Source organism: Urtica dioica, chromosome 9 (assembly GCF_054948205.1).
Source record: "Urtica dioica subsp. dioica isolate 48M chromosome 9, U.dioica_male_clone48M_v1_H2, whole genome shotgun sequence".
NCBI classification, from domain to species: domain Eukaryota; kingdom Viridiplantae; phylum Streptophyta; class Magnoliopsida; order Rosales; family Urticaceae; genus Urtica; species Urtica dioica.
Window position 1 is genome coordinate 5,612,252 of NC_142764.1, and position 55,208 is coordinate 5,667,459.

Sequence of the window (55,208 nt, forward strand, 5' to 3'; positions counted from 1 at the left end):
CACCCACCTAAAAATTTTGCACGCCCTAAACACCTACACGCGCACCCACCCACATACACACACGCACTAAGCGGTGCTCGTCACGAGATCACAATCCCATAATATATCAACTTTGGTATCAGAGCCGCTCAGATAGGAGAGAAGATATAAGACCTATTTGCCAAACTCACCGCTCTATTGGAGCAACAAAACGAGAGGCAGAACAAGAGAAACGCCGCCCTATTGCAACAGCAAAATGAGAGACAAGACGACAAAACGATGCGCTGGAAAGGAAGTTAGAGGCGTTCATGGCGAATTCCACAACAGCAAACCCCACGGCCAGAAAGAAAACATGACAACCCAACAACGAGGCTTCGCGAGAGTCCGGTGGCAAAATATTTAACGGCGAGCGAGAGGAAGGGCTGGCCGTCTATCCGAGCTTCAGAGCTGAATGTTTTAGCCCTTTGAGGCTCAGCTCCAAATAAGACCCTGTAGGACTACAGCAACGCGAGCCCGAACCCAAGCACCACCACATGGCCGAATCATTGTGACAAAAACCAAAACTTATTCGAGCGGCTACGACAACCATGCACGGTAGACTACACGAAGACAAGGTTGCTTCGCTCGGTCGAGGCAGGCTTGCCAACCCTATCTCGGGCGATGTCCACTGTCACCCACGGTTGCATGATCGGCGAGACTCTCGTGATCAAGCCAGGCTACAGCTGTGTTCAAAGTGGTAGTAACTGATCTCGCTACGCCGGCAACTCTCGAGGCGGCGGCTGTCGAAATTACTATGACGACCACTACGGTGACCGTCTCCGCAACGATGATCGCTATAGTAGCGGCGATATTTGGGCAAAGGAGGCCGAACCCATGATGACGACTGTTACGGCTGCGGTGACGCTCGAGGCAGTGGAGTGATGACTACAAACCACGAGGCACAGAGATCTACCACCACTACGGGGACAATTGCGTAAGAGAAAGCCTCACCGCGTAACGCGTGTCTTGATTTGCCAAGATGGACTCTCCACAATGACAGCACCACCAACCCTGCTGAGTGGCTATAGAAGTGCGAAGACGTTTTTGAAGATCAGATGACATCAAAAGAGTCAAAGATGCGGCAAGCCACATTCTTCCTAATCGGTCCCGCTCATGGTTGGTATGAATATCTCCGGCGAATGATTGACCATCCCTTGAGTTGGGTCGAATTATGTGTGAGATGTTGAGAACGTGTCAAACCGAAAGAGCACACAAACCCATTGAGCGAGTTATCTTTCCTCCACCAAGAAGGAACTGCTAAGGAGTATTGCGTCCAATTTGAGGCGTGCCTGAGTAGACAAGTCAGCATCGCGCCCGAGCAAAGTATCTAGTTCTTTTGCAACGAACTCTGTGACGTGATGTGCCGCGAGGTAGAGTAAGACAAACTGCCAATGCTCAACATCGCCATGAAACTCGCACGTAAGAATGAAATCAAGCTCACAACCTAATCACCATTGCTTCCCCACTGAAAGATTCTTCCGAACATTACTTACTTTGAAAGTGCTAGCGATCTATCATTTCTAGAACAACCCTTAGGTGAATGAACATTAACCTTCTTTCACGAAGGCTGGATTCCGTATCCGTCAACCACTTTTTCTCATATCATATTCCGAATTCTCAAGACATTAGTTTAATCAGCGTCTCAGTAGCCTTTAACGAATGAGTCAAAGAACCCGGCGATATGAACTACAAGTCCATGATCACTTTAGGATTTAGATCAAGTCTTACTGTTACCATCATAAGCGACCTTGGCTAGTGCATCGTAATGGTACTTAAACGACACATCTACAACCAAAGTTTGTCCGGGTCGTACACTTACCAAAAGTGCAAAATGCTCCCACAAAGTGATCAACCTTCACTCGTGTTCTACATATATGATTTTAGATACAGCTTTCCAGGCGTGTATCAATCATCAACCATGTTTTAGCTCACCACCCGAACTCAGGTGCCCAGCACGTGATTCAGTTTAATACGAAGGATATGAAAGATAGTTGTTATTGATTCTAATTTCATATTTCAACCCACTAATCATATGATGCTAATAAAGTAAACTTCTTATCCAATTCAATAATCATTCATGTTTATTTATTATCTTCAATTGGGCAATATTCGTAACAACGGATTCCAGTGGGATGAAGAATCCGATACCTTCACCGCCTTGAAGAAAGCAGTATCTGAGTTGCTCGTTCTCACCTTGCTAGACTTCTCCAACAATTTTTTTTTAATGTGAATCCTCAAGAGGCAGAATAGGGGCGGTCCTACAACAAGACCGACATCCACTAGCTTTCTTCAGCCGCAAGCTAGCTGACAGACACCACAAGCTTGCGGCCTACGGAGAGATCTCATTGGCTTGGTTAAATTTGTCACCCACTAGAGTCCTTAGTTATTGGGACACAAGTTATAAATCAAGAAGGACCACTACAGCATCAAGTTCCTTCTTGAGCAATGCCTTACGACATCACCACAACAACATTGGGTCAGCAAACTGATGGGCTTCAATTTCATGGTGGTGTACCGATAAGGCACCATGAAATAGGTAGTAGACGCATTTTCACGGAGATAAGACCCAGACACCGAGGAAGCATCACTCTCGGTACTCTTGCAAGCCCGCACTGACATCTTCCAAGACTTACGGAAAAAGATCGAGGACGACGAGGCACTGAGCTCTCTTCATGACCGTGTTATCCGCATGAGGAAGAGGCCGATTGGGAAGTACGCGGCGGCTTGATCATTTACCACGATCAAGCAAATCTCACTGTCACTTCCATGTTATTAGCCACAATTATTACGGGCTTCCACAACTCTGCGCATGAGGGGGGTCTAGAAGACTCTGGAGCGAATTCGGCATGAATTCTATTGGAAGGGATAGAAGAAAACTATCCAAAAGTTTGTACAACACTGCCAAGTGTGCCATAGATACAAATAGGAGACCCAACAGCCCGCCGGACTCCTCTAATCTCTTCCCGTTCCAACGACAATCTGGGCCCACATCTCGATGGACTTTGTGGAAGTGCTTTTGAAGGTAGCCGAAAAATCTTACATCCACGTGGGGTCAATTATTTTTCAAAGTACGCACACTTTATACTCTTGGTGCATGCTTGCACTGCTCAATCCGTCGCCAACGCCTGTTTGTGGAACTTTTTTGTCACCACGGACCTCCCGAATCAATCGTTTCCAACCGCGACCCCGTCTTCCGGAGCCACTTTTGGCACGAGCTCCACCGAATCTCCGGAACAAAATTGGAGTTCTCCACGGCTTATTATGCCCAGTCCAATAGGCAACTGAAGTGGTCAACCACACAATCAAGATGTATCTACGGTGCCTCTTGGGTGACAAACCAAAGAAGTGGCTCTAATGGCTTTCATGGTAGAGTATTGCTATAACACCTCGTACCATACGGCGCTCAAAGACACGTATTTCTAGTTGGTCTATGGTCGACACTCTCACTAGATTACAAGACTACACGGTGAGAAAGACACAGGTTAAGCCTTCCTCAAGGATTCCCGCACTCGTTAAGCTGAAGCACAACACCGTATGGAGACCACTTACGATGGGAAACGCCGCTTCGTTAATTTTTCCGTGGGAGACTTTGTGTGGCTCAAAATCCAGCCATATTAACAATTGACAGTGGCAAAACTCACGTTGTACAAGCTATCTACGTGTTTTTATGGGTCGTTCTGCATCCATCTCAAGTTGCATAAGAATCACACATCCACAACGATTTCCATGTGTCCTTGTTGAAGATATATCGCGGCGAATTGCCCATAACGCCGACAGAACTTCCTTCACTCCGGGGATGCGGTGTATAAAAAGAGAGATAGTATGAGTAATAGAGAGAGGGGGGTTGTGGTGGTGGTGGTGGTCGTGGATAGGGTGATGGTGGCCGTGTGGTGGTGGTGGAATGGGTGTAGCGGCAGAGGGGCAGTGGGATGGCACGGTGGAGGTGGTTGTGGCGGTAGTGGATTTTTGGTGTCAAATGGAGTTTTGGTTGGATATTTTGGTAGGGTTTGGGGTCGGAGGCGGTTTGGTGGTAGTGGCCGGAGTAGAAAAAAATAAAAAATAAAAATAGAAAAAAGAGGGAGGTTGTCTTCCACTAGAAGAGGAACCGACACTGCCCCTTGTTGCAAATAAATCACACACGCAAGCGAACATGTCGCCTAAGTAATATAGTGTACGTGAAGTACGAGTATCGATTCCACAAGAACTAGTAATTTTAACGATTTAATCAAACTTGATGCGAATTGATTCCAAATTATTCATGAATGATCGGTAAATAAATCGGTCAGTATCATAAGTTGATTATTTAATTTATGAAGTTACTTGTTTTATTTAATTTAAGTTTCTTGTTTTATTTAGGAAGTTACATATTTTATTTTAGTCCAATTGTAAAGTTGGACTTACATATAAATAGGCCTCTTTTATAAATGAAGAAAAGATCTTAGAACCAACAAAATTAGTTTCCGTTAAAAGAGGAAATTAGGTTTTATGAAAGAAAACACCCACCTAAATATTATGCACGCCCTAAACACCTGCACACACATCCACCCACATACACACACGCACAAAACGGCTCCCATCACGAGATCACAATCTCCAGCTATATTAAGTCGATCCCATGAGGACTATGTTTAATCGAGAATAATTCAGCTAGCAACGAATTGAACTCAAAACCGAAGAAGGTGATTATTCTAAAAATGCAAAAATAAATAGAAACACAAAATAAATACAAGTAAACGGATATGGGAAAGGTAAGGGAAACGGCTTCGCAAAACTCTCCTATGGTTGGGATTCTTAGAATCAAGCACGATCTTTCGGTTCTCTCTCTCTCTTTACTAATCACGCTCATGTGATAATATCGTTAAATCTCTCTTGAGCATCTAACAACCTATGTCAATACCGAATTCTTATCTCTCGATCTCAAACCCTAAAAATACGACAAGCATTACAATTAGGAGCGTACACACGACTCTGTAGCAGCCTAGCTATCTCTTTTCCATAGGAATGTACTATGATGAAATAATTCTTATGCATGATCAACTTAATCTTTCTCAAGCATCAAATCTTTCCTTACAAATCATGAATGAGGTAGCTAATCACATTCAACCATTAAGCACGTAATTAAATCCAGCAAGAGAAGATGAACACGAAAAATAATTCAATCAAATAAATCAATACACAACTATAGTCATGCAAAGCTAGGCCATCACCCTTAATGAGCTTAGTTCATGGTGACGAGAGTTACAAACAACGAAAATGAATAGAACCAAACCATGAAAACAAAACTAAAACAATAAAACTTAAACAAGAGTTCCAAGGAATAAAAATAGAAGGAAAAATGCTGAATCGCGGTAGTGAACGATGACGAACGGTGGTCTTCTTCACAGATTGCCTCTTCTCTCCCAACGAGCCAAACAAGCTAACTAAAACTAAAACTAAAATAAAACCTCACTTATCTGCTTTGAGATTCTAATTCGATAAATTTAGGTTATTTTTGGAGATTTTAGGAACATAAGATTTGATCCAACGCTCGAAAACAATTTAAAATCGTAAAGTCTGCAAAACTGGCTGGAGTTTCCGCGTAGCGCGTTGGAGTTCTGTGCAGCGCACTGCTTTGTGCGCGTTGTTTGCATGTTCCGCGCGGAGTGCTCTGAAGGCTAACTAACCGTCTGTGCGGCGCTGGAAGGTATTTGCGGCGCATCGACTTCGATATATTCATTCCAATGCTTCCCAGCCTCCATTTTGATGTGTCTCGATCCCTCTGTATCAACACATGATGCTCCAAAATCATCTTCAAACTCGTAACTCTTTCTACTTGCAAGTCACTCATAACACATTAAATACACTAAAATAACTCAAGAACGCGTGAGATTCAAACTCGAAAATAGGCGTTTATTTCGTATAAAATGCGCTTATCATTTACTCCGTAAAACCTCAGAGCTTGAAGTATTAACTTGAAGAATATGAAGAAGAGTAACGAGATATTTATATATTGTTATGTCATTATTTTTCACGTGGTGTAAATAACACCCAAAGAGCAAAAAATGACACGACAAGCTCATACATAAGGCCCAAGCCCACAAGCAAACTCACGCGCCAAACTCCGAATCAATACTCATAAAATGTCATTCGAAAGTGACTCTCAAAGAATGTTTCCAAGCTAGACTTCTTGACAAATTTTCAAGACAAAACCACAAAAAAGACCACATGGTCGTCTTCACTCGACCAAGCCCACCCGGTCGACTTCATCTAGTCGTCTTCACTCGGTCAACACCACCCGATCGTCTTCACTCGGGCAAGAGCACCAGGTCGTCTTCACCCGACCGACTTCACTCAGCCAAGACCACCCGGTCGTCTTCACTCAGCCAAGACCATCCGATCGTCTTCACTCAGCCAAGACCACCCGGTCGTCTTCACTCGATCGTCTTCACTTGGCCAAGACCACCCGGCCATCTCCACCACCCAATCAAGTACTTTTCACCGAACCCCTTGGCCCCTATAAATATCCCATTCATTCACAACACAAGGTAAGTTTTTCTCAACTTGTCAAAACTCTAAAAAAATCACACTACAACTCTTTCTCTCTAGAAAACATAGAGACGAGTACGAATCGTTCATCAAGAACACAATACAACACGACTAATGTTGAACATCGGAGTGCGCGCCAAGGAAAAACCCTCCGCGTCCCTCTAGATTCACATTTTATTTTGGTTAGGTGAAGTTGCAAGGATTCGAAGACCCGGTGAAGAAAACGATGAACGCGAAGAACACGAACACATGAAAAACACGAAGAACGTGGACGATTCAAAGGGTTGAAGACTCAAAGAAGCAAAGGCTCAAGAACTCAACGAAGAACGTGAAGAACACGATGAACACGGAAGATCCAAAGACCCAGAGACCCTAAGATCCGAAGAACACGAATACGAAGAGAAGAGATGAACTTCACCAAACCCAACCTACGTGCGGTCATAGGGTCTGGACCTAGATCGAACCACAGACGGTTCTTAGTGCTAATCCAAAAACGCGATTAACATTTTGGTGCTAGAAGGATGGGTTCTCGAGAACAACCACGGGCTCTCCATCAGCAAACTCTTCTCTTCTGCGGAAAATCTTTCAACACGACGAAGATTGACCCCAAAGCCTTATCCACGGAAGCTTTCGTGGTTACTCGAAGAACGAAGAAAGGCGAGCTGCGTGGGGAGACAGCGATTCAGCCTCGACAAGCTTCTCAACGATCAAGCTACGTAAAGGTTAGTAAACGAGTAAATGCTCTTAGATAGTTTTAATTTAAAATAACATGTTCTTGCTCTTCGTTTAGGTTAGTAAAAATCATTTTTACTTGTTTAAAGAAATTTTTAAATTCCGCCGCTTGAAGAAGCGTTAAACTTTTCTTAATCATGGATCTATTCCAACAAATGGTATCAGAGCTATGGTCAACATTAAGCATGTACATGTGATTAAAACAATGAGCTTGAAAATCGTTTTCGAAAGATTACTCGTTTTTTTTACAAGCTAGAATTGCTTTCTTAGATTTTTTTTAATTTATTGCTCGTGTCTTTAAATTAAAAATCATGTTAATTTTCAATGACCTTGGGATGTTATTAAAACACATTCGAATCATTTCTAAATTTTTTTAATTTTTTCATTATGAAACACGTGTTTTATTAAGTTTGAGAAATTTCGGGTTATTTCATGACTAGTTATATTGTCTTCCTAGTTTTGTTTGTTTACTCGTTTCGTTTTATGTTTTTTGTTATTTACTTTTATACTATGTTATTACCATGTTAATAAAACACAAATAAAAGCTTTAACAACTTTCTAAAACATTCTGTTACACTCGATTCTTTTGCACTTAAGTCCGAACTGTAATTATATTCTGTTTTCTTCAGGCTCGAGAAAAACATACTGTAAAAGTGGCATAACTCTCTGCTCTAAATTCTAAATTTAATGGTTCTTGAATCAAATTAAAGGTCTTTTTGTCATCTTTCTAATGCCGTTGGTTTTAGGTCAAAAGGATGTCGGAGCCGCCTTTTATGGCGATTTTACTCCAAGGTGCGGAGCTGCTCCGAAAGTCCTGTTTTTTAGAATTTTTGAATTCCGGATTTCGGACCCCACTCCATGAGTTATAGAACTCTAATGAGAAAATTTCCTTTTGAAAAATTATTTTTCATAAGATAATAAGCATAATGTGACAGATTAAAATGTTTTGATTTTCGAAAAATTTACTTGAAATGAATTTCTTTAAAAACTAGTATGATAGATGAAAATCGTTTTGACTTTCAAACTTGAAAATGTTTTGTCATCCAAATCATATATGTTTTTCAAAATGTTTTGAAAACTATATCTATATAACATATGTTCAAAATCTATATGCTCTTTAAAATTTGAGTGGGAGGTCTCCTTGAAGACAAGCCGAAAAAGATGTGTAATCTCAAACTTTCAAGTGTTCAAGTGAGTTGAAGTTCACACTTCCCTCATGCACTTTCCCGAATAGAAAATAGGAAAATGTCCGAATATGTACCTTTTGCCTTTATGCACTAACACTGCTCTTCCTTGAACACGAAGATCTAAGATTCTTTTCTAGAGTCCACTCTATCTCTCTAAGCACTAGGAAAGCATGTCTCCGAAATGCATTAGAGACGATGCACCTACTCTAAAAACTAAGTGGGAGGGTTACACTTGTTGTTTGTAACCCATGATCCCCAACAATAATGAAAAGTGTACTTGTCGCCAGACTAACAGTCACCCTCGTGGCCCCCTCTTAAATGAGAGTACTCAACGGCGCTTTGCTCTGATCATTGGCCAATGAGCTACGTCCGAGAGTGAGACAATGAGACAAAGCCTCCCCTGGGTGGATTGTTTTTCAAAGTCGATCTTTCGGACTAAGTGGTTGGTTACACACTTAGACTCCATCCTTCGTAATCCTCCCTCGAGGCCTTGCGAAAGGATGTGAGTAATCAAACTTTTTCATAAGGTGGCTAGTCAAGTATGATGTATTGACATCATGGCTATGCATTAATGATGAGTCATTTACTTATGGAAAGAGACTCGTTGCGGCCTTCCCTTGAAGGAGTAAAGTGTCATTTTGTTCATAACACCTTTGGATTTTTCCTGTCTTCTTCATCCTAAAAACTTAAACAAACTTAAATCCTAAACCAAAAGACTAATCATAAACTTGTTTCAACCTTTTCAGCATAATGTCTCTCAACTCTTTTCTCAACCATCCTTTCCTCGAATAAACTCGAAGGCGAGAATTACGTCGACTGGAAACGTAACCTCGACATAGTCCTTACTGTGGACAAGCAAAAATGGGTACTCACCACCCCCTATCCTCAAACGAATGATGATTCAACATAAGAGGAAAAAGACGCCTTGGCGGTCTGGCTCCGATCCGATGAGATTGCGAGGTGCTATATCTTGGCATCAATGAACAATGTGTTGCAACAACAACATCGTGACATCGAGACTGCCGCCGACATGCTCTACAATCTCCATTAGATGTTTAGAGGGCAAGGGCGTCAAGCAAGGCAACAAGCGATCCGATAGTTTAGGAACCGTCGCATGAAAGCTGGGACTCCCGTTAGGGACCATATGATGCTGATCATTGGTTATCTAAACGAAATGGAGATCCTTGGATTTGAGATTGATGAGGAGACCAAAATAGATATGATCTTGGAAACTCTCCCCGAGTGTTTTGATACCTTCAAGCTAAACTACTCCATGAACAAGTTAGAGTACACTGTTACCGAGCTTATGAAGGAGCTTCCCACCGCTGAGGGTCTCATTAAGAAAAAGAGGACTCAAGGAGAGGTACATGTTACTGCCTCCACCTCTGGATCTAAGAAGAGACCTCGCAAGGCCGAGAAGAAGAACCAACCTAAGGTTTAAAAGAAGAAGAAGATGCCAAGGGTTCCTAAGGTGGAAAAGTCATAATACAACTGTCACCATTGCAATGAACCTGGTCACTAGTGTAGGAACTGTCATGCCTACCTCAAGACTAAGGACAAAGGTATTGTACTTATTACCAACGCATGCTTAGTAGCTGAAAATGTATCAACGTGGATTCTTGACTCCGCTACTACTAATCATATTTTTTGTTCCTTGACTGGTTTTAGGAAAAGCAAAAGCTTAGAGGAAGGCGACTTCTGCTTCAAGTGGGGTGATGGGAGCTTAGTGTCTGCGAAGGCTGTGGGATCCGTGACGCTGTCTTTTGAAGACCTCACTTTAAATTTGAATAATGTTTATTATGTTCCTTCCTTTGGGAAAAACTTAATATATGTTGCTCGCCTTTTTGAGCAAGATTATTGGTTAAAGTTTATAAAGAATGGAATTCGTATTTCTTTTTCAAATTCTTTTGTCACTGATGCATGTATGAAGAATGCTCTTTTCTACATTTATCCCACACAACCTTCTCTTTTAGACACTGAAATAGATAACAATCTAGTTAGGGAGCCAAAGAGGATCAAACTTTCTGATTCCTCCGATCTAATAAAATCAACATATCTCTGGCACTTAAGACTTGGTCATATCAGTATAGACAGGATTAAGAGACTTGTGAGAGACGGTCCACTCCAAGCCTCTGCAATAGGTTCATTACCTACTTTTGAATCTTGTATAGAAGGAAAAATGACTAAGCGACCTTTCTCAGCTAAGGGTCGAAGAGCCACTGAGCTGCTGGAACTTGTGCATTCTGATGTATGTGGCCTGCTCAGTACACAGGCACGAGGAGGATACGAATACTTCGTTACCTTCACCGATGATTACTCAATATACACTTTTGTCTATTTGCTCAAACACAAATCCGAGGCATTTAATGTATTTAAGGTCTTTCGGGCTTTAGTGGAAAAGCAAATTGGCAAACCGATCAAGACCCTTCGATCTGATCGAGGTGGTGAGTATATGTCAGAGAATTCGATGACTTTCTTAAAGAAGAAGGTATCGCTTCTCAGCTTACAGCACCTGGCACACCTCAACAAAACGGAGTGTTAGAGAGAAAGAATCGAACTCTGATGGAGACGGTTAGATCAATGATGAGTTATTCATCACTCCATCTTTCATTTTGGGGATACGCCCTCGAAACAGCAGCTTACACACTAGTACAAAAAATAGCATTGGGTGCGACTTTTTTCGCACCTAAAAGTCAAAAGTCGCACCCAATGATACCTTTAGGTGCGACTTTAGGTGTGACTTTTCCGCACCCACAAGTCCGCACCTAAAGGTCTTGGGTGCGAAAAGTCGCACCCGATGGTCCTGACTTTTAGGTGCGACTTTGCGCACCCAAAATCGCACCCACAAGTCAGAAAAGTGATGTTGAAAAAGTCCCAAATTATGGCGGGAAGGCCATTGGGTGCGACTTGTCGCACCCAATGGTTTGGCGGGTAGGCCTTTGGGTGCGAAACGTCGCACCCAATGGCCTTCCCGCCATAATTTGGCGGGGAATATTGACCTGTGGGTGAATAAAGTCGCACCCAATGGTCTTCCCGCCATAATTTGGCGGGGAATATTGACCTTTGGGTGCGACTATTCGCACCCAAACTTCTACCCGCCTCATTTTTTGGTGCGGATAGTTGCACCCGATAGTGTTTTTTTTTTTTGTTATGCTTATATATTCTATGATTGTAATCAAATAATATGTACTAAATAGTTTATTAATTACAAAATTCATTAATTAATATTCATAATTATAATAAAAATTATCCGTTTGTTCTTCGATTACAATAATAAGTATAATGTATGACAAATACTTAAAAAAATGTTCAATCTTTTTCTTTTTCTTTTCCCTTTCCCTTTTCCCTTTCCTCGGTTTGTAAACCACTCCTTGAATGTTTTACTTCCTCTTCCGCCAAATCTTCCTCCGGAACTGCTGCTACCTCATCGTGCATTGCCGCTCGTACGCTCTCGCTGGAACTCTGCTGAAGCTGACGGCGCGTCTGAGCATCCGCCATTGAAACTGATGGCGGCGTTGTCTGATGCATAGGGTGCATCTGAGGCGACGGGTGCATCTGAGGTGACGACGTCGTCTGAGGCATCTGTGGCATCATGCCGGGCGACATCTGAGGCATATGTGGCATCATGTCAGGCGACATCTGAGGCATCTGTGGCATCATGACGGGCGACATCTGAGGCAAGGGCGAAAACTGTTGCGTGAACGCGAACATTTGTCGTTGCATCTCCTCCATCTGGTGTTGCGAGGCTCGCCTCATCTCCTCCATAGCGACTTGTTGTGCCACCAATTGAGCCTGGAGCTCGCCAACCACTGGATCTCGAACGCGCTGCGATGACGAACCTGACGACAAGCTTTCGTCCTGAGCCTGAGCAACGGCCCAAGATGATCTCGGGACCGTTGGACCTATTCCAACATACCAATCTTGACGGTTCCCGAGAATTTCTAGCATCGCGTGCTCCTCTGCATCGTTCTGGTTAAATACTACGCCTTGCTCTTCTGCTTGTCGCCGAAGATCCGCCACTAGAGTAACTATCCGCGCCTTTACAGACAAAAAAATTATCAAAAATTAATTATTACGTAAGTAACGTAATCGTAATTATCACATATGACTTACATGTGCTTGTCTCGCCCAATCTGTCGTCCATTCACCTTTTCTATTATGGTGCTTTTGCTCCCACGTCTCTAACGCGGAGCCCAAAGTCCCATCGTCCTTACTCTGCAATTTTTATGAAAATGTAAGTATTGAATTTATTGCAAATTAAGTATTTCAAAATTAGAATAACTTACGTTCAAATGACGATGAGCCAAGAAAGAAAGAGATCCTTGAGTCGACCTCGTCTTTTTCTTCTTCGAATTCTCCTTGTTGCGATTAGACTTTTTCTGCAAATAATTAATTGTGTCATTATTCAATCTGATAAAGATATTGTGATTTATTACAATCATACATTACGTTCCTTCCAATCGTCAGTTGCGAACTCGTCTACCACCGCCTCCCAATCCTCTTTCTTATATCCTGGTGGTGTTTCCGCTTAGCGTTTTCTTTGCTCCCGCAAAACTTCAACCTGAACTTCTCTGATAGTTTGGACTTCTGGTTGCGTCGCCTGATCTTGGCATTCCGAATGATAGCCCGATCAATCATATTCTTAAAGCAATCCGCAGGCAGATCATCGCCGGTATCAGGATCCGTGTACACGAATCTGAACTCAGAATGAAGTGCGCTCAAAATAGCAGCCAACGTCTGGGGCGTCACTTCACTCCAATCACGAGTCGTAGGCGGGATATATGTTTTCACCAAAGCACTGAGCCGGTTTTTAAATAGTCCAATCTTTTTATATTCTTTCCTTATCTCTTGATAAAAGGGTTGGTTTATTGGGTCCCACTTGACCACCTTCGCACCAAGTACACACGCCCCGGGAAAAGATGAGGCGTGATTATTGAATAACATGAAACACTAATAAACTTTACCTAACTAACCCACGGTGCATACTCAGTTATTTACTTTACAAGTCCAAAGATAAAAGAAAGAAAACGAAAAATAAAACCAACCTTCGACACTTGATAGACTATCCAGCGAAAACCTTCCAACTCTCGACCACACTTAACTCCGAGGTCTTCCTAACCCTTCTCCTTCTCACATCCTGATTATAAGAAAATTTTGAGGGAAATAGGGGTGAGCCTGAGGCTCAGTAGGTACTATAGTAATGGTTTGATTTTTTAAAAAAAGATTTTCGAAAATAATACTTACTTTATAATAATAATATTCTTGTCCCGCGTAAATCACCATACACGTACAAGTATAATAATAGTCTTATACGTGTAAATCACCATACACGCACAAGTATAACTTGCAGGAATGTAAATTGCATGAATGTAAATGACAGAAATGTAAATGACGGAATGCTGATGCTAGAAATGTAAATGCAAGAAATGCAATTGAATTTAAATGTGCATCTACGCCCATTTAAACTTATACTATTTCCTGAGCCCCTGTCAACATAACCCGTGACAGTCCTCTGATCAGAATGGTGCACTCTCCACACCCTTATATATATACGATTGCACTCTCCGCTTCATATATATACGTTTCCGGCTCTATCAGGATATACAAAACATTTTCTTTTGCAAATACGGGATATATGTATAATATCGAAAATATTCTCAACTTCATAATCGGATATCCCGAGTTGAAGTTCCGCCACATTTTGAAAACGATTCTAGGTTACGTGGCACGTTCACAAACATTTTCATTTCGAAAATAATATATACTTAAGGCCAAACCATAAAATCAGGAGAGAAGGGTTATAATAACCTACCTCGAGAGTAAGCGTCTATGTCGCTTTTCCACGAGACGTTCGCTCGTCCTGTGAACCCGAACGTTCACTATAACCGAGAATCCAGACGTTCACTTACTCCATGAACCCTCTAAACGACCTTCAGTCTTGGGTCCTATCACGGTAAATCAAACCGATCCTGAATCAGAATCCTGCGAGTAATCCGTAATACTCAAACTCTAACGTACGATTTACAAATCGTAGAACCCAAAGACATATCCACTATAAGGAATCCAAGTTCTCGGAATAAAACTTCAAACGATACGAAAAAGCTTAAACTCAAAACAAAAACTACGTTCAGACTCAAAACCGAGGAAGTAATCCTAATAAGCAAGCCTCGTTCTTCTCTTTTCTGAATTCCAAAAGAAAATATTCAAACTTATTATTACTAAGCTCGAGTAACCGAGAAATCAAACGTTAAATCACAATCGAGTCTTAACTCTTAAAATCCTTAAACGAGCTTAATAATAATAACGAAAAATCTATGTTTTCTTTTCTTTCCAACTTACATTAAAACCGATGTTACTAACGTACTAACTCGAACCGATTCGTACAAAATAACTATAAATTTCATAATTATACAACAATAATACAATAACTCGCTAAATCCTAAACGGTTGCTTCGCGAGCCTCCGAGCCAAAACCGAAACGCCGTATCCACCCGACGTCCTCCCGGTCTTGTTCGGCCTCGCCTCTCGACACTCGCGTTGTAGCTCCGTCATGTCTCGGGCCGCGTCCTCGTCGTCCCGAACCAGCTGTTTTGGGCTCTGCGTAGCCCGCCTAAGACGACCCTAGACCCTCGATAGTAAAACTCGTAACGAAGACAAAACACGTTAACATATCATAAAAATCCCGAAACCTCATGAACTCCAAAATTTTCCAACCCCGAAATCCACAATAATCACACTCAAATCATCACTTATCCATAATCAAATTTTCAAAATCAAACCACACGGCCAAAAGGAATTTCAAACCAAAATCATCATCAATTCGAACTCTATCACAACCCAAACTAAATGAAGCTCAAAATTGCTCTGAAAACATTTCAATCTCCTCAATTAACGCTCATGAAGAAAAGCCCCAATTTTGAACTACAAACCCTAACATCACGAAATCCATTTCGGGTTTTGATTTCTTACCCAATTTCCGTGAGATTCAACTCATCGGCACTTCCTTTCTCGGTCCCCGGTGCTCGTTCTCGGTCCGGTGTCCTTGACAGCGCGCGGCGTTTTCTTCTCGGCCACGGCGCGGTGAAGCTCGGTCTTGGAGCTGGTGGCGCACGCTAGGATGAAGAGGACGAGAAGAGGAAGATGAGAAGAGAAGAAGAAGGTGAGGTTCAGGTTGATGACGGGGTCAGCGATCGTTTCTCTGGGTGGTTGGATTTTGTTTTTTTTTCTCTTTGTTCTCTCTTGCAGGTCGGCGAGCGAAATGAGGAGAAGAAGAAGAAAATAATCGAAGAAGAAGAAAAGGAAAAGCGGAAGAAGAGTGTAGAAAGAATTCTTCAATTTTTTTGCAAATAAATCCCTCGTATTTTCCATCTCCATTAAACTGACCCTGAACTCAAGTTTTCTTTCAAATGAGCCCAGAAAATCATGACAACCACGTCCTTGTCACAAAATTTTGTGACTTCAACGATAACCGATCGAACCTTTAATTAAAAGCTTCAAAACCAAGAAAATTCTCATTCGTTCTCGATTAATTCAAATATATTTAAGGTTTCTCGAAAATAATTCTCGTCCTTGAGAATTTATTTTCTTAAATTAAATTCCGGAATATCTCTCGGAAAATAATTTATTATACGAAACGAACTCGATAAATCCTTTATTTTATTCCGAGATTTCTCCTTACCTTAATATGTTTCAAATCCAAAAATACTGAAAATACTTCTTAGAAAATTAATTTACATAATTTTCTCGTTCTTTGATTAACTTAATTTACGACATTAAGCTTAAATTTCGAGTCGCTACAGCTCAAAATAGCAGCCAACGTCTGGGGCGTCACTTCACTCCAATCACGAGTCGTAGGCGGGATATATGTTTTCACCAAAGCACTGAGCCGGTTTTTAAATAGTCCAATCTTTTTATATTCTTTCCTTATCTCTTGATAAAAGGTTTGGTTTATGAGGATATATGTTGCCCGCGCTGACGTCGAGCCGGTTGTTGGTCCCCTTGATTTCTTAGGACCTTGGGAATCAGGTTCCTGTGGCGGACCTTGAGAACCCGGTCTCTGTGGCGAAGCATGTGGATCGATTACTTACACCAAATACGAATCCACTACAGGACAGTTGGTATAGATGTACCACTCCGCTTTTTCTCTTTGGTCGTCGTCTAATACTATCGCGTTCATCATCCCATAAGGCACACACATCTCGGATCGAAAAACGGAGAGCTCTCGCACTTGAACTTCATCAACTACTTTCTTATCTTCAAGATACCTTGCAACGAACGTTAGAGCTTCTTCTACAACATAAGCTTCTGCAACAGAGCCTTCTGGTCCAGCTCTATTTTTGACAAAATGTTTTAACGTCCCAAGGTATCTCTCAAAAGGGTACATCCACCGCATATGCACCGGGCCGCCATGCAACGCTTCCTCTAGTAGATGCATCGCCATGTGAACCATGATCGTGAAAAAAGCGGATGGAAATATCATCTCAAGCTTACATAAGATCTTGACGATAGACTCTTGCGCTCTTTCAAGATCTTCGGCTCTTAATGTTCTCGAACTTATCAACTTGAAAAAGTTGCAAAGCTCAGTGATCGTATCATGTATTGGCTGTGGCATAAAAGGGCGAATACCAACAGCCAAAATTTTTTGCAATATCACGTGGCAATCATGCGACTTCAAACCTGTGAGCTTCCCATCAGCTGTCACATTTTTTTTAAAATTCCCAGCGAGACCATCGGGAAATTTGACAGATTTTAAGAACTCTGTAAATCACTGTCTCTGCTCAAGGGTCAAAACGTATGACGCTCGCGGTTTGTAATACCCACCCCCATTTGGTTCCAAGTACAAAGTGGTCTTGATGTCCAAGTCCATCAAATCAAGCCTTGCCTTCTCGGTGTCATAGTTCTTCTTTTCCAAGCTGAGCATCGTCCCGAGAAGATTCTCGCACACGTTCTTCTCTACGTGCATCACGTCCATGTTGTGTTTCAACTGCGACTCAAACCAGTACGACAACTCGTAAAAGATGTTTTTCTTGTTCCAATTCAATTCGCACTTGGCTCGCTTTCGTGTTTTTGCCTAAAGAGGCAACGTGTTTGCCAGTAGTCGTGCAAGAAACACCAGCCAACAGAGCGAGTATGTCTTGCGAAGTCAACTTCTCGGGTTTATTTCGTTTCTCGTGCTTTTCCTTGTAGTGATCGTTGCTTTTCCTCAATCGGTGACGCATTTTCAAGAATCGACGATGGTCGTAGTAGACGATCCTGTTTCTGACTTTTAGGGACGGTGTGTCAAAGTTGCACGTGCGGCAAGCGAGATACCCTTGGCCGCTCCATCCCGATAAATACGATCTAGCCGGAAAATCGTTTATCGTCCAGAGTAACGCGGCATGTAAACGAAACACTTCATATTTAGCTCCATCATGAACGCAGACTCCATTCTCCCACAGTTCTTTCAGCTCTTCAACAACAGGCTACAAGAAAACGTCCATATATTTTCCTGGTGAATGAGGCCCCGGGATCAGAAGTGTGAGCATCAGGTACTCTTTCTTCATGCACAACCAAGGCGGCAAGTTGTACGTCGTAAGTACTATAGGCCACATGTTGTACGATAGATTCATATCCCCAAACGGGTTGAATCCATCCGCAGCTAGCCCAAGCCGGACGTTCCGAGGCTCTGCAGCAAAGCCTGGGTATCTCTCGTCCAAATTCTTCCACGTTGTACCATCCGCAGGATGTCGTAGAACGCCAGCTTCCCTGACGCGATCTCTTTCGTGCCACTGCATCTGAAGCGCCGTGTGTCGAGATGCGTACAGTCGTTTCAATCGATCTTTCAAGGGAAAATATCGTAATAACTTTTGCGGTATCTTATTACCAGTTGGCTTCCATCTACTCTCGTTACATATCGGGCACACGTCGACGTTCGCGAGATGTTTTCGAAATAAGACACAGTCATTAGTGCACGCGTCGATCATCTCGTATCCCATGCCGAAACGCTTCAGCTTTGCTTTTTCCTCGTAGTGCTTCTCCGGAATTCGATTACCGGTTGGATGAGACTTCCTTAAGAGCTGCAACAGTTCTGTGAATGACTTGTTCGTCCAATGGTTCGTGACTTTAAGGTGCATCAACTGAACCAAGAATGACAAAGATGAAAACTCCTTGCATCCAGGGTACAATTCCGCTTCCAACTCGGCGAACAAGTCTTCCACTTGCTCCTCCGCACGCACCTCGCTCGGAGCCAGCTCCGTAACACCGTCGAAATCCTCGTGATCTCTTATATCCTCCACAGTAGCATGTATTCCTCCTACTCCTCTCTGGGTTGTTTCTCCGATGGGGACTTCTTCAAGATGACAGACGGAACGCACGACCTCGTCATGATGATACCATTCTGTGTAGCCCGGGGTAAACCCTTTGTTTAGCAGATGATGCCATACAACCCCAATGTCGTGCCAACTCACGTTGTTGCAAGGTTTGCACGGACACCGATATTCCCCATTATCATTCGGAAATCTTCTTGCAGCACGAATAAACTCGTTAACTCCGATTTTATACTGCAAGGACAACCGATTGTTGTCGGTGATCAAATCTCTACTTGGATTGGACATTGATTGTGCTAAACGAAAGGAAAAATTAACAGTTACTAAGAGTTATTGCTAAGGGACGAAGACGACTGAAATCGATTACTTATGTTGGCGTTGATGCCCAATAGTGCGGCTTAAGAGTTATTACTAAGGGACGAAGAACTATGAAGGTGAAATTATGAATTTTATGTTATCTGAAGTCGAATTGAAAAATTAGGGTTTTGAGAATAATTGGTTGGAAACTCTACCGAAATTTCGGCAGAATTTCCCCTATAATTCTAACAAACCAAAACCCTGCAAACTCATTTAAAAAGTATATACAAATCATCCAAAACTATCATCATAATCAACTAAACCCTAAACCGAACCTCCGTGGCTCGATTACAACAAAAATTCAATAATATCTACTCATATATCAAAAATATGTAAACTAAAACTAAATTATACAAACTTAACTAAATTCAATTTCATGATTAACAATTGAACAAATAACTTAAATTATATCATATTAACTTAAAAAATTACTAACTAAATTAATTTCAACTACATAAACAATTTTACCAATTTTACTAATTATATCAAATTAATTTCAATTACATGATTAACAATTTTAATAATTATATCAAATTAATTTCAATTACATAAACAATTTTACCAATTTTACTAATTATATCAAATTAATTTCAATTACATAATTAACAATTTTACCAATTTTAATAATTATATCATATTTAAGATTTACAATTATCAAACTAATTACATTATTAATACACACACACACACATATATATATATATATATATATATATATATATATAACTAAACTATTTAATTACCTAAGTAATTAACTACTAGACTAATTATACTAATTACAATTAATCTAAAGTAATTAAAAATACATAATTAAAAGGGCTGCAAGAGGCTAACCTGCAGGGCGGGGCTTGAGCACGGCGAGGCTGCGAGAGGCAGGAGGAGCACGGCGGGGCTGCGACGGAGCTGGAGCACGGCACGGTTTTCCTGGAGCACGGCACGGCAGAGATGGAGCACGGCACGGCAGAGCTGTGTTCTTGTACCCAACCAAGACAATAATTCAATCCAAAATCCAAAGTCTTAAACAAATTATCACAGCCACAAAACAACAATACAAATCCAGAATTCTTAACCAGAAACCAAAGAATTCACACGGCCAAGAGTAACGAAATACACTAAATTCGTCCAAAAATTAATCAACACTCAAACAGCCATTTCCAATCAATACCCAAACACTTAATGAGCCACAAAACATCACAGAATCATCAATCAAACTTCACAAATAAAAAAAAACCCCAAAAACTCGAGTTATCTAACCCTAGTTCATCCTAAAATTCGGCCAATCATACCAAAACCAAGTAATTCGAAATCAATTGACAAACTCAAGACATCAACATCAATAATCAAGCTCCAACATCATCTAAACACGGCCAATTCCACAGATTTCAACCCGGAACCAAAACCCCCAAAAATTCAAACCAAGAACCCTAGCTTCGAATTTTAATCCAAGGAAGAGAAATTCTCACCTCAAACCAAGGAATTTCTCGTTCCCACAGCTTCCTCGTCCTCTTCCCGATGGTTACCCCTTGCTCCGGCGCCTCAGCGGTTCACGGCGGCGTCTTCTCTCCTCAGTTGGCACTCGCGGTGGTGAAGAAGCTCGGCCGACAGCGCCCTATGCACCCTATCAACATGTTGTTAGGGTGCATTGGAAAAGAGGAAGAAAAAAAAAGAGGAAGTCAGAGTTTGGCGAATAGTCGGAGTTTAGCTGGCCGGAATTTAAAGAGGAAGAAAAAAAAAGAGAAGGAGAGGAAACTCACCTTAGGAGGCTCGATGGTGGTGGTACCCGTCGGTGGTGGTCAGAGAGAGAGGCTCGGTGGAGAGGACGCTCGGAGTAGACTAGTGGTGGTGGTAGGAAAGAACTCGGAGAGAGAGATGGGCTTGGAATTATGTTAAGAATGAATGAAAATCGAAGTGGAAATTTGTTTTATATCCTGACCTAGATTTTGGGTGCGACTTTGTCGCACCCAATGACACTTTTGGGTGCAACAAAGTCGCACCCAATGATATTTGTAAAAAGAGGGGGAAAATTTGGCCGCGGAAAAATTTAGGACATTTGGGTGCGACTAAGTCGCACCTAATAGTTTTGATAAAGTATTTAGTCGCACCCAAAAGTTTTGACGGACTTTTGGATGCGAAAAGTCCACCCAAAGTTAAAAAAATCAATAAAAATTTTCCAATGCTTGTTTGAGTTTTGGGTGCGAAAAGTCGCACCTGAAAGCCTCATTTAGTGCGAATTTTGGGTGCGAAAAGTCGCACCCGAATGTCTTCCGCACCGGAAAACAGTATTTGTAGTAGTGACATTCTGAACCAAGTTCCGTCTAAAACGGTTCCTGGTACTCCTTATGAACAATGGATTGACCGTAAAGTAAATCTAGGCCACATCCGAATTTGGGGTTGCCATGCACATGTGCTAAGGCAAAAGACTAGCAAGTTAGCTAGTAGGTCAAAATTGTGTTTGTTCGTTGGATATCCAAAGGAAACCAAAGGTTTCAAATTCTATAGTCCCGAGAACGACAAGACTTTCGTTAGCACGAACGCTCGTTTCCTTGAGGAGGACTTCATGAAAGATGTAAAACCTAGAAGCAAAATTGTGCTCGAAGAAAAGTTGGGTGAGGAAGCTTCTACCTCATCTGTAAGAACTGTTCTTACCCCAACTGAAACATAACCTAACTCATCAAAACCTCGTCAAGTAGTACTTCGACGTAGTGGAAGGGTTCTCAAAAGCGTGACAGGTACATGTCTTACGGAGATACTCTCGTAGCCGTCTCTGACATGGATGACCATGTTTCCTATAGCCATGCAATGGATGGCTCTAAATCAATCATTTGGCTTGACGCCATGAAAGTTGAAATGTACTCGATGTATATCAACAAAGTCTGGAAACTTGTAGACCTTCCCGAAGGGATTAAACCTGTAGGGTGTAAGTGGATATACAAGAAGAAAATGGGTCCGCATGGGAACGTCGAGACGTTCAAAGCACGACTAGTGGCTAAGGGTTATACACAAAAAGAATGGATTGACTATGAAGAAACATTCTCGCCAATAGCGATGCTTAAATCCATCCGCATACTTCTATCCATAGCTGCAGCTCTCGATTATGAGATCTGGCAAATGGATGTCAAGACTGCCTTCCTGAATGGCAATCTTGACGAGGGCATTTATATGGTTCAACCAGACGGTTTCGTGGAAGAAGGTCAAGAGACCAATGTTTGTGAGTTGCTTAAGTCCATTTATGGATTAAAGCAAGCATCTAGGTCATGGAATATTAGATTTGATGAGACTGTAAAGAGCTTCGGCTTTGAGCAGTCAATAGATGAGCCATGTGTTTACAAGTTAATACACGAAGGCAGAGTTGTGTTTCTGGTACTGTATGTCGATGATATATTACTCATAGGTAATGATGTGGGTAAATTATCTGAGGTTAAGATCTAGCTAGCAAAGCAATTGGATATGAAGGATCTAGGAGAAGCCGCATACATTCTGAGGATCCAAATCTTTCGAGATCGGAAGAACCGGACTTTGTCTCTCTCTCAAGAATCTTATATTGATAAGGTGATGGATCGCTTCTCGATGCAAGACTCCAAGAAGGGTCAAACACCCTTTAGGCATGGAGTCTCATTCTCTAAGGACCAGTCTCCCAAGACTGCACAAGAGATTGAGGACATGAGAAAAATTCCTTACGCCTCAGCCGTAGGAAGTCTCATGTATGCTATGCTTTGCACTAGGCCAGATATTTGCTTTGCAGTTGGCGTAGTTAGCCGTTTTCAATCCAACCCTGGACCGGAGCACTGGATTGCTATTAAGCATGTTCTTAAGTATCTTCGGAGACCTAGGAACTTGATGCTTACATATTCAGGTACTGACCTGACTATGACGGGATATACCGACTCCGATTTTCAAGCGAATAAGGATTCCAGAAAATCCACTTCGGGATCTGTGTTCATCCTTAATGGTGGAGTTGTTGTGTGGAGGAATATTAAGCAATCTTGCACTGCTGACTCCGCAATGGAAGCAGAATATGTGGCTGCTTGTGAAGCATCCAAAGAGGCTGTATGGCTCAGAAAATTCCTTAAGTATTTGGAAGTCATTTCAAACGTCGACGAGCCCATGACCCTTTATTGTGATAACAGTGGGGCTGTCGCTAACTCAAAGGAACCTCGAAGCCATAAGCGCTCTAAACATATTGAGAGGAAATACCATTTGATTCAATAGATCGTGCAGCGCGGAGACGTGGAGGTGAAGAAGATCTCAACGGTGGACAACCTGGCAGATCCATTCACCAAGGCCCTAGCGAACAAGGTCTTCGACCAGCATCCGGAGGGATTAGGCATGAAGGACTACTCAAATCTTCTTTGAGTCATGTGGGAGTTTTTTGTCGATGGTGCCCACAAGAAGAGTAGTAGTCTTTACTTATGTACATTTGATGTAATATAGTCTCACGAAGACTCTTGCTTGTAACTGCTGAATCATTAACAAGAGTTGAAACATTCATTCATTCTTCCTTGTCTATTTGAAGCTTTATGATAAACTATAGTCTTTAGTCCTTAAACAAACCTAACAACATATGAAGAGACAAATGTAGATTTGCATGAACAAACTCTTCATAATTTAATTTTACTGTATATTCACAATCTAAGGATCAAAGGACTATTGATCTCAGTGTGATTGTTAGGAGAATCTATGATGTCTGGTTATGGGGCATAGAGAGTTGGAGACTCTATAGTTCTTCTAGGTATCTTCTGAAGGTATTGAATTGACCAGTGCACTTCTAGAGACAGAATAAGAACAAACCATTTAACCTCTTATGTCTTGAAGTCACTCCGTATGAATTGCATCGTGCTTACCTCAATCCTGAAATGAGACATGTCATTTCATAGCTTATGTATTCTCATTTGAGAAAGTCAGAGTTCGGACTCACTATGTGATTCTGAACAGGACCTATTGGTGAAGTACTAAGCTATGAAGATGTCATGAGTAACTTTGTGAAGATCTCATAGATATGGAATTCATGTACAAGATTGCTTAAATGCAATGTATATCACCTCATGCTTTGTTCCTTGGAATGTGAATAAATGAACTGGCCAGTGTCCAAATTGAGTCATGACTCTTTTGGATTAATCAATGTGACTTGTTAGCTCATCGTCAATACATTGTTTCTAACTTATTCACAAGCGACAAATGAGTTGAGAAAATAACAGCTAGAAAGGTAAAATGGTAATTTTGTAAATCTCATCTAGTTGATGATATTCATGAAGGGTAAACATAGATAATATTCAGTGGATCCACTCATCACAATTAAGTTGAATTCTTGAGTAGAAAATAAATTCATTTGAACCGAGAGATTCTCAGTGTCTAACTCTTTAGTGGAGTCAGTTGACATTAAGCTAAACTTGGAAAAGGTTTGTGAACTTTTGAGTCCAAGTATGTTAGCTCAAGCTTTGTTCATTTGGATCCATGAGGTCACTGTCACAAGTCATTTTGAGTAGGATTAGTTAAACTAGAAGCTAAGTCAAAGCAAAAACTAGGCAAGTTTTACGAAAATTGTCTAAATGGTAATTTTATCTTTTTGGACATGTGATGAAATGAATGTCAATAAATAAGTTTTTTGACATTGTCATATGATGACAAGGAATTTAGTTCACTCGGCCATGATGTATAATTGGGCCTTGAGGATTAATTTCATTTCATGGAATTTTACTTGAAAATTCTTAATGGGTTTTTCTTATGTTGTCATGAACAAATGAAAAAACATCTAGAAGGTCCTTCTAGAAGCCTTGCTCGTCCAACCCAAGGAGAGAAAGAGTTTATTTTGTGCATTGATGTATGAATATACTTGCCAAAAGAAAAAGATGAAACAAATTTCCTCTATGAGGAAAGTGACATGGGCGGCCAACCAAGGGAGAGCAAAAGAGGAAACAAATCCAAGGGCTTCTAGAAGCTTGCCTTGGACGTGTGAAATGAGGAAGGAGAGCAAATATTTGCTCATGAATATGTGATATTCTATAAAAAAAGAGGAAACTACTTTTTGAAGGTAATCCTTCTCCTATAAATAGAGAATTCATTCTCAATGTTTCTCATCCCAAATTTTGAGTCTTCTCTCTCTCTAGAAAGCCGCCCATCTTCCCCTCTCTCTCTCTCTAGTTGCTCGATTTTGTTTTGGCACCTAGGTCCACATTTGACCTAGCATTTTGTTTTAGCTCTTCGACTCTAAGACTTGTTCTTGAGTCATCGTGTTTAAAAGTGCTCACACACTAAATCTTTCTTACCTCGAGTGATTCATGTGATAGAAACTTTCGTGGTTACTCGAAGAACGAAGAAATGCGAGCTGCATGGGGAGACGAGCGATTCAACATCCACAAGCTTCTCAACGATCAAGCTACGTAAAGGTTAGTAAACGAGTAATTGCTCTTAGATAGTTTTAATTTAAAATAACATGTGCTTGCTCTTTATCTAGGTTAGTAAAAATCGTTTTTACTTGTTTAAAGAAATTTTTAAATTCCGCCGCTTGAAGAAGCGTTATACTTATCTTAATCCTAGATCTATTACAACACAATGCCTCATACCACTAGTGGCTCGAGTCGGTCCCATGCAAAGCTCGCCTTACGAGGCATGGTCTCCCGAGACCCTGATCTTCTGAGATCGAGCACAACCACGAAATGGGCTTACTCAGCCACAAGAAGTTTGGGTCGTTGCACCACTCAACATAGGTTTTGCTTGGGTCCCTCAGTCTTCCGAGACTCGCACCTTACAAAGCACGATCTTAGCCCTCATGGCTTCAAAATCGCAACCTCGAGGTTTAGGGTCGCTTAATCCCCGTGATCGTGTCGCTTAAGGCCCCCGTGGCTCCGAAAATCTCGATCCTCGTAGTTTAGGGTCGCTCGATACCCGTGATCGTGTCGCTTAAGGCCCTCTTAGCTTCGAAAATCCCGACCTCTGTGATTTAAGGTCGTTTGATCGACATGACCGTGTCGTTTAAAGCCTCTATGGCTCCTAAAATCTCAACCCCCATGGTTTAGGGTCGCTCAATCCTCGTGATCGTGTCGCAAAATCCTGACCCCCGTGGTTTAGGGTCGCTCGATCCCCGTGATCGTGTCGTCTAAGGCTCCCATGGCTCCGAAAATCCCGACCCCCATGGTTTAAGGTCTCTCGATCCCTGTGATCATAACGCTTAAGCCCCCGTTGCTCCGAAAATCCCGACTCTCGTGGCTTAGGGTCGCTCGATCTCCGTGATCGAGTCTCTTAGCCCTCGAGGCATAATCTTCCGATATCCATATCGCGCTGCCCCGCATAATCACAAATGGAAAACCAAACGGTCCAAAGAAATCAACTACGAAGCTCTCGGGGAATTCAAATTAAATTTCTAACGCGACAAGTGGCTCAAGAAACTGGGGGGTTAATTTTATTTCATTATTTTCGCATGGTGTAACTAACACACCAAGAGCAAAAAATGACACATCAAGCTCATACATAAGGCCCAAGCCCAAATGCAAACTCACGCGTCAAATTCCAAGTCAAAACTCATAAAATGTCTTTCAAAAGATACTATTAAAGAATGTTTTTAAGCTAGACTTCTTGATAAATTTTCAAGACAAAGCCACAAAAAAGACCACCCGATCGTCTTCACTCGGCCAAGACCACCCAGTCGTCTTCACTCGGGCAAGACCACCCAGTCGTCTTCACCTCGATGGCTTCACTCGGCCAAGACCACCCAGCCGTCTTCACTCGGTCAAGACCACCCAGTCGTCAAGACCACCCAGTCGTCTTCACCCGACCGTCTTCACTCGGCCAAGACCACCCGGCCGTCTTCACTCGGTCAAGACAACCCGGCCATCTCCACCACTCAATCAAGTACTTTTCACCAAACCCCTTGGCTCCTATAAATACCTCATCCATTCACAATACAAGGTAAGTTTTTCTCAACTTGTCAAAACTCTACAAAAATCACACTACAACTCTCTCTCTCTCTCTAGAAAACATAGAGACGAGTACGAATCGTTCATCAAGAACACGATACAACACGACTAATGTTGAACATCGGAGCGCGCGCCAAGGAAAAACCCTCCGCGTCCCTCTAGATTCACATTTTCTTGTGGTTAGGTGAAGGTGCAAGGATTCGAAGACCCGGCGAAGAACACGATGAACGTGAAGAACATGAACACGGGAAAAACACGGAGAACGTGGAAGATTCAAAGGGTTGAAGACTCAAAGAAGCAAAGACTCAAGAACTCAACGAAGAACGCGAAGAACACGATGAACACGGAAGATCCAAAGATTCGGAGACCCAATGATCCGAAGAACACGAACATGATGAGAAGAGAAGAACTTCACCAAACTCAACCTACATGCGGTCATAGGGTCCGGCCCTAGATCGAACCACGGACGGTTCTTAGTGTTAATCCAAAAACGCGATTAACATAAACCAAATTGCAATCATTAAACTATTTTCGGTATTCAATATTAAGTGAAGAATAACCAGCTCATCACATAATAATGGGACATTTCCTTAACTAGGACTAAATTAAGTCAAAATTCCATTTTCCTATTTTTTTCAAAAATTTACCAAACTAGGACTAATAAAAAAAATCGTTTTTTCGATGGGAAGAGCGGGAAAATAGAAAGAAAGAGAAAAAATAAGAGATTTTATTGGGGAAGATTGTAGGTTGGTAATTAGTATGATGGTATAATAGGTAGATTTTTGTGTATCTCTCATTTGACTTTTGTTTGACCGGTCCTAGTTTGGTAAATTTTTGAAAAAAATAGAAAAATGGAATTTTGCCTTAATTTAGTCCTACTTTTGACAATTTTCCCATAATAATAATCGACGAATCATTTCACAGTTTGAAAACAATAGTACATATTAATCGGTTTACAATAATTTGTAAGACATATATCAAGTAAACAGTATTTGGTATATAACTATAAGTCAACAATGTTTGGTATACCGTATACATGAATTAGAAGACCTCGACCTAGTGCTTTGTCATCAGGGTATAATGGTCTAAAAGTAGAAAACAATTGCGCATTAAAGGCTTTTAATTTAGAGTTACATTGAATATGTTCTCTCTAAAAAAATATGTTCATGGAAACGGGCCTTTGAACTTAAATGGTTCAAATAACATCCGGTAATAATAAGAAGTTGGTTTGGCAAAACTTATCACCATGAAGCAAAACTTGAATAATTAGCCTTGGTGATTAGACATGTATAAACTGGAGTCACTTATAATTACATTACGGGAATCTTATACTTTTTAAAGGGTTGATTTTTCACATTCAATGGCTAGAACGTCTCGATTTCTATGAGCCCAGCAAAGTTGATCATCGAGTTAAAAAATGTTTGATGCGGAGTACAACGATAGAGACAAAGTACTTATGTTTCTACTCTTCTGCAAGTAGCAAAACCAGACGAAGAAAAAAAAAACAAAAACAAACAAACAAAAACAAAAGTGTTTTGTCAAACTAGTCTAAGTGCCTTATTACCAACTACTCTTTAGTTTTGTTCGACACGGACTAAAAGTTTAACTCCACCGACAAACATATTGTGTAATATTGAATAAAAAAATCAAACCAAAGATTAATAATAATTCTCATTTGCCCAAAATTTAATAACATAAAATTAAAACTGAAGCATTCAAACGAATATTTCAGGTTTCACTACAAGGTTCCGTTTAGATAAGTCAATTTAGTTCTCTTTGGCCTCATGAGCACTGACGAAAAAATGAGCCCAAATACACTAAAATAATCCACGCATCAACAATAGTAATTAGTAGTACTGTAACTATTGGAATTACAAAATATCATCTGCTAAATGGATGAACAATTACCACTAAAACAAATAGACAGACAGAATCTCGATCCTCTAGTCGCCCACCACAACCGATCTAATCTCCAGAGAAATACAACCCAAGAGAGTGAAATTCAAGCTCATCAACAGAGAAAAGAACGCGGATAAAATCCTTGGTGAGTCATCAGATAGTCACCTCTTTTTCAAGTCACCGGAAACCGCCCTTTCCTCTGCCGCGGCCTCCCCAACCTCGGCCTCGGCCTCTGCCTCTGGGCCCACCTCCACCTCCACCTCCGTGAGATAATCCATCGAACGCTCTGTTCACGAGCTGGCTTTGCGAACCCCCACGACCCCTTTTGGCTTGGAAGTTGCCAGCCCCATTTAAAGCAGCAGCGTTTGGCCGTTTAGCTCTGCTCAATTTATCATTTCCACCCAAAATATCCCAAGTAAAAAACGTATTACAGTTTATGATATAGAAGCTGTAAGTATTATTATTTGGTTTTTCACCAAAAATAGTCTCTCAACCTACATGCAGGGCCTGCCCTAATGGTAGCCACTTTAGCAAAGGCTTAAGGCCCCAAATTTTTGTGAAAAAAAAAAAAAAAAAAAAAAAAAAAAAGGTCTCAAATTTTTGAAAAAAGGCCTCGAATTTTTTAGAAAATAAGCTATTATATCTAAAAAAAATTTAATATATGTTTAAAAAGCCCTCATTTTTTTACTCTTGCTTAAGGCCACATATTAGTTTGGGCCGGCCCTGCCTACATGCAAGTGACAGTTTATTCTCTCAACCATTTCTTTGCAGCGAAATGATCCTCAAGCTATTAATTTTGTAGCATTTTAGTCCTTTTCTAAATAATAATAATAATAATAATAATAATAATTATGATATCAAACGGCTAAACAACTTAAAGCATATTTACAAATTTAAATAACTTGCATTATAGTTTAGGGTAAAAAATGTCAGTCGCATAATAGTTCAAGTTCAGGGACTACTAGTGTTAAAAAAACCTTATAAAAAATAATAAAGATGCGATGACAATTAGGAGCTAGATAGAGATGATGCGTTTTAAAGAAGATATATTAGACAGATGTCGCGTACCCAAGGGCAGGGGAGGAAGAGACAGTAGCCGGCTTTGCGGCTTCTTTCCACGATAAGTTTATACTCTTGTCACCAGTAAATGTAGGTGTTTTTGCATGTAATGGCTGAATCATAAAAATATGAAATCAGACCTGATAGTTATGGCAAAACAGAAAGCAGATTATAAAAAATATAAAAATAAAAAATCATACCTTTGTCATTGCCAATATGTTATTGCAGGTCCGCAACCCCGTTGTTGTATTCAGCTTTTGAGTTTTCTGCACAGATCATGAACAAAATATAACATCAAACTAAAGAATCGTCTTTTTTTTAGTTGGTTAAAAGGTGCAACGGATATCACACAACTCACAATTTCAGCCTTTGCTTCATCAGATTTGGCTGCGGCCATTGCTTTGTTGTGCTCTGCCATTCCCTGCGTCAACTTCTTTATGGTGGCTCTAGTTAGCTCCTCCACACTAGTAAGCCTGGGGAACCACATGTTATATCGGATTGGCTCTTCAGCATAACCATTAATGAAGATAAAGAAGTAGGAGAATTCCAAACATCATCCAATATTTTACAAAATGCACGTTGTAAGCATTATAATCAATTAAAAGTTCCAAAAAAATAAAAAAAAAATAAAAAAATAAAAAAAAAAATAAAAAATCTGCAACTAGGATTTTGTCCGTAGGTTGTACCTTAAGAGTGACTAGAACCCGAGACCTCTATGAAATAATAAACTAATGGCATGGCTTCTAGACCAACTCTTATGTTCCGGTTGTAACTACTACTCGATAGTATATCACACCACGTAGGACATAGAATCCCAAAATAACCAACAGATAATTTTACTAAAAATTTATTTAACAAAAAATAAATAAAAAAATAATAAAAAAAAAATAAAAAACCAGAGACGTTTGTTCACCACATACATAATGCCATGAGACAAGATAGAGAAATAACTTTATGACCTAAGCAAAACCTAGAACCCAGAGAAATACAAACATTATAGAAACTAAATTCAGCAATTACCTATCGGTGAAGTTCTTGTTCTGCTCTGAGAAGTCCTCCCCGAGCCTATCAGATGGTTGGCCAGTTACTATTTTGTAGCCGCATAAACTATTTGTCGCATTGGGGACCTATAAAAAACAAGGGGAAAAAAAAGTTTGAGTAAATAAGGCAAGAACTAGTTGACACTATTCATCATATAAAATAAAAAATAAACATTGGTCAAATTAGAAACCTTGAGAGCAAGATTGTGAAATGTGTACAACAAGCACTCCACATATGTAAAGTTCATCTCCTCCCCAGATTTCCTTCGAGGCATGTACTTCTGAAAGAGAATTGTAAAAATAATAATAATAATATTAAAAATAAAAAATAAAAATATATACATATATATATATTATATTATATATATTAGACTGAAGGTACAAAAAAACATATTCAGGGAAAAGTTTACACTATGGAAACTATAGGATAGGAGTTTATAAATAAAGGCAAGCAAGAAGATGCAAAATTAACATTAGTATTGTTAAAATCGTACCATAAGTAGTTCAACAACGGATGGTAGAATCTGGCGTGAATCTTGCGGTGTTGTGTAAGGTGAAATTTCTGCAAGGGCTTTGAGCAAATCTAATTTCCGCTCCTCGGGTAACTAATAAAAAAAAAAACTACGTTAGATTGCATTTCTCAACTCACTTCCGAATATTATGTAGTAGAAAGCAAACTAATTAGCTAAAACTTAATCCTGTTCTGCAGCCTAATGTATATGCGAAGATCCCAACTGAGCACAAATCTGAATTTGCATTGTCTATATCACAAGTAATAAGCAAAGTAATATTAACCTCGTCAAATACGGGTATTATGTGCTTGTTGATGTAGTTTAGAAACTTGCTGCTTGATGCCCCTCGCTACACAAGCAAATATAACAAACGTTTGTACGAATCCAAGAATAACACTTTAAAAAGAGAGACCGGGATTATAATACAACATACCACAACAAATGGAAGAGCCATATATAGGCAAGATATCAATCTGTCAATGTGGTCTTTATCTGAAACCTGCATTCCAACATTCTCATTTGCTTTAAAAATATGAGTAACATCATGACGAAAAGTGGTAATGATTCTGTAGCAAGACAATCCTATGAGCTGGAATTAAACTACTTATTTGAACGCATGAGGACATTATCACATCAATGTAAGATATGGCAGTACTACCACTCTAGGCCTACCACAATAAAGAGAAGATATTGCACCATAGAAATGTAAAACGAGACTTGGTACTACTTTGGTTCAGACAACTCTTTTCCAGGCTAAAAATGAGTTGTCAGATATCTGAAATATCCTCGCGATATTTCTCAAGATAAGCGTAAGCAACTTTAGCAGGATCCCTCTAAAAAATCCAAATAAATAGATGACTGGCTCAAACTTCAGTCTATCAAAGATACTTTTTCTATTCTAAGATATTGGATGTTTTTGTTAAGTCGGCTATTAAAAATCCCAGATATGATTTGCATATTGAGATAACAATACGCTAAGTAAATTAAACGTTCATGGTTTAAATTCCTATTTCTTCACAAGCTCAAAATTGAAACTCGTAATGTCAATCGCAACTCCAGAAGTTTGTTGGTCCACATATACAACTGATTTCTTCTCCCTGAAATGTACCATGATGCACTTATCCGCTACCAGAACCATTTGCCTACTTTATTTCGAGCTAAATTATGCCCAAAAAATAAAAGGCCAAGAGATAGTAAAATGACTGTTGAGGATATCTTCTTCGATCTACTTTGAGATATCTTGTCTGCCATTGGGGACACAGAATATGGCTTGCATTACTCAAGTGTATTAAAGGTTTCAACTTCTCATTAAGCAACGCAATTACCCAGTTGATATCTTCAAACATCAATTCATAAGATATGTACATGAAACTGTTGCAACATTGATGTTCAAACGGTGAATTACATGGTTAGGTCTAAGTACAATAACACTGCACCTATTATTTTGAGAATTGTAAAAAGATCCTTCAAATGTGTTACAGCCACTACCAGAATCATTCAAACTAAATCACATCAAGATTGATGTCTTCCAATATCTACAATATCCCTTCTCAAGAAAGTTATAGATAACTCACACTGAATTGTGCGTCTAAATCAGCTTGACCCTCAACAATTCCTACTAGTTCTTTCATGCGTTCTGGAGGAGCTTTCTCTCCGAAAATGCTCAAACTCTTTAAGAAGTCCATGAACATTCTAAATTCTGCTCCAGTTACATCTTCTAGGCTCTGCAATTAAAATTAGGCTGGTTTTAATCCCTTCACAAAAAAATAATGACGTAAAGATGATCTGTAATCTTAAATCTTGGATCTGAACATGCCTTTTTTATCAAATCAGTAATATGCCTCTCCATTTCCTCATGAGGTTTCAACAGTTCAGCTCTAATAGGGAATACCTGCAATATACTACTTAGTCTCCAATCGAGTGAAAGGATCATTTTAGGTTTCTATAACAGTAGCCTCAAATATTTCTGTCACCTTATCTCTGATAAAGCTCAAAACCTTCTCCCGATCTTCTTCTTTGCTGGGCTCATCAACACTTCCAACGTGCTTAAATAGAGCAGTCAAAGAAGCTGGGCGAACAATACATTTTTTGTCATTATAAGGACAGTGAAGAATGCCAAAAAATACTTATTTAACAAATTAAACAGCAGCCCAAAAGAAAAACTACTATCTTGCTGAGGACAAAGTTAGGGGATATTTGTCACACTAACCTTAGCAAGGTTTGATAGGTATTAGACTAATAGGGTGGAAGATACTGAATACTATAATAGGAAAGATGTTGATTCAAAGCATATTAATTCTAGATAACAATTACCTCACGTAGGCCAAAGCTATTTGAAATAAACGAGTTCCTTTAAAACTCCCAATCTATAGAGAAAGTTACTCTCAGGCATATAATGCGACCTTCACTCTCTTCAACTACAATACCTAAGCTCATCTTTGCAATACATTTTGAAACCAAAGTACATATCATTTTTGCTATCAAACATCAATTTTCCGTACATATGGAGTGACTATCATCTTTTTCAAAGATATATGTGTAATATACAATTCCATATTCAACTCATAACACATCATACAAAATTACCCTTAACATCCTGTCGCAAGAGAGCCATCAGAGCTTTATGAATGGCATCACGCTCCACAAACTCCTCTACATCATTCACATCAACAAATATCAGATTCATAAAATCCCCACTAATCGTATCAAAATTCCAACAATGGCAAACCAAAGCACTCGAAATTTTTACCGGCCGCCAATAATTGGGCGAGGATGTCCACAATCTTGGCAATGTGTTCCGGTGTGTCCTTGCAGAAAAGAGGAAGCCCCCGAATAGCTTGAACCCGAACCTGAAAAAAAAAAAAAAAAAAAAAAGGATAAACAATTGACAATAGCTCTGAAATAAACCTGATTTCCAATTTTGCAAGATTCAATCTTTTTTTCCACATTACGGATTCTTAAATAAACACTGAATACTAACCCCGAGCTCTTCTGCCTCGACCAAATCTAGGTGAGTGTCAATGGCTGGAACGGAAAGGTCGGGGAAGAATTTAAAAAACCTAGGTATGAGCTGGGCAGATAATTGCTTGGCCTTTTTTTGCTTGTCCTTGATGCTCGTCTTCGCAGCATCAATAATCCCCTGATAGTCTTTCACGTTCTGCAACAATAAATTTGACACAAGATATAAAACAGAGCAATATATAAATAAATTAAATTCTTCAAGTATCCAGTGCAAAAAATTACCGGCAAAATACCAAACAGAATAAAAAATAGAAAAAGAAAAAGGCCCGAAACCTGAGACTTGTCCTTGGATTCGTTGAGACGCTCGCCGAACTCGTAGAGCTTCTCGATGTAAACAGCCTCGTCTGAGAGATCGGTCATCGTGCTGAGCCAAAATCGAAGAAGATAACAAAAATGAGAATCGTATACACATATTTGCTCGGTAAATATGTCAATATAGGGTTTTTGGATGAACTTACTGGTTTTAGGTGATGTTGTGAGAGATATAAGTGGAGAAGAAGAAGAACGTAGTCGAGGGTTTTGAATCTTTTGATTGCTCAGAACTGAGCTCACACACAACCGTACTTTCTCTTCGCCAATTTATTATCGACTTAATAGACTACAACGAAACGACAGCGCCTCCAACTAGATTGTTTTTTTTCTTCTGTGATAAATACCTAGATTAAAATATTGTTTCGAGTGGTACCTAGGATAGCCTAGTGGTAATTCCACACCACCTCTTGTGTGGAGGTCGTGGGTTCAATCCCCACTGCAGCTAAGCCTTCAAAAAAAAATATTGTTTCGAGTGTGGGCAAGGATCGAAATACCGTTATGTCCGTTATGTCGTATCGAGACTCAAATTTTACCATGCTACCCAATAAAGAAAATGATAAACTATATCGATGAAATTGCCGTTACTGGGGTATACCGTCAAATACCGGATTTTTAGAGAAGTATCCAGTGAAGAAATATTTATAAAAAATTCATGCATAATATCGAATAAAAATGGAAATAGTCTATAATATCTTCATTACATTACAAATCATAATTCAAATAGTTCAACATAAACTCAACACGAACCAAATGAAATTGATCAATAAAAACTACAAACCAAAATGAAAAATTCAACACAATCCACCAAATAACACAGTTCAACAAAAACAAAAACCAATAAAATGACTACTCCGGATAATGAGCATATGTAGTCAAGTACATGTCCAAAAGATCTTCGTAGTTCCATTGAGTTCCACCAACAGAGATAGAGTACGGGGGATAATCTGATTATTGTTGGGCTATGCTCCAGTGACCGGAACGACCATAGGAAGTTGTAGTAGATAGTACTCGTTGTAAGCGGAAGATCCTTCATAATATGAGTACGAGTACTCCGCGGGAGGTTGTGATGGATACTAAGGGTATGCACGATCCGATCCTGTCTAAAATCGGTCAAAAAAAACAAATGGGACTGGTCTAAACGGTTTAAAAAACTTAAACCGGATCAGACCAAATAATAAATAAATAAAAAACGGACTGGACCAAACCGATTAAAACGGTTCGGTCCGGCTTAAACTGTTTCAGACCGATTTAGACCATTTTAGACCGGACCGTTATATTTTAACCTTTTTTATTTATATGTTTATTAAATCCGGTTCACTTTTAGACTATTTTAGACCGAACCGTTTTAGCCATATTATTTTATTAGTTTTTTAAAAATAGTAACCGATCCGGTCCAGTCTAGACCGCGATTTAAAATTTGTAGACCGGATCGGATCGTTTAAAAGTATAAAACGGACCAATGAAATTTTAAACTATTTAAAACCGGATCAACGGTCTAAAAACCAACGGTCCAATCCGGTTTACGGTTTTACCGATTTTTTTGCACCGTCCTAGTGGATAGTACTCGTGAAGATGATTGCCATCCATTAGATTTAAAAAAATTGGCCCGATTATCGGAGTTTCGGTAGCCGATCCAGTTTTCTACTGGTAATCGGCGGTTTTCCCGGTATATAATGGTTTTTTTCATACCGCTACCAAAAAGTGCTAAAAACCGGTCTATCGACCGATTTTTTTCTGGCTTCCCCGATATTTCAATCTCGTGAATAGATATTGAATTTCTAATATTTCAAAATCATATACAAGACTGACTTAAAATAAAAGTTTTAAGTTTTAATGCGTGATTAAAATGCTTTGGTAGATGGTTTACTCATGGTATTGAATTACCACTACTACAAATTAACATATTAGGTGCGGAAGGGTATTAGGTGCAACATGTCGCACCTAAGCACATATTAGGTGCGACATGTCGCACCAGATAGTCCTCCAAGCGACTAAAAATTTCGCTGATGATTAGTGCTATCCGGTGCGACTTTGTCGCACCTAATACGAATGTGTTGCACCTAATACTATTGGGTGCGACACAAGTCGCACCTAATACTATTGGGTGCGACGGTTGTCGCACCTAATGGGTTTAAAAATTGAAACGGTCAGAAATTCCCCCCGAATTTTTTTTGGTTTCCTAAAAACATATTAGGTGCGACATTGGGTGCGACTTGTCGCACCGAATATGTTTTTAGGTGCGGTATTCGGTGCGACAGTATCGCACCTAATAGTTTTTGGGTATTTAAATACCCAGCGTCTTCTTCCTCGAACCCACAGCCTCTATCTCCATCTAACCGTCTCTCTATCTCTCCCTCGTTTATCTCCTGCCGTGATCTCCCTCGCCGCCGTGACCTCCCCCGCCGGCGTTACCCACGTCCAGCCACCGCCGCCCGCTGCCCGACGTCCAGCCATCGCCGCCCGCTGCCCCAGGTCCAGCCACCGCCGCCCGCTGCCTCACGTCCAGCCACACCGCCGCCGTGACCCACGTCCAGCCACCGTCGTCCTCCTCCAAGGTACGTATCTCTCTCTCTCTCTCCCCTTCTCTCTTTCAGTCCTTCATCTCTCTCCATTTCCGACCAGCTCGCCGTGATCAGTCCGCCGCCGTGACCAGCCCGCCGCTTTGACGAGCCCCTGCCCCACGTCCAGCCACCGCCGCCCCTGTCCAGCCTGCCCCACGTCCAGCCCGCCCCTGTCCAGCCCGCCCCACGTCCAGCCCGCCCCTGTCCAGCCCGCCCCACGTCCAGCCCGCCCCACGTCCAGCCCGCCGCCCCTGTCCAGCTCGCCGTGACCAGCCCGCCGTGACCAGCCCCTGCCCCACGTCCAGCCCCGCCGCCACTACCCCACGTCCAGCTCCGCCGCCCCTGCCCCACGTCCAGCCACCGCCGCCCGCTGCTCCCCGGTACATCTCTCTCTCTCTCTCTCTCTCTCTCTCTCTCTCTCTCTCTCTCTCTCTCTCTCTCTCTCTTTCACCTTTATCGTCATCTCACTCGGTCTCTTTGCAGGTTCGTCCCGCTCTCAAATACAAGCCCCGCTCGTCGACACCACCGCTGCCCCCACCGTCGCAACCCGTGCCCGACCCCAATCAACGAAGCTGCCCCCACCGCCGCTGCCCAGCCCGACACCGTGTTACCTCGTCATTGAAGGTGAGTGACAATATTTATATAATTGTTATATTTTAGATTGAAATTGAAAATTGAAATTGAATTTGAAATGAATATATGTTTAAATTAGAATATAACAATTTGAAATGAGTATATGTTTAAATTAGAATATTGAGTTAAATGGTTGAAATTAAAATGAATAAATGTTGAAATTGGAATGTTGAGTTAAATTGTTAAATGTTGAAATTAGAAAGTTGAATTGGAATATTGAAATTGATATTCGTTTGTTAGTATTTAGTATGTAATTATTGTTAAACATGTTACATTTAATGTAATTATTGAAAATTTATTGCGACCGAGTCACAAAGGCTCGGTTTAGTATTTAGTATGTTAATAGGATAGACCTGTTTGGTTATATATGTGTTTTTTTTAAATTGCAGATTTTGGTTAGTCAATATTTTAGGGGAAACTCTGCCGAATTTTCGGTAGAATAATAACTATATGTAATATAACGAATTCTAACCATTTTTTCAAATTAATATATATTTTTCACAATTTCTCTTTCACTCTCACTAATTCGATCTCGAATATTTCAAATGTTAACGAGTCACTCTCAATTTCCTAACAATTCATCACTCTCAATTTCATAACAATTCACTTTAAATTTCAAATATTCACTCTCAATTTTACCTCTCAGTTTTACCTCTCAATGTCAATAATTCACTCTTACAAAATGAATTCTAACGATTCATTTTTATCTCCCAATTTCCCGTCTCATTCAGAAGAATGTCAAATCCAAGTAGGGACTGGATTACCGAGAACAATCGGTTGAGTTTGCAATATAAAACAGGGGTTAACGAGTTTATCCGCGTTGCAAGCAAACTCCCGAACGAAAACGGTCATTATCGTTGTCCTTGTAAGTCTTGCAATAACGTGAGATGTCTGGACATCGGGGTCGTAAAGAATCACCTTTTGAACAAGGGGTTTACCCTGGGATACACCGAATGGTATCATCACGGCGAACGTCGAATGGTAGAAGATGCCAGCGAGACTAACCAAAGAGGAGTCGGTGGATTGCACGATGCTCTCCATGATATAATGGATCACGATGACTTCGACGATTTTACGGATCCGACTCCGAGTGAAGTGCGTGCAGATGAGCAAGTGGAAGATTTGTTCGCTGAGTTGGAAGCAGAATTGTACCCTGGGTGCAAAGAGTTTTCGTCTTTGTCGTTCTTGGTTTCGTTGATGCACATCAAAGTCACGAACCATTGGACGAACAAGTCGTTTACAGAATTGTTGCAGCTCTTGAGGAAGTCTCACCCAATTGGTAACCGAATTCCGGAAAAACACTACGAGGCAAAGGCGAAGCTGAAGCGTTTTGGCATGAGATACGATATGATCGACGCGTGCATCAACAATTGTGTGTTATTTCGAAAAGATCTCGAGAAAGCTGAGGTGTGCCCAATTTGCAATGAGAGCAGATGGAAGCCAACCGGGAAGAATGTATCACAAAAGATACTACGATACTTTCCCTTGAAAGATCGATTGAAGCTATTGTACGCTTCTCGACACACGTCGCTTGAGATGCAGTGGCATGAACGAGATCGCGTCAAAGAAGAAGGCGTTTTGCGACATCCTGCAGATGGTTCGACGTGGAAGAATCTAGATGAGAGATACCCAAATTTCGCTGCAGAGCCTCGTAACGTACGTCTGGGACTAGCTTCTGATGGGTTCAACCCGTTTGGGGAAATGAGTCTAGCGTATAGTATATGGCCCGTGGTACTAACTGCGTACAACTTGCCACCTTGGTTGTGCATGAAAAAAGAGTATTTGCTGCTAACGCTTTTGATACCTGGACCGAGCTCACCTGGAAAAGACATGGACGTGTTTTTAGAACCACTAGTTGAAGAGATGAAAGAATTGTGGGATAATGGATTCCAAGTGCGAGACGGGGCGAACGATGAAGTGTTTCGGTTGCGTGCCGCGCTTCTATGGACGATAAACGACTTTCCGGCTCGATCATATTTGTCGGGATGGAGTGGCCAAGGGTATCTTGCTTGCCCTACGTGCAACATTGAGACGCCATCTATGAAAATTAGGAACAGGATTGTCTACTATGACCATCGTCGATTCTTGCCTACGCCTCACCGATTGAGGAAAAGCACTGATCACTACGTAAATTGTCACGAGAAGCGCCTGAAACCTGTCAAGTTGACTGCGCAAGACATACTCGATCAGTTGACTAGTGTGTCTTCCACGACAACCGGCAAGAATATCGGTAAACGAAAACGTGCTGAGTGCGAATTGAATTGGACCAAAAAGAGCATCTTCTATAAGTTGTCTTACTGGTCAGAATTGGAGTTGAAGCACAACATGGACGTCATGCATATAGAGAAGAACGTGTGCGAGAATCTTCTCGGGACGATGCTCAGCTTGGAAAAGAAGAACTACGATACGGAGAAGTCGAGATTTGACTTGATGGACTTGAAAATCAAGTCTTCTCTGCACTTGAGACAACAAAGGAATGGGTGGTACAAACCGCCATCAGCGTACACGTTAACGCTTGAACAGAGACACCGGTTTACCGAGTTCCTCCAATCTGTTAAATTCCCAGACGGGCTCGCTGGAAATTTGAAGAAAAATGTAACTGCTGACGGGAAGCTCACAGGTTTGAAGTCGCACGATTGTCACGTGATCATGCAGAGGCTGTTGGCTGATGGTATTCGCCTTTTTGTGCCAAAACCGATACAAGAGACGATCTCAGAGCTCTGCAACTTTTTCAAGTTGATCAGTTCTAGAACCCTGAGAGTGGACGATCTCGAAAAAGCGCAAGATTCAATCATTGAGATATTGTGTAAGCTTGAGATGATATTTCCGCCAGCTTTTTTCACGATCATGGTTCACGTGACAATTCATCTACCAGATGAAGCGTTGTGTGGCGGTCCGGTGCATATGCGATGGATGTACCCAATTGAGAGATACCTTGGAACGTTAAAACAATTTGTCAGAAATAGAGCTAGACCCGAAGGCTCCATTGCGGAAGCGTACGTTGTAGAAGAGGCATTGACATTTGTTGCAAGGTATCTCGAAGATAAGAAAACTGTCGATGAAGTTCAAGTGCGGGAACTTAGTGTTTTCCGATCTGAAAACTGTGTGCCTTACGGGATGATGAAGCCGATAGTTTTAGACGACGACCAAAAAGAGAAGGCGGAGTGATACATTTTTACCAATTGTCCAGAAATCGATCCGTATTTGATGTAAGGGAATCTTTCATTTAAATATGTACATAATCTAGCTCATTGATTTACATCTAATTATGTAATGTTAACAGTGAGCATTTGGAACTTATACAAAATAACTCTGAAGCGGGAACTGCAGATTCTGATATCGAAGCAATGCACAGAAAAGAATTCAAAATTTGGTTTGCGAAAAAGGTAAACTGAAAGGATTCATTTGCTGAAAGCATACTAAAATTGTTACTAAAATTGCTAATGACATCATCTTAATTTGCATATTCCAGATTTATAACATGAAAGTTAGTGGTTCCGACGTGTCTGAAGAACTTTACGCATTGTCTACGGGATCTATGCAAATTGCTCATCAGTATCCGAGTTGCTTTGTGAATGGCGTGAAGTTCATCACTCGTCGTCGTGATAACCAACGAATCACCCAGAATAGCGGTGTTTGTGTGCCCCTGAACGACTTCAACTTTTACGGTCGAATGGAAGACGTAATCGTGTTGAACTATACACATAACTGTCGTGTCGTACTGTTCAAATGCATATGGTATGGTGACAAGTACAATGCAGGACGTATAGTGCACGTTGATAAGACCACCGGAGCAACGAGTTCGTATACCGCCAAAGAGTGGTTTACAGAAGAGCCGTTTATACTCGCGACTCAAGCGAAGCAAGTGTTTTACATCCAAGATGTCGTTAAGGGTCGCGAATGGGAAATCGTTCAGGAATGCAATCAACGTGGGATATGGGACATTCCTGAAGTTGATCCGACCACTTCAGCATCGATTCCATTGACAATAGAATTGTCAAATATCGACCGTCTTAATCATCGACACGAAACTGCTATGGCCGAGCTTGTTAATGTCGTTGAAGATGATGAAGAAGTGGATGAAGAAGATGAGGCGCTTGCCGTTTTTTAGGGAGACGATGTTGATGTCGATACTAACATTACATCGAGTGACAACGATGAATGACTAACATCATGTAATAACCGTAGTCGTCGAATAGTAATTAAAAATACTAACTACAATTCATTTTGCAGGATGTCTACTTCAGGTCAGGACCCATCAGGAGGAGAGCGTGACCCCCCGCAGATGCCGAGGAAGAAACGAGGACCAACGACTGGCGTCGTTTCTGCGAGAGCTGGTCTTAGGACCCCTGGAGCGAACACAGTTCGCTACGATCAGACTGCGCAGGCGTTCTACCAAGACGTCAGGGAGCAAAATCCGTTGATCGGGACGTTCCAAAACCGAATAGGAAACCTGATCAAGAGTACCATTCCAGTCGACCTCCCAGACTGGAATCATGTGCCTGCGCAGAGTGTGTCGGCTCTTATGAACTCGATTCATAACGAGTATCACTTCGTTTATGAACATCCCGAGAGTGGCGAGCTTGTGCCTGCAGATCCTATTCGCAACGAGATTGATATGGCTATCATTCGCGATGCGAAGAGGATGCGCCGTGGCCAGAAGTCGAGGTTGTCGCAGCTCTTCTTCAAGACATTTTGCGGGAGTAAGGATCTCGCTAAAAATGAAACTCCCGAAGGCTACAACAAGGAAGCCTGGTTGAAAGCAATAGAGACGTTCAACTCGCCGGAGCATAAGGTATGAGTTGAACTTCCGATGGTTATTCGAATTTCTTAAAATTAAACTTAACGAATTTATGTCTTGCAGGCGAAATCTCTCCGCAACCGGGAAAATTCGAAGATGAAGAAGACGAATGCGAGACAAGGGTGGCTTAGTTTTTTTGGTCATCGCTCGAGGAACGTAAGTCTCTTAATATTAATATGCAATATAAATGTGATTCATATTTTAATGTTGAAAAATTACAGCGAAGAGAAGATGGGAGTATAGGCTCGGCTTTAGCGAAATGGTTAGAAAAACACCAGGACGCTAAGGGATCGTGGACAACGGACTTCGCGAAGACGCAATACGTAAGTTAATTTTTTTTATTTACTATATTTAATTACTTTATTTCTTCTTATCTGATAAGTTTTTTGTGGTTTTATTTTGAAGGATCAAATCACCGCCCAGACGATAGATATTTTACGGCAAGCGGCGGAGCAAAACGTCGTGATCTCCCAAGAAGATGCGGAGACGTACGCGATGCGCGATGTTTTGGGAGTACGCAGAGACTGGGAAGTCGGTTTAAGGCCTTCGATCCCAAGGTCATCGTTGGGTGTTGCCCAAACGCTAGATGGAGGCTCGTCAAGTTCGTCATCTCAGACCGATCCATTGGTTGCCGAGATGCGAGCTCAGATGGATGCCCAACAAGCCGAGCTGCAAGTGATGCGGCAACAGATCGCCTTCCTCAGCCAGCAGCACAACCAGCCTCCCACGACTTCTCAACCTCCGCCTGCATCGCAACCAGGTGGGACGGATCAGCAGGCGCCAGGTTCCACGCCGGGTTCTACGCCTGGTTCTATGGATTACTTGCGAGACCGTCTTTACGGAAGCGGCGGAACGAGCGGCAGCGCGTCAGGCAGCGGTGGACGAGGACGCGGAAGCGGTTCTCGAAGTTCTGGCAACTTATTCGGTAGAGGAAATTCTACTATCGATAAGTTTTATAGGAAACAAAATTAGGAATTCTTTTTTTTCGCTTTTTTTGGAAAGAATTTGTATTTATAATTAAGAATTCTATTTTCAGAATATTATTTCTAATTCATTTAGAATTTTGTTAATTAATTTTTATTTAATTTTAAATGAATTTTAATTTACTTTTTAAATTTTGTATTTTTTTTAAATTTAAAAAACGTATTCGGTGCGACACTGTCGCACCGAATATCATGGCGGGAACGGCATTAGGTGCGACAATGTCGCACCCGATTTGGCAGGAAAATAACTTGGGCATTAGGTGCGGTAAGTCGCACCTGAAAGTGTCGCACCTAAAGGGGTACTTATTAGGTGCGACATGTCGCACCCAATACCTTCTGCGACGGGTTATCCGGTGCGACGCTGTCGCACCCAATGTCGCACCTAATAAACTTTTAGGTGCGACATTTTAAGCATTGGGTGCGACATTCGTCGCACCGGATAACGTATTTTGTCCTAGTGTACTCGAATGTTGACGGCTTATAAAGAATCCATTTTTGATATTCATAAATATCACGATTGTATTTTTAATTTACCATAAAGAAACATAAATACACCGTGAAATTTATAATTGTGTCATATTTGATTTGGAAAATTTGAGAAATCAAGTTTAATATAACATCACCTTTAAAAATCAAACTTCATGTTGAAGATTTTATGAAAATCAAATTTTTGGATAGGTAAAACGTCCAAAATACTATTGTTAAAAAAAACTCCGAAATGATTAAAAGATGAAGTCAAAACTTTGAAATCACTAGAAAATGAAGGCAAAACCTTCGAAATGATTAAAAAAAGATAAAGACAAAACTACGATATCACTAGTGTCGGAATAATATATTTCGAAATTTTTGCCTTCATTTTTATATTGACTTCGATTGTTTATTCTTCAATATTTTAGTGATTTTGAAGTTTTTACATTTATCTTTCTAATCGTTTTAAATTTTTAACAATGGTATTTTGGACGTTTTAGCTACCCAAAAGCTTGTTTTCTAAAAGTGTTCAACATGAAACTTGATTCTCAAATTTGAGGTAAAATTAAGCTTGGTTTCTCAAGTTTCCCTTTTATTTTGACTTCTTGACTTTGAGAATAACAATTTTTTAAAAAACTCGATTATGCCCTTCTTGGTTATTTTCCTAATTTAATGAAAAAAATAACATCTCTCTCTCTCTCTCTCTCTCTCCCCGTTGTTTGTGGGAACTCGGCTCTTTTGAGTCTTTGTTCTTTAGCGAACATGTCGCATTACGTCTCGTAGAGGTGGACGACTTTGTTGCGCAACGTAGACGTCTTTAATGCATCGCTTGGATGTCTTATATGTACTTCTTTGCTATCTCAGTAAACTGTGTGTTGGCTTGTTCAACAATTGTTATTTTGATTGCATCTTGGAGGAAAGATTTTATTGCGCCTTGTGGGCGTCTTAGGTGCGTCTCAAGGGACGTCCTGGGTGCGTCTCGTGGGGCGTCTTTGGGTACACCTCGTAAGGCATCTTAGGTGCGCCTTGTGGGGTGTATTTTCAACCATTATTTGTAAAAATGGAAACTTATTTATCAGTGTGGATCACAATCTAACTTCCATGGGGGAATCACAACGATCTTATCCCAAGCCATGGATTTATAGAATGCGTAAAAATAAAATAAAACTCTTGAGTTGTTTAGTTGACAACGTGGATGAGTTGTGCGTGATCCCCGTTATTTTCTTGGCGAGCCGCGACGGCTGTTGGCCTACGGGAGGGTTGGCATTGTTAATAATTTTGAGGACAAACTCATTTAGCTCTCTTGCTCAGATGAGATTTTTGAATTGCCTCATTAGATGCTTGCAGTAGGACGTCAAGTGACCGTGGTCCTTATGGAATGCGTAGTACTTGGTCATATATATCCGGAGGCGCGCCGGCCTTCAAAGGCGCGGGTTTGTGGAATTTTTCGCACCTCAGAGCGAGGATTGTTTCAAGCCGTGTGTTCAGCGGCGTGAAGTTTACATAGTTGCGGAATTTGTCTGTTAGCTGAGGCCTTTTCGAATGAAGTCCTCTAGTGACATGTATTTCTTTCCACGAGTCGAGAGCTCGATCATGGTTTGCGACTCTCACTTAACGAGTAAGCTAAGAAGTCCCCCATTTGGAGCCCTTCTAGGAGCCGTAATGGCGACCCGTCTTCTTATTGGTCTACTTTGTTAGACTCCTCTATTAATCTCGCAGAGACATTCTCCTTTTCTATGTTTGAGGGATTAGTGAGCTTTCCCAAGTATTTTATCACGGGAAATCGCTGAAGCGAGTGAGGAAAGATTGTTTGTAGCTCCTCGAACGAGTTAATTGACTCGGGCCTCAGATTTCCAAACAATTTGAAGATGATTCCGCCTAGGTTTAGCCTGAAGACATAAGATTGCCAAAAAAAATGCCTCTTCACAGTCATCCACATGCAATATTGTTAAATGTGGTGAAATGGGTCTGTTTTCCTTCACAGCGCGGAAGATCTTGCATATGAAAATTGGCTGGGAACTCCTCTTTGAGGATGTCGGCCGTGAACGAGGAGGTCATTTGTTCTATCATTCTTTGGACATCTTGGGTCGTGTTTTGAACAGCCACGAGGTTGCAGACCTCCTTTCTAAAATCGTGGAGCATGCTAGCCACGTCTGCATATGTTGCAGGGATATCAGTCGGGATGAGTGGGGCACCTTGGCCTTTTGTTGGAGGCCTGGTCAATGGAGGACGTACAGGGCAGAAAGACGTTGTTTCAGCCGAGTTCGGCTGTCATCCGCGCGACCCCACTTTCAGGAGGAAGTCGATTTCCTGAACTTCTTCGACGGTCGTTGAGGTGCTGCCTCAAGTCGCATATGAGACGATGGGATAATTCTCGATTTTCGTTTTATTGTTGCATAGTTATAGCGCTGTTGCGTCAATGGGCTGTGATCAGAGCCCTGTTCATCTATGTTCCTGAGCGGGAGCGAGATGTTTGTGATGAAGTTATGAGGTTTAGGATTCGTGCCGAACAGGGCGCCTGTTGGCGCCATCCCTAGCGTCGGGGATATCGTGGTCGAGATTTCCGCGTGTCTGGATTTAGGGTGTCATCACTTTCATTTGTGCGAGAGTGGGTGCGATCACCCTCGTCCTCGTTTGCGTGAACGTAGTAACGCTCGTCCTCGGAGCCTCTCGAGTGAGTGAAATTGCCAACATGCCCTGTCAGCCCGAGAAGATTCTCGATGATAGTTAAGTCATTTCCTTGTCTCGCGAGGTGGTCTGTCAGTCAATGGACGCTTTCCTCGAGCTCGATGATGCAAAAGTCTAGCGGGTCATGCTCCGGGATCGGAGCTGCAGTCTCTTTTAGAGGCAAGTCTCGATTTCTATGTGCCGGTCGGTGTAGATTATATCAGGAGCCTTCGGCGCGGGAATGTGCACCTCCCTCAGATGTGTTGGGAATCTAGGTCCCAGACATCACAATCAAAGGGTTAAGCTGAAAGTTTTTCTTATTTTTCCAAGTCGGAAAAGATTGATGGGGGAGCTCGTGAATGTTTTTCGAGCATCCTCCTTCTAGCGCCAAAATATTGCGCTGATAATTGAACAATGTTGAAGATTTTGGGCGGGTAGTGCCTAGGGCGGACCAAGTGACCGCGCTCGAGCCGGGTGTGCGAAACTCAAAAGTCTCGAGTGTCACTTCTCTAGCTCATGAAAGTTCTCCATTCATAGCGGAGATATGAGAATAAGAAGAATAAGAATAAAAAAAATAAACTAGAAGAGCGTAGAGGCGGTGCCTCTGGCGTGCACTCCGACGCTCAACATTAGTCTAATTGCTATGAGTGAGGTGGGGACACCGTTGTTTTTTGAGAATATTTGAGAGATTCGTGCTCAATCAAAGTAAAATCAAGTGCGGAGGGTCCTTGATAGCGTTTAAAGACTCTGGAATCGACTAGAGAGTGTTTAGAATTGATTGTATTTACGTATCTTTTCTTCTGGGTGAGTGGTCTATTTATAGTGAGGAGGAAGGTTGAAAAACCGTCATAGGCGAGTGCCTACCGTGCGCGGCGAGCATCGTAAGGCACGTGGCGGGCTTCTCTCAACGCATTGCACGCTGAAGGGATCGGCTAGCACGCATGGCAGGTTTCACTCAGTGCACCTGTGTGGCGCATGCGAGCGTGGGCTCGGCTTGGGCCCATGTTTGGTGGACTTTTCGATTATCAGAGCCCTTGTTGGGCTTTCGGCCCGTTGGGCTTTTCGACATGGAATTCGTTGCAAGTCGCGACAACTTTATTATTTTCGGTTTTCTTAAAATGATCGACAACAGTTCCTTATCTGCAACTTAGACCCCCATCGGAGTACCAAGCGAGAAACTGACTTTGATGTCCCATTGCCGACTCTTTTATCCTCTTCTTTCCAGACAAATCGACTTCTGCCTCTTCAGATTTCTCGCCGTCTCCAGCACCAGCAATGTCACATCTATCCCGTTGTACCGTGAGTACCATATCCAAATGATCTATGTGATTTCAAGTCTCGTTTCCAGAGAAGGTGATGAGTTCACCGTCATGCCCAGCCCGTCACCGACCCAACGATCCTTCTCTGTGTCGTCGACGTGAAGGTCTTAAAAATCACAATCTTTTGGGAGAGACAAAGAACTCTCAAAATTCTTGTTATTCGACTATGATTTTATAATTCACAATTGAAATCGACCAACTGAGCCACTCTCACTCTAGAGAATTTGGCCAAGCTCTTTCTCTCTCTCTAAAAAATATTTCTTCAAATATATTCCAATTTCCATAAACGTGTTTTATTGTTTCAATGGACATCTCATTGATTCAATTAAATCAAAAAGGGAGTTAATCCACCTTATTCGTCCTCGTCTATCTTGAGAACGGCTTGGAAGACTACAATGTCGATTCGAAAAATGAAGGAGGATGAGTTGTGTGAAGAATCAAGGAATCAAGAAGTATCGCAAGAAATCCCATACGTCCAAATCAGGAGCTAGTCAAGGATCACAGCGAACACGTTCAGAATAGTGAAGTTAACAGAAGGACTTCCATGTAAGTGTTATTATGTTTCTTCTGTAATTGTTTAAAGTTTACTATTGTATGTGCGTTAGAATAATTTTTTGCCTGTTGAATTAATGACCCCACATTATTTATTTACGGTTAATTGAATATAATTATTATGTTTATATTCCGCATTTAATGATATGAATTTATAACATATAATCGTACTTGGAGGATTAAATCCGATCCAACCATACAACATTAAGATCCTGACATTATGTTTAGCAATAGTTAATTTATCGAGTTAGCACGCATAATCTACCAATAATATAAACAAGAGGAAATTATGTCTAGTAGCGTGGATTCCTCTTTTTTTTTTTTTTTTTTTTTTTTTCTAAAACAACGCCTTAAAATATAACATATAAAAAGACAACGGTTTTTAATTGTAAATCGACATTTATACCTCGTTTTCCGTCGCATTTGGCATTGGAAGCTCCGTCACTGTCGCATTTGGCATTGGAAGCTCCGTCACTGTCGTAGACTCCTGATCGATGTAGCTTGTTGCCATTGTTCCAATGCATCCGCCGCCTTTGTAATCGTCTTCGTCGTTCATCATCGTTGTTAGGTGGTCGCATCGCCGTCCTCGATCGCTGAATCCGATCGCCGATCCACTGGCTGGACACTGAGCATGACGGCAGAAAGTTATGGTTTTACACTTGTACTCAGATCTAGATCAATATACACTAGGCAAATATAGGTTGTCGTCTATCAATAATATACAGTATCCAAATATATTTGTAGACAGATATAGATTGTTGTCGATCAATTTTTTGTATACTATTAACAAAGGCATTTTTGCCCTAAATATAGGGAATCTGTTAGTTTTGTAAGTTTTACAAATATCCATTGTTTTTGTTAGTTTCCATCGAAAAACCTCTATTCCTATAATTTTCTCTATAAACAATCTCAACTCGTTCCATCTCGTCACCCGGTTACCAATTTTTCCTTTTTATCTTAGTGACTATTTGAGGCCAATATATTGCAGTTTGGCTTCTACTATGGTAAACTTATTAGACTCGGTCAATTTCTTCAATATTTTCAGGCCCCGATCTCGTCACCTGCGATTTAATTATGTGACAATTATTGGCAAATTTCTTCAAACCCGGTTTTTATGAGTGCATCAAACTACCACTCTATGATTTGACAAAATTAAACCTGAACTTGTGAAAGGAAATGTATTTTCATTTCCATGAAGCATGAATTCCGGGTTTGACTGGAAGTAATTATTCCTTCCAATGACCGGAATATCATTGGGTTTGGAAATGGAATTTTCATTCCAGTTATATGGAAATGAATTTCCGTCAGGTCATAAGACATTTATTTTTGGCACAACTTAGAGCCGTTGGATTTGCAATTGTCACAAATCCAACGGCTCATAATTTTTTTTAAAACATAAAAAAATAAACAAAAAATTAGAAAAATAGCCAACTTAAACGTTTGATATTGCTAAATAATCAATGTTTGATAAATATTAGGTAAATAGCCATAAATGATGACGTGACTTAATATGGTAGTGACTATTTACTTAATATTTACGTTTGTAAATATATAAAAATTGACTATTTACCTAATATTTACCAAACTTTGGCTATTTAGCAATTCCCAACGTTTAAGTTGACTATTTTGCTAAATTACCCAAAATAAAACTTAATTATATGTGCGGAAGAAATCATTCCGCTGGTGGAAGTAAACATCCGCTCATCCAGTGGAAGGAAATTCTGCGACTCACGTTTCTCCACGGAAAGATCTTTCCGCTCAAATTTCAAGGCCGGAAGGATGGTATTTCCAACATTCTTCCGTACCATAAGCCCAGGATTAGACAAAATCAATGTTGGTTTGCTGTGTCTGATTCTTTTTCCTTTTACTTTAATGTAACTGGTTGGTTGGTTTATGTGAATACCAGGAAAACTAGGATATGCGTTTTGTAATATCATAGATTCAGCAAAAACATTCATATATGCAACAAAGTAAATATATAAAGAACCAAAACGCGCCATGAATTATGATAAATTCTAATCCATAACTTCTTGGTGTGAGCAGAGATCACTGAACTGTTAGGGTTTGTTTGTTTGTGTTTTTTTTTTTTTTTTTTTTTTGGACTGAAACGTAAACCTGAATTAGGGAGAGAAGTAACCAAATATCTATAATGTTTCTCCATTAAATTAAGGATAATCGAAACTACCGTAGCTTGACTTAGTAGTTAGTGCTACTGAATCAAAATAATAATTAAAAAAATAAAATAAATAAGAAGAGCCACAGGTGCCTTATTCAATCAAAAATTAAATTTCAACAAAGGATAATCAAAGCCCCGGCATCTCTAGCACTCTGAGAACATCGTTGAACTCAAAATCCCGGGTTTCTTTATTGAATCTTTCGACGAGCTTATACCGGGAATCATTCAAGTAAAATGACTGAGCGGTCTCGAGAAGCCATTCTGCTTCGGAGTCGCTGAGTTTGCTTGCGAACACGACGTCACCCCGAACGAGAACAATGTCTTTGGTCTCTGCAAACTCTGTGTAGTAAGTTACGGTCAAGTAAGGGGACGCCTGGGTCCCCCTTGCTTTGTAGTCTTCGAGACCCGTGATAATCATGTGTGGCATTTGCACTGCAATTATATATTCATCACATAATAAGAAGAAAAAATATCGCCATCCGATCGAAATCTTGTTCAACCAAAAACCAAACAAGTGCTGCTTATCCATTAACTATTTTGCCACGAATTTAACCCAAATAAGTTTACGGGTACATAACATCTTTGATCACCAAAACCAGCATGGAAAACATATTTTAAAGAGTTTTACCAAAAATCATAGGACCAAATATCACTCTCTTTTTATCCGAGCCAATACCATATTTGTTTCCGTTTCAAGTTCCTGTCAAAAGACGAACAAGACCTACTTCGCTAACATATTATTTACGTCAGAGTTAAGCCCAAATTAGTTTACGGGTGGTTCGTATCTTTGATCACCAAAACTAGCACGGAAAGGTAACAAGAGCTATTTTCTAAGTATTCTTTAGCCTCCGAGTTTAACCCGTATATGATCAGCTACCCTGGGAAATATATTTTAAGCGCATTGACGTTAAATACACCGTTACGATACGTATCAGAATGTTGCTAGATTTTGAATATCAAACCTTGAACAAACATTGAGGTGTAACCGCTTCCTCTCCAAAGAGGGACAACAAAGTACCGGCTGCGACCACAAAGCAAAGATCAGATAAACAAAGCTACGAGAAATGATAAACACAAATAGACATTGTATGGAATGATGATTTTACCAACTCGCCGCTCTTTGCTTCAATAAATAATAAAGCTTTGCCGTCATGGATGTCCCGATATGCCCTCGCCCCAGGTGATACTGAAAACTCAAAAACCAGGCATTATCGCATTGATTGTACTATTGAGTTAGACGCCATCAGTTTTCCAAGAACAAGAGGTCAATTGGCGGCTTGTTGCTAAACTTAGTAAAAAAATTGAGAGCAAATCAGATAGTTTTAAGAACAATCAATATTCATGATCGAAAGACACGATGAAAGATAGAACATAGGAATTACATCGTCCCAGACATGATCAAAGTGCTCAATTTCTCAAAAAAATGTTAGCAGATGATATAGTTTTCAGAGAAAGTGATTTTCAAAATCGAGAGAGAGAGAGAGGAATTACATCGTCCCAGGCGGAAGCCAAATCCTCAGCGGAGCGATCCTTAACCCTGTCGAGGTCCATGATCGAATCCAAGGGCTTTCGCTGCAAAGGCGTGAAACCAGACGCGAAACTGTAGGTCCTGAAGCGACCGAGCGAATTCCATTTCGAGAGCTCGCCGGGAATCGCTCCCTCGGCCGCGAAACCACGGAGGCTCGGATGCGCCGACGAAGTCGCGAGAGAGCGCACTGAGACGGAGGAAGAAAAAGAAGAATGGTGGTTGAGGAGTGTTGAGGTTGAGATCGCCACGAGCTTCGACACTCTTCGCTGCATTATTTGTTCGCCAAACGACTCTGGTCGTTCGTTCGTTCAAGAATTTTGTCCAACTCCATGTCCATTTGCGCTTCGTACAGACATGACTTGGGCCGAGCTCATAGCAGCCAAAAGCCCAATAATTACGATATGAGTAAATACAAGGGATTATTCCTATTCTAAGTCAAACCAAGATTTTGGACCAAAATCTACTGAACTCAAATAAATTTTAAACTATGACTACCTATTTTTACTAAATACGAAAATATCCTTACTTTTAATAACATTTGATTTTCTTTCTTATTTAATTATTTGACTTTCTTTTTTTATTTTTGTATTAATGGAATGAGTTATTCACGTCACTCTCTCTTCCCTCTCTTTTCCTGCGCATTTCATGTCTCCGTGTCTTCTCTCACGTCTCTCTCTTTGCTTCAACTCAAGGAAATAAGGTTTGGGTTCAACTCTCTTCCACTCTCTCTTTTCGTTTTCAGTTCGTCATCTTTGTTTGGGTTCATCTTTTTTTAAGTCGTTGAATTTCTGTGGTTTTTGAAGTTAAGAAACAAAGAAAAAACGATTCTCGCGATTCTGGAAAATTTTGAAAGTTTCTGAAAATTTCTGGGTTTTCGTTGAAGATTTATTGACATTGATGTCAATAAATATGAATTTTTATTGACATTAATGTCAATAAATCTTCAACGATTCTGGGAAATTCCTTTGAAGATTTATTGACATTGATGTCAATAAATATGCATTTTTATTGACATTAATGTCAATAAATCTTCAACGATTCTGGGAAATTCCTTTGAAGATTTATTGACATATCTTCAACGATTTTGGAAAATTCCTTTGAAGATTTATTGACGTTGATGTCAATAAAAATGCATATTTATTGACATCAATGTCAATAAATCTTCAACGAAAACCCATAAATTTTCAGAAACTTTTCAAAATTATCCACAATCCCGATAATCGTTTTTTCTTTATTTTTTACCTTTAAAAACCACAGAAATTCTACGCGGAATCCATGGCGGGCTGTTTCGGCGGACACTTCGAGGTCGCCGCCGCCGGGATGGCCATGGGCTGCTCTCCGGCGGCCATGACCGTTGTGGGGGTTAAAAATCTACTTTCGAAAATAATATATCATATTGGGCTTCAATTCAGACCAAGCCCATAATCAGCTTTGCAGGTCGGACCGCATATCAGTCTTGGGCCCAGCCCGACTTCGACAAGTCGGCCCAAGATCAATATGTTCCAGATCGGCCTCGACCTAATCACACCTTCCAGTCCGACCACGTCATCCCGACCAGAAGAATCGGTCAATCAAAGAGAGATCGCGCCGTGAAGACCGGGTCCAGGACCAATTCAACCTCGACAATATGAAACGGATCAAGTAACACGTGTCTTCAACAATCAGAGTCTTGCCTCGTCTATAAATAGGGAACCAGGCGTGTATTTGCGGACACACAAGCTCAGAGATTATTATTCCACAATTGTATTTTTTATTTACAGTGCTGAATTCGCTCACAAGACTTCGTCACTTCGTCCTGCTGTAATTTATTTTCGTGATCAATAAAGCTCTTTAGCATTTTTCTATTATTATTTCCTTCCATTTAAATAGTTTCTTATACGACGTCTTCTGGAACCCCGATTAAATATATATAATATATTATTATTTCAATATTTGTGATTCTTGATCGATCTAGAAATCGACATCAACAGTTTGGCGCCGTCTGTGGGAAACTTCAGAAAGACCAACTTCGAAAGAAACGGTTCGTAAAAAAAAAAAAAATCGTCATGTCTTCCACTCCGACTCACTACGAATCTGGAGAGGAGATCCCTCCGGGGATCAGGGCAATCCTAGATATGTTGACCAAAAAAATAGATGAGCAAGCGGAGACCAACCGGGCTCTTAATGACCGGTTGGACACTCTGTCTACTCCTCAACACACTCCGGACCCCCAGGCGGGATCCGGAGACACGACCGCATCGGAATCTGCTCGTCAAGCGGCCTCGGCTGCTCAGACGAGCCGGGCTCTCCCTCCCGGAGTCCGTCTGGACTTCTCTGGGATCCAGGTCACCCAAGGAACAGACCAGTCTCCCAGTACAAGCTTCCAGCTTGGGGGGACTGCTAGCGAAGTCGCGACAGAAGTCACGATCGATCCTTCCGGTCTCTCTCCGCCGCCCCTGGGGGGAGCACCATCCGGATCTTTCCCAACCAATGCGAGACCTCGCCCTTCGGCGACCTATCGAGTATTCACCCCCCAACATTTTGGTGGGACGAATCGGACCCATCATAGCTCGGTCGAGGCCACCGCGGTCACACCTGTACGTTCGGGACCTTGTCTCTTTCACGAGGGCGAACCCAACATGACCGAACTAGAACAATTTAAGGA

General features: G+C 41.0%; 2 protein-coding genes and 1 long non-coding RNA gene across 3 annotated transcripts; all 3 read right to left on the reverse strand.

Moving 5' to 3' along the window:
- Positions 1-13,420: 13,420 nt before the first annotated feature.
- Positions 13,421-15,740, reverse strand: LOC149384678 (uncharacterized). Its single transcript, XR_016301176.1, has 3 exons — positions 15,432-15,740; positions 14,275-14,407; positions 13,421-13,599 (listed from the first exon to the last, which is right to left on the reverse strand). It is a non-coding gene; the product is annotated as an uncharacterized LOC149384678 (long non-coding RNA).
- A 12,958-nt stretch (positions 15,741-28,698) lies between these two features.
- LOC149384679 (Apoptosis inhibitory protein 5 (API5)) lies at positions 28,699-35,192 on the reverse strand. Its single transcript, XM_089625988.1, has 17 exons — positions 35,023-35,192; positions 34,838-34,928; positions 34,524-34,700; positions 34,293-34,392; positions 34,130-34,195; positions 33,517-33,611; positions 33,360-33,434; positions 33,118-33,267; positions 31,977-32,042; positions 31,827-31,892; positions 31,526-31,636; positions 31,223-31,312; positions 31,012-31,118; positions 30,350-30,464; positions 30,192-30,257; positions 30,001-30,104; positions 28,699-29,311 (listed from the first exon to the last, which is right to left on the reverse strand). The coding sequence occupies exons 2-17, from the start codon at positions 34,922-34,924 to the stop codon at positions 29,110-29,112; spliced, it is 1,677 nt and encodes a 558-aa protein (XP_089482114.1). The 5' UTR covers positions 34,925-34,928; positions 35,023-35,192; the 3' UTR covers positions 28,699-29,109.
- A 15,809-nt stretch (positions 35,193-51,001) lies between these two features.
- On the reverse strand, positions 51,002-52,884 carry LOC149384680 (ATP synthase F1 complex assembly factor). The gene is made up of 4 exons (XM_089625050.1): positions 52,528-52,884; positions 52,143-52,222; positions 51,999-52,057; positions 51,002-51,468 (listed from the first exon to the last, which is right to left on the reverse strand). Exons 1-4 carry the CDS (start codon positions 52,834-52,836, stop codon positions 51,164-51,166), a joined length of 753 nt encoding a protein of 250 aa, XP_089481176.1. The 5' UTR covers positions 52,837-52,884; the 3' UTR covers positions 51,002-51,163.
- Positions 52,885-55,208: the final 2,324 nt, after the last annotated feature.

Excerpts from the sequence above, each read along its gene's own strand:
- LOC149384679 (XM_089625988.1), bottom strand. The coding sequence starts at position 34,924 with ATGACCGATCTCTCAGACGAGGCTGTTTACATCGAGAAGCTCTACGAG. Across the intron at positions 32,043-33,117 it reads ATTTAGACGCACAATTCAGT|GTTTCAGATAAAGACCACAT; the intron begins GTGAGTTATCTA and ends GTTGGAATGCAG. Across the intron at positions 31,893-31,976 it reads TGGCTCTTCCATTTGTTGTG|CGAGGGGCATCAAGCAGCAA; the intron begins GTATGTTGTATT and ends TTGCTTGTGTAG.
- LOC149384680 (XM_089625050.1), bottom strand. The coding sequence starts at position 52,836 with ATGCAGCGAAGAGTGTCGAAGCTCGTGGCGATCTCAACCTCAACACTC. Across the intron at positions 52,058-52,142 it reads AAGCAAAGAGCGGCGAGTTG|CCGGTACTTTGTTGTCCCTC; the intron begins GTAAAATCATCA and ends TTGTGGTCGCAG. Across the intron at positions 51,469-51,998 it reads CACCTCAATGTTTGTTCAAG|TGCAAATGCCACACATGATT; the intron begins GTTTGATATTCA and ends ATATAATTGCAG.